The sequence below is a fragment of the Phaethon aethereus genome, assembly GCF_964289735.1.
Source record: "Phaethon aethereus genome assembly, contig: HAP1_SCAFFOLD_169, whole genome shotgun sequence".
NCBI classification, from domain to species: Eukaryota; Metazoa; Chordata; class Aves; order Phaethontiformes; family Phaethontidae; genus Phaethon; species Phaethon aethereus.
In genome coordinates, this window is record NW_028114203.1 from 186,037 (window position 1) to 257,371 (window position 71,335).

General features: G+C 50.8%; 1 protein-coding gene across 1 annotated transcript; it reads right to left on the minus strand.

Moving 5' to 3' along the window:
- Positions 1-19,436: 19,436 nt before the first annotated feature.
- LOC309416181 (maestro heat-like repeat-containing protein family member 2B) lies at positions 19,437-29,209 on the minus strand (the record flags this gene model as incomplete). The annotated part of the gene is made up of 16 exons (XM_082015755.1): positions 19,437-19,992; positions 20,391-20,443; positions 20,972-21,311; positions 21,598-21,638; positions 22,031-22,190; positions 22,376-22,483; positions 23,499-23,618; positions 23,967-24,040; positions 24,530-24,643; positions 24,755-24,824; positions 25,318-25,410; positions 25,950-26,413; positions 27,122-27,220; positions 27,614-27,779; positions 28,339-28,461; positions 29,204-29,209. The coding sequence occupies 16 exons, from the start codon at positions 29,207-29,209 to the stop codon at positions 19,690-19,692; spliced, it is 2,334 nt and encodes a 777-aa protein (XP_081871881.1). The 3' UTR covers positions 19,437-19,689.
- Between the last annotated feature and the right edge of the window lie 42,126 nt (positions 29,210-71,335).

The following is a 71,335-nucleotide window of genomic DNA, read 5'->3' on the forward strand; positions in this document are numbered from 1 at the left end:
GGGGCACAAGTCTTATGAAGAATGGCTGAGGGAACTGGGGTTGTTCAGTCTGGAGAAGAGGAGGCTGAGGGGAGACCTTATTGTCTACCTGAAAGGGGGTTGTGGTGAGGTGGATGTTGGTCTCTTCTCCCAAGTAACTAGTGATAGGACAAGAGGAAATGGCCTCAAGTTGCACCAGGGGAGGTTTAGATTGGATATTAGGAAAAATTTCTTTACAGAGGGAGTGGTCAGGCATTGGAACAGGCTGCCCAGGGAGGTGGTGGAGTCGCCATCTCTGGAAGTGTTCAAAAAACATGTGGACGTGGCGCTTCAGAACATGGTTTAGGGGACATGGTGGTTGGCTTGATGGTTGGACTTGATGATCATGAAGGTTCTTTCCAAACTTAGTGATTTTGTGATTCTGTGAAGAGAGAGGGAGCAGGGGTGCATCTGACTGCAAAAGACTCCATAACTTAGATAACCAAAGGCTTCCCTTTTTAGTAATTTGGAGTCTTTTCGCCCAGAACAAGAGATAAACAATTATCTCTTCAGTTCTATTCTAAGTTCTTTTTGAAGAAAAAATGTTAATCAAACTTTTCCACTATTGTTTTGTCATCATTTTCATCATCTTAACTTTGGGAAAGGAATTTAGCATATTTTTTTCCCTCACATTGAGAAAAAAACCCAACAAACTCCCCTTAAATAAATGAACATAAAAGAAAAACCAAAGCAGATTCCAAGAAAAAAATCAGTTTGGAGGTAAAAAGTTGTGAAGAGATGTTGACCTATGTGTTCTCAAATCACTATACGATTCCAGATTATAAGGACTGGAATCTTTCTTGAACACATAAACATAAGCTTATTAATTCAACCAATAACATCAGGGAAGAAGGGAGGTGGAAGGGAGCATTCTGACACTGAAAATTCCACATTTTAGTTATTACAACATGATTTTAGGATATCAGATGACGACACTGAAGTGTCAGATTTAGATGACATGGAGCAAGAGCTTTAACTTCCAGGCAGAGCTGGAAATACTAAACTCTCAGTTATTGGTAGCAATGTCTTCTGGCTATTTTGAGAGGGCTCACATTCCAATAAAGACTAACGCTGAATTCCAAAACTTTGATATTCTTTACTAAACAGACTTCCTGTTTCCAGTCAGCCTTTGTGTTATGAAATTTCATAAAGCAAACAAGAGCACACCATTGGCAAACATGTGTTTAAGCTGTGAAAAATATTCTTTCTGAGGATTTCAGCTAAAATCTGATCCCACTTTTGAGGAAAGTGAACAGCATCTGTGCTAGTCTGCATTCGTAAACTGGCTGTACTACCACGACATAGTACAGCCCAGGCAGTCAAACCCTCATGCTTTGAAGTCAAACTCATAGGCTGCTGCACATCAAAATCATACCCTGATGATAAGTGCGTTTAATAAACAAGTACATTAATATAACACAGACTGTTTTGTCCAAATATTCAAATGCTAATTTTGCAGGAAGGAAGACCAGTAATATTGCTAAGTATTAAAGGAAAAGAAGTTATGGGCCTAGAAAATGAGAATGTACCATTCACCCTAGACTCAGTTGCTTGCCCAGTTAATTCAACTGAAGGAACTAATGTTAACTGGCAATTATACTACAGTTATACTTTAAAATGCATACGTGAAATACACATTTACTCAAAATAGCCTTCCCTAGTTAACTCTAGAGAATCTAGCAAGGGAATTTACCTTTAAAAGTGATTTCTCAGTTACATATAGAAAATCTATAATTTTTGCATTTTTGTTTCTAGACATACATGCACACAGACACACATATATGCTTTTCATAATACACAGAGGAGCTTTGGTGAAGGTACAGTTTAGGTGTAGCTATAAGGTTGATTTCATAATCCATGCTAGCCTGTGAGGCTGAATAAGTGATTGGGAACATAATACACAGGTGCTATTTTCTGTCTAAATAACATTTGCTCTGTCAAAAAAAAAAAGATAACCAACACCCAAACCCTTAAAAGAGAGAAAATGAAAGAAATGTGGTAAAAGATACGCAAAAATAGAAGTGAAAAATATTTAAATTTATCATTGAATCAGTTCAGGCAATATGTGCCTGCTGGAGTTTGAAACATGAAATTTAAAAATGTATCTATGTAATTGTAACAAAACAAAGCAATATAACAAGTTTTCTATTTATTTTCATGATGCAAACCCACCAGCAGAAACAGAAAATTGGATAAAAACCAAGGAAATCTCTACATATGTTACTGTATTTCTTGCAACTTGGAATTTGTATTGCATTGATGGACCAGTTAATGGATTCTGTAATATTGTTTTAGATTCAGAATTGTCTGTATTTGGTTTTTAAGGATTAAATTATGAATAATTCATAAAACATGAAAATTAATCAACTAACTCTGATTTTAAAGACCCTGTTGAGGGAAAACAAATTCTTCACATGGCTGAGTTCTGTTAAGTCTCTGACTTTTTATGTATAACCTGGTCCTAGAATTTTATGTATAATACAAGATAAACAAGGTCTTCTTTAAGAAGAAATGTTCCCTTGACTGGACAGAGTATAAATACATGTTGAATTATATATGAATACTAAATAAGCTTATGAGGAAAAAAACACTTTTTTACCAATTTGAGTGACAATAAATTCTAAATGGTATCAACTGATAACTGCTAGAAAGAGAACATTAAAAAGGAAAGTGATGTTATTCATGTAATTCATATAAAGTTATCTTACAGTATTAGTTACATATTTTTTCAATGGTTATGGCCTAAAATCAAAGATTTACCTATCTGTTCTTAATGCTTCACATTTTTTTTCATTTAAAAAATATAATTGGGGGACTAACGTTTATTGCAGCAGGGACATCAGATCTGCATTCATTGGGAATATTTCTTAGATTTGATGTACAGACTAACGTTATAATCTGACCACCCTACCTTCGTACTGTCTCTTTTGGATATACATTCACAGAATCATTAAATATGTATCATAGGCCTGACATACACTTAAAAGCAAATTTATATATGAGTTAAGAAGAAAAAGGATAGATTTTTAGGTTTTGTTATCAGTTTTATCCCTACCCATACTTCCTTGTTTGCAGTCTTCTCAGATCTCTCTAATGAATACATAATACAGCCAGGTCACTAAAAATTCATCTCTCAGACCACCTACTGATTTGGCTGGATAAGGGATCAGGAGCAGTGTTCTCCTCTATGCTTCCAGTTGCAGAGGAATGATGAGGAAAGAAACAGAAAGAGCCAGCAGATCAATACCTGGCCCCAAGCCTGGTGTCACTGGTAGAATTCTGGGGTTTTTGTTCTTGGGTCAGTTTACATGACACCAGGACTGCTGGCAACATATGGAGTCCACCTGTCTCAAAGGGGGAAAAAGATCTTTGCACAGGAATTAGCAGAGTTCATTGATAGAGCTTTAAACTAGACTTGAAGGAGCAAAAGGAGAAAACCAGGCTCACTAGAGATAAGCCTGGGGGCAGCATGTCAAAGTTTGAGGGATGATGTGCTAGTGAGGTCTAGTGGACCAGTGGAGGTAGGGGGTGGAGATCCATGTGGCAGCAAAGACACAAGGGATATTAATGTGTTAGAAGTGATGTAACTGCCTGAGAATTAGGGCTTCTGCACCCAAAAATGTTAACAGATCAATAGCCCAAATTAAGTGCATCTACACCAATGCACACAACATGGGCAACAAACAGGAGGAGCTGGAAGCCACTATGCAGCAGGAAAACTATGCAATAGTTGCCATAATGGAAACATGGTGGGGTGACTTGTACAATTGGAGTGCTGCAATAGATGGCTATAAATTCTTCAGAAGGGATAGGTAAGAAAGGAGAGGTGGTGGGATAGCCCTGTATGTTAGGGAGTGTTTTGGTTGTCTAGAGTTTAATGATGGTGATGATAGGGTTGAGTGTTTATGGGTAAGAATCAGGGGGAAGGCCAACAAGGCACATATCATGATGGGAGTCTGTTATAGACCACCCAGCCAGGATGAAAGGCAGAAAAAATACTCTATAAGCAGCTGGGAGAAGTCTCCCAGTCGCTAGCCTTTGCTCTTGTGGGGGACTTCAACTTGCCAAATGTCTGCCTGAAATACAATACAGTGGAGAAGAAACAGCCTAGGATGTTCCTGGAGTGTGTGGAAGATAACTTCCTGACACAGCTGGTAAGCAAGCAAACTAAGGAAGGTGCCCCACTGGAACTGTTCTTTGTGCACAGAGAAGGACTTGTGGGTGATGTGACAGTTGGAGGCCATCTTGGGCATAGCAATGACAAAATAATAAAGTTTTTGATTCTTGGAGAAGTAAGGAGGAGGGTCAGCAAAACCACTACCACGGACTTCCAGAGGGCAGACTTCGGTCTATTCAGGTCACTGGTTGAGAAAGTCCCTTGGAAAACAGTCTGAAAGGGCAAAGGGGTCCAGGAAGGACGGATGTTCTTCAAGAAGGAAATCTTAAAGGCATAGGAGCAGACAGTTCCCATGTGCCCTAAGATGAGCTGGCAGGGAAGACTACGGGCCTGCCTGAACAGAGAGCTTTGGTTGGAACTCGGGAAAAAAAGTAGAGTTTATGACCTTCGGAAGAAGGGGCAGGCAACTCAGGAGGACCACAAGGATGTTGTGAGGTTATGCAGAGAGAAAATTAGAAGTGCCAAAACCCAACTACAACTTAATCTGGCTACTGCCATAAAACACAGTCAGTTTCTATAAATATATTAGCAACAAAAGGAGAGATAAGAAGAATCTCCATCCTTTGTTGGATGCCGGGGGAAACAGTGGCAAAGGATGAGGAAAAGGCTGAGGTACTTAATTCCTTCTTTGCCTCAGTCTTTAATAATAATACCAGTTCTTCTCTGGGCAGCCAGCCCTCACAGCTGGAAGACAGGGATGGGAAGCAGAATGAAGCCCCCATAATGCAAGGGGAAATGGTTTGCAAACTGCTACACAACTTAGTCATACACAAGTCTATGGGGCCAGATGGGATCCACCTAAAGGTGCTGAGGGAGCTGACAGAAGTCCTCAAGAAGCCATCATTTATCAGCAGCAGTCCTGGCTAACCGGGGCGGTCCCAGTTGACTGGAGGTTAGAAAATGTGATGCCCATCTACAAAAAGAGCCAGAAGAAGGATCCAGTGAACTGCAGGACTGCCAGTCTAATGTCAGTGCCATGGAAGGTTCTGGAGCAGATCATCCTGAGTGTTATCATGTGGCATATACAAGACAACCAGGTGATCAGGCCAAGTCAGCATGGGTTTTTGAAAGGCAGGTCCTGCTTGACCAACCAGATCTCCTTCTAGGACCAGGTGAGCCGCTTAGTGGATAAAGGAAAGGCTGTGGATGTAGTCTGCCTAGACCTTAGCAAAGCCTTTGACACTGTTTCCCACAGCATTCTCCTGGAGAAACTGGATACTCATGGCTTGGATGGGCATTCTCTTAGCTGGGTAAAGAACTGGCTGGATGGCCGAGCTCAGAGAGTTGTGGTGAATGGAGTTAACTCCAGTTGGTGGCCAGACACAAGTGGTGTTCCCCAGAGCTCGGTACTGGGGCTAGTTCTGTTTAGTATCTTTATCAACAATCTGGATGAGGGGGTTAAGTGTTCCCTCAGTAAGTTTGCAGATGACACCAAACTGGGTGGGAGTGTTGATCTGCTGGAGCATAGGAGGGCTCTGCAGAGGGATCTGGACAGGCTAGATCGATAGGCCAAGGCCAGTTGTATGAGGTTCAGCAAGGCTAAGGTGCCAGTTCCTGTACTTGGGTCACAACAACCCCATGCAATGCTACAGGCTTGGGGAGGAGTGGCTGGAGAGCTGCCTGGCAGAAAAGGACCTGGGGGTGCTGGTTGACAGCCGGCTGAATATGAGACAGCAGTGTGCCCAGATGGCCAAGAAAGCCAACAGCGTCCTGGCCTGTATCAGAACTAGTGTGGCCAGCAGGAGTAGGGAAGTGATCATGCCTCTGTACTCAGCACTGGTGAGGCCGCACCTCGAATAGTTCAGTTTTGGGCCCCTCACTACAAGAAAGACATTGAGGCACTGGGGTATATCTAAAGAAGGGCAACGAAGCTGGTGAGGGGGCTGGAGCACAAGTCTTATGAGGAGCAGCTGAGGGAACTGGGGTTGTTCAGTCTGGAGAAGAGGAGGCTGAGGGGAGACCTTATTGCTCTCTCCAACTACCTGAAAGGGGGTTGTAGCGAGGTGGGTGTTGGTCTCTTCTCCCAAGGAAGAAGTGATAGGACAAGAGGAAACAGCCTCAAGCCCCTGTGTCAGGGGAGGTTCAGACTGGATATTAGGAAGAATTTTTTCACTCAAACGGTTGTCAAGCAAGTTGGCTGCTCAGAGAAGTGGTGGAGTCACCAGCATTCGAGGTATTTAAAAGACCTGTAGCTGTGGTGCTTAGGGACATGGTTAAGTGGTGGACTTGCCAGTGTTAGGTTAAAGTTTGGACTTGATGATCTTAAAGGTCTTTTCCAATCTAAATTATTCCATGATTCTAGGATTCTATGATTCTATGAATGGAAGGAAATTGTGTGTATCATAAAGTAGGGCTATAAAATATGAGCCATGGTAATATGATGTAACAGAGACCGTATTCCATGCTCTGCTCTGTTCTATGTTTTTTAAATCAGTGCATCTAAAATCTCAATATTGTCACAGTTCAAAACACTCTTCAGCCACACTATCAGAACTAATTTTTAGTTTTTAAAGTCATCTTCAGTTGGGTTTATTCACATACATTTTTTGAGATAAAACTTTCATTCTGTCTTACCTAACACTGGTTTTTTTTGAGAAAGAAATCAAGTAAATATTCACATAAGTGTAAACTTTCTTACAATTCCTTAGTATATTCAAACAGATTTACATATCAGAGTAGCTATTGACTAAGCTAGCTGTATAGATATTATTTTGGTCTAAGAGGAAATGAGACTAAAACCCCACAAATAAATACAGAGCATATCACTAAATGAAACTCATAGAAACTAACTTTCACAGTAATTATGAAGCTTGTCCTTTTATTTTTATTTATGAATTTACCTAAAGATTAAAATAAATCTATTTAACTAGGAACTTATTTTCAACATTCTAAACAATTTCCCAGTGGAATAGGAAAACAATTTTAAAGGTTTTAAAAAAGCAAGCAGATATATCTTCATTTTAATTACTCCCATTTAAAACTGTAAACTACTTCGGTTTTTTGTCTGTGTTAATACCAATTATAATAAAGTGTTTATCCCAATATTCATGATAATCACAGATGAATCTATTTCAATATATTCTATTTTTAAAGACCCCTTTGGGTCTTTCCACCATTTTAGCTTTTTCTATATTTTTACTGTTAAATTTTCTATATTTTTTATATTTTCTATATTTTTGCTCTTAAACTATAATTAAGTTTAAGTCATACAGCTTCTGTCACATATTCTTCAATATTATGTTAGTTTTGCTATAAGTCTTACAACTATAAAACATTTTTCTATGTTTTCATATTTCATTGTAAAGATATATGGGCTTCTACTCAGGCCTCAGAGACTGTTATAAATTTGTTGCATCTTTTATGATACCTTAATTATTATCCAAACATGATTTATTATCCAAAAAATTTATTGTCCAATTTTTTTCTTAGCTTTGAGAGCAAAAAATCAGTCTAAGTTTATTCCCATGTGAAAACCAGATAAAGGAAATATTTCTAATAAGGCATCATTCAGTAGTGAGTGTAATAGGGTTTGGGATTTTGTTTTCCTTTTCTTGTAATTTTATTCATTAATTTATTTTTGTATTCAGATAAGCTACTCACTGAAATCACCAAACACTTATGACCATCAGAGATTTCAGTGGCACACAACTGCTAAGGTTTTCTGAAGTTCCCTTGTTCAGGGCTGTAGCAAAGCATTTAACTGCTCAAGACAGTCTCCTATTTTTTTGAGTTTCTTGTAGCTATGACCAGAGAGATTTCTTCTCACCTAGCCCCTAGCACAGATTTAAAGGCAGTGGCAATGGCAGTGAGACCAGTCAGGCTATGCTGGCAACCTTGGTTCTTGCACAGGGCTGTCCATGCTCAACCAGCACTCCCTTCAGGACAATGGCCTGCCTTGACAAATGTGGCATGAGAGCACAGGGGGATGGAGGGAACAGAAAGCTTATGGCACAAGAGGATGTTAAAGAGATAGTCTTGCCTAGACAAAGGAAGTAAAAAGGTTAAGAATAGATATGATTATTGTCGTCACACACAGAGCAGGCACGACAGACAGCGAAGAGCTATTGCAACTAAAAGCCAATACCAGGTATGAACGTGCCATGAATGAGTTCATATGCTGAAAAAAAAAGAAATTGTTGCTGTATCACTTCTAAATCTTACTCTCTTCCTGACAGATTTTACTACCAATAAAATCTTGAGGGCAACATCCCAAGGATATTACAAGGAAAAAAGTCCTGAATATTTCCTTTAGGTTGGAGATAACCTTCCAAGTGGAATTTTTATGTTTTGTTGCTTGAGGTAGGAAGGGACTGAACTGACACTAGATGTCTTCTCTGCTTCTGTAATCACCAATAATCTGACTTGAAGTATCCAAATGCTATGGGACAAATAGAAGCTATTCTGTCATTTCACAGAGGCCTTTAAAAGAAAGGGGGTGTGATTTGCCAGGCTGGCACTCAGTAGGTCTCGCACCAGGAAGACCTGAGTACCATGATGAAGTTTACAATGATCACAGAGCTGGAGAACTGAAAAGGGCTTCAAGTAGCCATGGAAAAGAGATTGTTTCCTTCTTTGTTTTTGTGGCAGTCTTTCATGTACTTGAGGTCTGAAATAATTTCATTTTTCCTTCATTTTTGAGGCTAAAAAACATTTTAAGCTTTCCTAGATAATTTTTCACTATGGTCCTCTTGACGCAGTCAGTTGGTCTACATCTCATTTGAAGTTTAATTGCCAAATGAAAACATAATTTTTCATATGGAGTCTTAGCAGTGCTTTGGAAGGGGGGTTTCACGTTTTTTTATGTCAGTGAAGTTATAAACCTGTACAAGAATGTATAGTTTACTTTTCCTTATCCTCTGACATGTATTGTTTAATTGATTTGCTTGGACAGTAAATATTTTGAAAAAGGGACTCTTAAATGTTTGTAAAATGCCTAGCACAAACTGCTCCTATATCCAATTTTAGGCTCTTAGCCAACTGTAATACACGTAAAGAACTTGTGAATTACTGTAATTTCTATTACTGCTAATGGGCAGCATGCTTCAAAGTTATTTAGAAATTAAAAACTTTACCATTTCCTCAAATTCACTAGAAATTGCTGAGGTATCAGCTCTCCTGTAAGACTTGCCATCATTTCAAAGATAGGAACAGAATACGGGCATAAATTATTCCAACACGTTGGAAGTTATTCCCTCCACTGGGGGAGGGAGGCCATCAGTAACTAAAAATTGCAAAAAGGCCATGTTTGCCATTTTTGGTAAGCAAGTGATATGTGCTTTTTATTTTTAAAGGAAATAATATTTTACTTAGAAAAAGCCTCTAGATATTAATAATGGAGGAAAAATAATCAATCACTTGAGCTAGAGGAAAATGCCTTTAAAGTCATCACTACTTCTTTAATTCATATGGTTGTTGGTTCTTCATATTAATGTAAGCAAAGGACCTATTGCAACCCTTATCTTCTAATTTCCTATTTTTATAGGTTTGTGTCACAACATTACTTTTATTGAAAAGTAGAAGTTTGCATTTAATTGCTTAGTAATTACTCAATTGCAGAACATTTGTAGAGATGAATGACAGACTGACAGAGGTTGATTATCCTTGATATAGCCAAGGCTATACTGTGCAGAATCAAAGTGGAATATGGAGTTACAGAAGAGCTATTCAGTTTCCTCCATTCCCAAACATGGTCACTGTATTTATATACATATGTGTACATATGTATATGTATAAAACATCTTTTTTTTCACTAGTCTATTTTGTGACCAGTAGTACTGCAGTTGTCCCAACAGTGATGACAGAGTGTAGATTTGTTGTTACCTGCGCCCTCTACCAGTAACAACTCTTTATTCTCACTAGAAAGAGGTCTACAATAACAGTTAAAATACCAGCTTGTACTTGTTACTGCTGCGTCTTCCTGTGGTTAGTGAAGTAGCATCAGCATTATGCAAGAAAGGGATATTTTAAAAAAGAAAAAAAAACAAAAAACATTAGTGGATGTGACTGGAAGTGATTATAAAGGAAAGTGCATCATAGATAATGACACTCTCACAGAGTAAAAGCAACAGAATATAATGGAGTTTCACATCTCTGCAGTATTCACTCTCATCTGAGCACCCCGATTAGCACCGAGCCTGCCCTTAACTCACGGGTTTCTCTTTTTCACTCGATCACATATATCAAGATCACAGAAGTTCAGGACCTTAAGACTCTAATAAGCCATTTCTTAATGATTTCAAACAGTAATATCCTGTCTATTCCATGCCTCTATTAGGCATGGAAATATCTTTCAATCCTACAACAGAGGATCTTGTTGTAAAGATCCACACTGGGTACGTGAACCCAGAGTAGGCCGAATACTTTGGACAGTTGTTGTCGGGATCGATTTGAGGATCCGACGATGAGGGCAGCACTAATCACTGCTCAAGAGGAAAACCAAGCAGACAAAGAGACAATTGAGTCCTTGCAAGAGCAGATAAGAAACTTGCAAAGCCAGCTCACCGCTGAGCGTAACACTACTCAGCGGCTTCCCGCAATTTTGTCACATTCACTCGACCGAGAGAGAATCCTACGGTCTGAATTGCAAGAAAACAGACAGGTGTTTTGCGATAGGAGAGAAAAACAGGCATCTGAATTGAAAGCTATATACCCAATTAAAGAACTAGAGGAAAGTAGGAACGTCTTTTATCCTAGAGATGAGGATGTGGTAATGAGACCCTTGATCAAAACTGGAACAGTTGATACAGGTCAGGGGGGTGTCCAGCAACATACCTGACTTTGCTCCTCCAGTCCTCATCTTGCCGTCCATCCACTTGAGAGGTGTGGGAAGAGAGACGGCCAGTGAAGAGTGAGGCCAAGACGTTGTTGAGTACCTCAGCCTCCTCCTCATCCATCGTTACCAGTCTGTCAAGGGGGTACCCGTTACACCCTATCAAGGCGGGGGTATGCTTTCTTTGACCTTCCTTTTCTGGCTGCCATACCTAAGAAGCCCTTCTAGAGTTTGCCCCACAGGTCTCGACTCAGCCAAACCTCCTGGCAGCAGGGCACTGCCCAGAAGCATCTCTGTGTGTGCAGAGCCTGAGAAGCAGCTCAGGCAAGTGCTCATGAGAGTTGGGCTCCCGGTACCTTCTCCAAAATGCAGTCACCACCAAGCCAGTGAATCAAGAGGAGAAAACACAAAGCACAGACTCCTTCCCTTTCATTTAATGCCCACCTTGACACTCCTCTTCAAAACTGCCCTCAGAAACGTCCTGGGGCTGATGTGGACCTGTGAGCAGCCCTGGCTCACGCAGCACCCTCTCAACAGCAGGAGGACTCTGCCCTGCCGGGGGGTTGCTCCTTCCACCCACAGCTTCTCCGTGATGAAGTGCTGCGGGGAGCTGACCCTGGCGGGTGGCAGAGTCCCTGCCCCAGCACACAGCGCCCTGGGGTGTAGGGACCCTGCTCTGAAGGACAGTCCTGGGCTCCCCTGGGCACACACCCAGCTTCACAGCCCTGCGGCCGTACCCGGGAGAAGGCAGCCGTCGCGTCCTGTCCTTCTGATGTCGCGGCAAGGAAGCCTTGCTCAGCAGCACATCTTCCTACAAACTGGAGAAACTGTGAGGGTGCTTCTGACAGATGCTTTGGATGTACCAGCTTTTGGACGTCCCTCCAGGATACTCATGCGCCCTGCCCTGCAGCCAGAGTTTCACCGTGTAATGACCTGTGAAGATTTCGCCCACACTGAGAGCTCAGCTGTCCTCCCACTAAGCTCTCCCTGCCTCGCTCCTCTCTCCCCTCGCTGCCTGCAGGCAGTGCCCTCAGCCCTGCTGCGCTTGGCAGGGGAGCTGCTCCTGGGCAGAGCTGTCTCTCACAAGCGCTGCCCGCTTGCTATGAGCTCCCTCCGTCCCAGGAGCCTGGCCCAGCCCAGCAGCAGAGGTCCAGCCCAAGGCACCAATTTCTCTGCCCCTTCTGGGCTCCCTGGACATGTCCCAAGGGCTCCAGGACTGACAGCTCCTGAAAGGCAGCAGAGTCACCCTTGGGGAACGGGCTTTTTATCTGCCTGCAGTAATCACCAGTTGCCCCTCCCAAAAGAGACCGATGCCAAAAGCATGGTTTGTGCTGCCAGAGCATGGATGTCCCGTGAGAGGTACAAATGTTGCCCTCTGGACACTGGTATTCCTGACCCATAACAAGAAGGACACACAGGCGGTGACAGGGAGCTCTTGCTTGGACCCTGTGCCAGGCAGGCATTCAGCTGAAGCAACGCAGACATCTCATCCCCAGCTGGAAGCCCTCGGGATGAAGCGGGATTCACTCTCCCCACGCACCCCACAGAGACACAGTGTTAAGGCATGTCAAGACTGGCCACCACTTCCAGCCACTCCAGCCCAGGACCCCTCCTGCCATGCCGCTGGAGCCCAGTAATGGCCAGTACCACCCACTACAGTCCTACCTGGCTGCTGGAGCCCAGCCCATTGCCTGGGGATCTGGAGTCTTTGCCCAGGCTGAGGGACGCAGCTGCCACTTTTCCGCTTGCAGGTGTAACTTGCGACAAAGCTGAGCATCCACCCCCGAGATGCACACACACAGACACGCGGACTCGCAGCGGACACTGACGCAGCCAGTCACACAGGCCGACACAGATGAGGTGCTGCCGTCAACAGCACCCACAGGCAGGACTCACATAACACACAAACCGGGACAGCCGTGTCCCCTCCTCCTCTTGGGCTGGCAGAGACACGAGGTCACTAGCGCAGGCGCACACACGACACTCACTACGTCCACAAGCACACGCCCGTTCCTGGATTTGGTAGCCCTGCCCAGATCCCAGCCCCCTGACCCACCCCACGGGTCCCCTACTCACTGACTGGTCCATCTTGGTGCTCCCTGCAAACATGCAGCACTCACATTTCGCCTGTCCCGCAGGCACCCCACACTCGCTCATCTCCCTGGGTGCAGCGCGCACCCTCTGCCCACCTGACACCACAGCCCGGGCCCCCCTAGTCAGCCACTGGTCCAGTTTGACATTTGCTGGTGAAGGCACACGCACACCTGTGCACACCACGTTTGGGGAGGACACAGACACCCCCAGAGCCTCTCACTCGCCTCACTCATGCTGGTCCCCCCAGTAGGTGCTTTTCAGGACTGTTCCCGCCCCAGTGCCTGGTGGCCGAGACACCCACTCGCCCCAGCAGCTGCACTCAGACCCCCCACTCACTCCACTAGCTGCACTGGGGCCCACGCCAGTAGCTGGCACCACGAGCCAGGGGTGCCCACAGCCCCTGGTTGACTCCAGCAGCTGGCACCCAGTCCAGCCACGCCAGCCCCCCAGTAGCTGCCACAGAGTCCTTTCAGTTCACATACACACAGGACAGAGAGTGAGATCGCGCAGAGAGATCGTTAAGAAAAGATTTAAGAAGAAGATATAAGAACACAGGATGGACATCATCTGCGTCCGGCTACCAATCACTTGTCTGTGGAGAGACTCCGGTGTCATCAGGTTGCCCGTCATCTGAAACTTCTTCAACAAGATTAGAGGGGACAAATCCTCTTGTGCCGTCAGTCAGCTCTCCCACATACCAACTGTCTTCATCCACATCTCCAAAGACGTAAACATATTGTCCAGCAACTAGAGGAAGCTCTAGTTCAGGCTGCTCATTGGGACCACCGAAAGGATCTTAGCTGTATCGAGCTATGAATGCTCAAAGCTCTGCCGGTTGTTTTCTCATAGCCTCCAGGAGGATGGACTCCCTGCTTGCTCCCAGGTTAGCCTGGCACGGCCTGCAACTGATGCGGTTGCATCTTTCTCTCTCCAACCATTCCAAGGTCCTTCAGTGGCTGCTGGCGTTGTTCGTTTAGCTTTGGATTCTGATCACTCAGTTCCGTCAGCTGGGCTCGAAACAGCTGCAGGGTTTCCTTGCGTTCCCTGTGTACGTCTGCCTGAGCCCTCTGCCAACACCTGCCGTCCCCTTCTTTCCTCTGGAGCGCTAACTGTGCCTCCTCATGTTCCTTCTCCAGCTGTTGGCTCCTTTCTGCCATTTCTCTCATGGCTGTCAGTTCGTGCTCGGCCTCTACCAGCTGGGTTTGAAGACAGACGCTCCTTTGGATGGCAGAATCTCGCTCCTCTGCCACTCGTGCTAGTTGCCCTTTCAGGTCAGCATTTTCAGCTTGAACCCGTGCTGTCAAACCCATCTGCCCACAGAGGCGAGCATTTTCTTCCGCCAGGCGAGCATTTTCCTTTGTCATCTCTGTGAGCTGCGCCTGCAACTCCTCACAAGTTGGGCTGTGGGTGCTCACGTAACAGGAGCCCTCATCACCTGCAGCCCCTTGGGCCTGAAGCTCCTCAGCCCCCTTCAGTGAGAAGTCATCCTGCTTGTCCTGTGCCAGCAAAGCTCTGGCAGGCTCTCCCGTTTCTCCATCTCTCTGCTGAGGCAACGGTGCCATGCACAGATCCTCAGTGGAGCTTTGGATGGGCAGCGGCACTCCAGCATTGACCAGGCGATGGATAGTCGCCTGCAGTTGCCTGGATCCTTCTTCCAGCCGGGAGGCGAGGGCAGCTAGCTGAGCTTTTTTCTGCTGCAGCCTCTCTGCCTCCTCGCACGCTTCTGGAGAGCCTTCCTTTCTCAGGAGGCAGCTCTCCGTCTCAAGGGCACTCTGTTGCCTCTCCAGGTCTTCTAGAAGATGCTGCAGGCGGGTGTTTGGCTCCAGGAGTCAGCTGCATGTGCTTCCAAGCAGCACCAAGCCTTCCCCCTCTGGCACCCGGAGCTTAGCATCTGCCACAGCCTTGCATGCTGTTTGCTGCCCAGCGCGGTGGCTTTCCGGCAGTCTTTCCCTTACCGCTGCCAGGGCTTGGGGCCCATTTCTGCCAGAGGAGCAGGAGTTCTGCATCTCCTGATGGCCCTGGTGCCCAAGAGGGCCTTTGGGCTGGTACGTGCCAGGGGAGGCGGGCAGCTCGCCCTCGACCTGCTGCAGGATGTATTTGATGAAGAGTCTCTTCTCCAGCTACAGCTGGTTCTGGAGGTGGCGGATGCGGGCGGGCTGGAAGCCATCCATCTCCCAGCGTAGCTTGCCAAGGAGGTCCTGGAGCTTGCTTCGGGCCTCCCTGCCACTCCTGCTGGGCCTCACCATCTCCTCGGCCAGCTGCCGCTGCAGGTCCCCCAGTGAGAGGCATTGTTTTGATTCTCTTTACAGCCTAAAGCACCACATGGGGCAGGAGATAGGCCAGGACACCACCTCAGGAGGGATCATAATCGGCTAGCCCAAGAACGGTGATGCTCACCTGACTCTGGTCCTTGCAAAAGAGGGAGTGCTGATCAGGGCTGTAGAACACCCTGTCAGTCTTGGCTGTAGTGACCATTTTTGCCTCTTCAGGGGGCTTTTGGGGGGAATGCCATGGGCAGCAGCGCTCAAGGGCACCAGAGCTCACTACAGCTGGTCTTTCAAGCCTGGAGCCGCCTCTGCCTTCCACTGAGGCACCCAGAGTGACCCTTGGAGGTGCTGTACATGCCAGTGGTGGCAACATCTGTCCATGGCAGATCCTCAGCAAGAAGGTCCCCTTCCATCCCATGGTGGGCTGGGAAGCCAAGTCACCGAAGGCAGGGCTTGCTTTAGTCTTGCATGCAGATCTTGAGCTTAGACAGACTAAATTGTTCCAGTATCATCCCTCTTGCCGCCTCTGCTGCCTTGGTTCAGCTAAGGATGTCATCCTCCAGCCTGATGAGCGAAAAAGGGCCGACCGCAACTCTCCTCCCTCCTCTGCCAGGCCCAGCCTTGGAAACCACCTGGTAGCATCAAGGAGCCAGAACAACGGGTGGGAAGTTTAGACAAGAGGCGTGGGGAGGGGACGAGGGCTGTGCTGGCCTCACTCGGGGGTCCCTGTCATCCTGCAGTCCTGAGAGAGCTGGAATGACACAGGCAAACACTGTGGGGAGCTGGTCCTGGCCAGGGGCTCTGCTGGCCGCCCCACTCCAGGGTCCCTTTCTCCAGGGCTCCTCCCACAAAAAGACATGTCCCAAGCAGCAGTATCTTGGTAAAACCGCTCCAAACCCTTCCTTCCCCATCTCTGTCTTACCTCAGCAAAGCAAGCTACCCACGGCTTGCCTGAGCAGGAATCCAGCCCGGCAAGAGGTTCTTCACCAGACTGGGGGAGACGAGCCCAGTGTCGAGTAGGACGCTGCACAGGGGACACAAGCGAGTGGGACACAGTGACCCAGGATGGCCACAGGCCGCGTCTCCAAAACCCACTTGCGCTGATGCAGACACTATTCTTGTAGCTCAGGAGAGCTTCCCAGGCACGCTGGAAGAATCGCAGCAGCCGTTTCCGCAGGCACAGCCCCGCAGGAGGCGGCCGGATGCATCCCTGGGGCTCTTACCTGCTCAGGAGATGCACCCCCTCAGGGTGAGCCAGGGGGTCTTCCAGACGAGCCCACACGGCCCCATTCAGGAGCCGCCGCATCCATTTCTGTGCCATGCATTTGCCTAGCACCAACTCCATAGCTGAAAGGAAGATCCTGGCAGAAGAAACAAAACACAAAATAAACAAACAAAACGAACCAAAATAACACCACCATCACAAACCCAAAGAGATCTCAAATCACAGCAGGCTGGGGGAAGACTTATCTTCAGCAGAGCTAGGTACCCCTGAAATGATGCTTCGTAGCCTTCAAGACTGCAGCTAACGACTCTGGCATTTTCTTCATGCCCCAAACCCACTGAAGCAGAAGAAAACCCATAGTCCTGGCCTGCCTCCATGCTGGATATCAACCAAGGCAACACCTAATACCTCCTCCCACCAGCATTTTGGGATGACTGACACCAGTGCCCGTGACAGTCACTGCTCCCAGCGGGGGTCTGTTGAGGGAGTGCGATGCGATTGTGCATGCAAGGCTACGCAGGAGGTAGGATGACAGCCATCTGCAGTACGAGCTACGTAAGACCTTCCCGCCTGGGAGTTGGACTTTCTCCATGAAGGAACAGAAGGAGAACCAACCACAACGACCAGTTTCCACATCTAGGAAGCGGGGCCGGCAAAGCGCTCCCTCAGCCCCACAACGGCACATGCCTTGGCGAGGGGAACTGAGGCAGCCTCTCCATCTGCCCCTTCGGCTCCTTACCTGCACGGCTTCTCCTCAAGCACCTTGCCCTCAAGGAACAGTTGTCTCCAGCTGCTCATGGGGGAGCGCAGCCTCTCCTCGCCCAGCGTTTCACTGGCCCACCTCAGGAGGCTGGGAAGGATGTGCGGAAGCAGTTGCCTGAGCTCCTCCATGCTCCTCAGGGCAAGCACCACCTCGGAGATGGCACGGGTGATCTGCAGAGAAAAATGACCTTTTCCCACCAGCCTGCCTGGGGCCGGGGGTTACAGTCCGCGATTGTCACTTCTGCGACAGCCTTGTGGCTCAGGAGCACAAAACGTCCCTGGCTCCCCACACTCCTTGAGGCCGGCCCAGCACAGCACCCTGGGAGTCTCCAGGGGCATCCGCAAAGGGCACCTGACTCCCTCGCACCAAAGTACGAGTTCGAAAGCAGATGCAAAGCTGCAGGAACGTGTCTGCCTTGAACATACTGTCAGAGTCTCCAGAGCAGTCTGACGGTTGTGTCGCTCATAAGCAGAGTCGTCAGTCCCCAGGCGGTGGTCTCCTGCTCTGTTTAGTTTCTCCACTAAGCACCTCAGGATCTGAATCCCAAAGGCGCTTCTCCCCAGGCTCCTCCACAGCTCCACGGCATCGCTGCAAGGGAAGAGACGTTTGCCCCTGAGCCCGTATCCTCGCAGTCCTGCAGTGCCCTCAAACCTCCTCATCTGCAATGGGGCTTAGAACACCCCCCTCACGGCAGAGACACAAGCACGCAGTCTTGCCACACTCAAGACTGTTCAGGCAGAAAAAAAAAAGACCTACTCCTCAACCAGACCCCCCCAGTACAAGCAAGCTACGTGGTCTCTGTTTGACTACAGTGGGGAAGTGGGTAGTGCACGTACCTGTCCATGGGCAGACCTTTCTGGAGGAGACTGCTGACGGTGGGCTCCTGGTGAAAGTGAGCGAGGCGAAACACTACATGGAGCAGGAAGGGCCTGTGGGTGCTCTGCTGCATGTAGGTGTAAAGGGTGTTCAGGATCTTTGGCACCTGAAGGGAAGAAGAGGAGAACCTGCTGCGGGACCCAGACGCAGTCACTCAGCACGGGAGCAATGCCTGCTCCCTTGGCAGGGTCCAGATCTAGCTCAAAACCTCACCCCTTCCACCTGCCTGACCCTGGCTCACGTCTGGAGCCGAGTCTGCTCTCGGCAAGCCTGCGCACGCACGCACGCCCTCACACGCACGCCTGCACGCACCCACACGCGCAGCCTCCGTCACTGAATGTGTCTGGGCCCAATCGTGTGAGCAGCTGCGTGCCCTGTGTGCACACAGAGGACACGGCCACGCTTCACACCCAGCACCAGAATGACTCCCGCCATGGGTCTGCAGCCATGCAAGAGCACAACCAAACACGCTCTTTGAGAGCCTGAAGATGCCTTCCAGAGGAACCCAGTTCTCCAGGGACACTTTTCCTTGCCTCTACCCTCCTTTCCCAAAGCGCTAACCCCTTCGCCACTCAGAGGGCCTTCCCCCGAAGGAAGGGGTATTTCTTTGAGCCTTTCACAGCTAGAAGCCGTGGCCACGGAGGGAGAGGCAGAGTGTCACACGGTGCCCACCCCCTCATTGCTAGCTCCTGCTGAAGGTTTGCCGGGGAAACGCGGCTGCAAGCAAGCAAGTGCTGCAGCTGCCCCAGCTGGGTGGCTCTGATCCACAAGGTGTCAAACCCTGTCCTTTCCAAAGACACCTCAGGGGCCCCAATGCCAGGACGTCCCCTCTGAAACACAGGTCTCAGGTAGCTCTTCCAAGAGAGCTAAGCTAAAGGCAGCTGCCACGGTTTGGCTGCTGCAGGTGTAGAAGTGGCAACTAGGGCCAAAAAGGAAAGCCAAGCAGCAAAACCCTGGATCCTTTACCTTCCAGCCCGTGGAAGCCCGATAAAACCAGTGCCGGGTGAAAGCGGCAGAGAACATAGTCACTGTGTCCAAGACCAGGTGGAAGTGGCTCTTGGCAGCGTGAGACACAACCAAAATCATTCCCTGCAACTGCAGAGAAAGAGGGAGTCGGCCCCAGCCCAGGCATTCAGCTGTGGCCAGCGACAACGGCCAGGCAGGACATTGCGGCGGGGGGGAAATGGCAGCAACGGGGAAATCAAGGAGGTGCGGAGGAGGGCCAGCAGCAGCCCTCCCTCTCCCCCAGGAGCAGGCAGGGGATACTCAGGACATGAGCATCACCTCACCTGAGCCTCAGACAGCTCCACAGGGTTTGTCTCCTGAAGGAACTGCAGCACCTGCCCTTGGACGTGCCTAAGGTCCCGACAAGCTGCCAGCGCCATCCCAAGAGGAAAAAGGAAAAGCTGAAAGAGAAAAAGAGAAAGCTGAAAGAGAAGAGGCCGAGCCCGAGATGCGGTCACGGCCTGACCTGTCAGGAGAGGGCTGGCCTGGACGGACTCAACTGCCCCTGGGCACAGGCCAGGCCGGCCACGATGCCAGGCTGCAGCCAGGCGCTGGGGCAGCCCTGTGGTAAGTGCCTTTTGGGGGCGCGGGAAGCAGTGAAAACCGCCAGTGTGGGCAGAGCACTGGCGCCAGCCCCAGCGCGGGCAAGAGACGCACCTTCTCCCAGGAGCTCGGGGCAGAGCTGCCCAGCTGCTGGCTCAGCTCCTGGCTCAGGCCCACGGTCCAGGCCTTGTCCTCGATGGGCTCCAGCGACGCTCGCAGGAACTGGGGAGAGCAGGAGAGGAAGCGAGTGTTCCCCTGCCCTTAGCCTGGGCCCTTTCCATACTCGCGTGTCCCAGCATGCGGCGGGGGGAGAGCTGCCGGGAACAGCAGTCTCCTCCCCAACCCTCTTTTCACCAGCCTCCCTCTTCTCCTAACACCTCAGGCGAGACGCCCTGGCACGCCGGACGTAGAGCAGGAGGCGGTGCTAAGGCACGTGCCACAGCGTTAGCGGGCATTAGCCATCAGCCGTGGCACGTGTGCGGACAGCAGCTCCTCTGAGTGGGCAGGCACCTACTGCGGGGGGAGGCGCAGGGTGCTCGGGAGGTGCCCCCACCTCCTGGTGCCTACACAGGCAGCCCCGAGTTGCCTCCCACGGCTTTGTCTGCTCCCTCTTCTCCTCCTCTATTTGAGATACTCCCCCAAGGATGCTGTACCTTCAGCACACGGTGCTCCCACTCTGCGGAGTCCAGGGAGCTCTCGGTTTTTCCTAGAAAGCAAGAGGAACAAAAGCTCTCGCTGCTATTTAAGCCCACAGCCAAGAAGAGCCCGGTGGTCTCCTCTGCGGTCAGACCTCCCAAAAGTCCCAGGCCATCAGGCTAGAAGGTGCCTACGAGCACCAACGTCAAGGCCCTTGTGAGGCCAAAGACACCACAGGGGTCCCAGGGGCATTTGTCAGAGCCACTGATTCATGGTGGGGAAGGGCGCGGTGACCACAGCTGATCCCCACTGCTGCCGTCAGTGCAGCTCCCAGAGCAATTCCGACCACTGAGGTCACAGCACCCACCAGCAACATACTTTCTCCTTAAAGACGCACTGCTTTCTGCCCATTTGCAGCCCTTCTCCCTGGCTATTGCCGAGCATGGCTGCTGCAAACCGGCCCTGGCCTGGACACTTGGTCCTCCAAAGCCAGGGGCTGCACCCCCTCCAGGAGCACCAGTCCCATCCCTCCCCCAAACACCGTTCTGACCAGGACATGGGGGTGCCTCCAAGACCTGCCGTCCAAGGGGACATCAACGGCCCCGTCCATCCCCTGGGCCAAAGCGACGCCGGGGGATGGCTGCCCCCAGCCTCAGTGCTGGCTCCCTGGAAGGGGAAAGGCAGCAGAGCAAGAGCTGGGCAACTGGGGACAACTCCCCTCCATCCTGCTGGGGAGCCACAGTTCCCTGCCCCGCCTCCCTCCCCTCCAGCCTCTCCCTCCCCACCTGCACTTTACCTTCCAGGTACTGCAGCAGGAGGGGGATCTGGGTCGCCCATGCCGCCCCCACGGCTGCGTGGATCCTGCCGTGGAGCGCCTGCAGCAGCTGCAAGGCTGCGACTGCGTGTTGGCTGCTGCCGTAAGGAGCCGCTGCCACCACCTAGGCAAGGGCAGGAGAGAAGGGTCACTCCTGCCACCAGAGCCACAGCTTCTCCCGGGAAGGGAGAGCAGCTTGGCGCTGCTCGGCCAGCAGTGGGCAGCCATGGTGTCACCCAGAGTGCTGCCAGCCCCGAGAAAGTAGTGGGATCCTCCATGGGCTTGGGCAGGCTGGGGTATCCTGCCTCCTCTGCGGGGGGTCCCAGCACTGGCCTCAACAGCATCTCTGCCCCGGGCTGCCCCACCACCCCTGGCCAGAAAAGCCCTTTCCCCGGGGCCCCACTACTCACCAGCAGTCGAGCCAACAGGGCCTGGGGAGCTGGCAGCTGGCCTACGGGGAGGCAGAAAGGCTGGGTGAGCCGACGAGCCCCCGCCATACCCTGCCCCTTGCACCTCTGATGCCCCCGCACAGGGCTGAGAGCAGCTGCGCTGCAGCAGCGCTGGCCCGGGGGGCGCTCCCGAGGGCTGCCCACCACGAGATGAAGGCAGCTCCGGCATGGCCAGGAACGAGCCCCAGCTCACCAGGAGAGCGCTGCCAGCAGGAGAGACAGGCCTCTGCACCGGGCAAGGGGCCATGCAAGGCAGAGCCCCTCGTGCCCCGCAGCAGAGCCTGTCTCTGCCCTTTGGTTCTCCTGGGATCCTGCTCAGCGTTGGTGAGACGCAGGGAGACTTGCACTGGCCCGACCCCCAGCCATGCCCAGCAGCACTCACTGGGGCTCCTACCTTGCTCCTGGCAGTCCACGGCATCCAGCTCCTCCTCTTCTTCCTTGCACCCTGCTCTCTCCCGTCTCTCAACGAGGGCTCGGAGGCAGTGGGAGAGCGGGATCAGCATGCCGCTGTACTGGGCTGGCACCATGTACCGCAGCAGCCTCGGCCACAGGAGCTGCGAAGAAGAACTGGGCAATTCACCACGTTGGCACTTCCACTCATCTTGAAGACGAAAAGAACGGTCTGCGTTTCCCTGAGCCACGTGCGCTTCAGCTGATGTGAAGGGAGAGGCTCAGGGCATGGGGGAGAACGTCCTGAAGGCAAGAAGTGGCCACAGTAGACGGGCAGAGGGCAACTTACTCTGGTCATCCCTCTCAGAGAGACATCCAGAGAGCCCAGGATGTCCATGCAAAGCGCTCGAAGAGCTCCATCCTCCTGGGTTTCCCAGGCGAAAAGGCCTCCTGCCACCTGCAAGACAGAGTTGGCAAAACCCCCGTTACTCTCAGCTCCCGACCAATGAGTCTCAGGCATGACCCACCAGTGCTCCTGCGCCAGCCTCCTGGAAGCACTGACCTCCTGAAGGAGGACAAGGACAGCCGGAGCCACCTCAAGGACCAGGTCTCAGACCCGGGGAAGCCTGGGAGCAAGAGGGCACCACTGCTAGTCTGCACGGTCCCCCGTGGCCCAAATGCTGCCGTCATGCTACCAAAGCAGAGGTGAGAAACGTGCCCTTCAGCAGGGCTGTGCTCAGTGCCAGCCCTGGCGGCAGCACGCCCAGCCAGATGGATGCGGAGGAGCACCTGGAAGCCCTTTCCTTCACCCTGCTCCCAAAGCAGAGCCTCCCTGAGCCTCAGAGCAAAGCGACACACATGGATCTCCCAGCTAGAGGGAAGCTCCGTCCAGAGGGAAGATCCGTGGCAAGTCAGCGGGAGGCTCGGCCATCCCCAGCTTTCATCTCCTGGGCGCCCTGCTGGAAATACCCACCGAAGGGACTGCCAAATGGCCTGTCCCCTTGCCAGAAGGGATGCAGGCCCCCAGAAAGTTATCAGATGGGCAGGGTGTGCCTTGGAGGGCCAGAGCACGAGACCACCACAGAAAGCTCCTCTAGCCAGGCCCACCTGTCTGCACTGGCTGTGTTTTGCTGATAGTCCATCAGCATTTAAGGATGGAGGACATCGTGTCCCTACAAGCCCCTCCCTTTGCACGGTGGCTTTGCTGAAGGTGCCTGTGGGCACAGCTCAGCCCGTGGGGTCCGCACGCAGCCCCGCGGTCCTGGGTGGCACGCCCAGGCGTAAACCCACATCATCCGCTGACATCGCCACCAATGTCAGCAGAGACACGCACAAGGAACGGCCATTTGGAAGCCGCTCTGACGGCAGTGCTGGTGCCGATGGCCCTGCAGCGTGGAGCTCTCCATGGCCAAGGACGCCTGCAGGAGCTCTCAGCACCGGTCAAAGCCCCGGGTGTCCTGCTCGGCCCTCACCAGTCTGCCCGAGGTCCGGCTGAACTCGATGAAGATGTGCCCCACCACATCCCACGCCCAGCAGCTGGGGGAGCCGGAGCTGAGCAGCTCCCTGATGAACTCCAGAACCGCCCTCTGCACCTGCCAGGGGAGAGTGTGGTTATGAGCCTCCTGTTCTGAACCCGAAGGGTTTGCTTGGGGCAGCCTTCGTGGCCCGCAGAGCGATGATGAGGGCACGGCAGAAGCTTTCGCTCCTGGCATCAGGGCTGGGCTTCAGCACCAGGCTGGATGGGTATTCGCCCCACAGAGCACAGCGACCTCCCTGCCCCACTCTGCCAGCTCTCCCCGGGGAGGAGCCATCACGAACCGCCCGGGCAATGCACTGGCGCTTCCCCAGGCACCCTAGCTGTGTCCCGAGGCAAAGGGTTTCTCTGCCTCGCCTGGCAGAGAAACCCAACCCTGCGATGGTCCCTTCCCCACCAAGCTCACCTGGGCACTGGGGTCGTTGCACACTGACCACACAGCCTCCACCACCTGGGGCAGCTTCTCCCTCGTCGCAGGTGCTGCAAGAGATAGGGAGAGGTGTGCATCCAGGCAGAGCCCCGATGGCAGAAGGGATCCCTTTTAAAGCTTCCAAGTTTTCCGCACACCAAGGGGACAGAAAAGCGGGGCCTGACTCTGACTTCACAGGAGGCAGTGGTGTAGCCGGAGCAACTCCGTTTCTAGAGGCAGGCCTATTTTATAGGGACCGAACGCTACAGGAACACAGCGAACGAGAGAAACAGCATGGGTACAAGCAGCTCCTGTGCAAAGCCGCTCAGCCGCCCACCCACCAGCCTGCCCGTGTTACTGAGCTTGGAGCATCGTCCCTGGTGTGCCACCGTTTCTAACTGCCGGGGGAGAGCTCGATCCCTGTCGCGGGGCGTCAGCTCACCTGGGGGACCTGCACTTTGCAGCTCCTTTTGGGTGCAGGCGCACCACTTTCAGCCGGTTCCTGCTCTCAGCCCAGCAGCCCTGACCCCTGCCTCGTGTCCCTGGTGCGTGGCACTGACCGTCTGAGTGGGCCAGTGCTCCCAGCAGGCCCAGGGCTGCCACGCAATCGGCCTCGCTCCCACCGCTCAGCCGGGACTGCAGAAATGTGACTGTGTCCTCGGGGCAGATTTGTGCTGCGGGTAAGAAATTGCATTCTGCATTAGCAGACAGCTGCTCCCAACTGCCGAGGACAGGGAGAGAGCTGCCATGGCAGGGCAGGCCATTGCCCAGTCTCTTCTCCTTACCCTGCAGCACGATGCAGCGGGACAGCGCTGCCTTATGGGCTGGGCCGGGCTCCTTGGTCACATCAGAGAGCTGTGGGAACAAGGTCCATTTTAGAGGAAGTCGCATCAGAATTGAGAGGGCCTGAAAGAAATGGTGCTCTCCGCTCTCCTCTCCCTGGGCACTCTGGGCACGGCACCCACAGCCAAAGCCCAGCCCACGCAACGGTGGCCCCGAGCACACGCAGAGGCTTGTAGCAGCCCAGGCCGCCCAGGAGCTGAGGCTGAGAAGGGTTGAAAGGCTGCCCTTAGGGTGCCGGCGCCCCAGAGTCCTCCCACGACTCGGCCATTCGGGAGATTGCTGTGGGAACCGGGCTGCCCCTCGGGCCTGGTCCAAGCAGCCAGGATCAGGCCTCCTGCAGCCTGAAGGTGGCACCTGCATCACAAATCCTGGCATGCTGCTGGCCTGCACAAAGGTCCCGGCAGAGGGGTGCCCTGCTCTGCCCTGCCCGCAGGCAAGCCTTTGCCCTCCAAGGCGATCAGGCGTGCGGGCCCCAGGCCAGCGGCAGGGCGCAGGCTGCCCTTACCTGGCGGTGCACAGCGCTGCTGATGGCTAGAGCCATGCCCTGTGGGATTGGGGTCTGAACTCCCTCCAGCATCTCCAGGACATAGCTGAGGCTCTACAAGAGACCGGGAGAGGAAAGGGAGGCTAAAGCCACCTACAGACACTTGGGAAAGGAGAAACCCAGCACATCTGGGCCAAGGGGAGTCCCTAGCACCAGCTCCCAGGGGAAACCCCCTGCACGGGGCTTCTTGTTTGCCCTCCCCTCAGAGCAGCGTCAGGAGGGTCTCATTGCTCTGAAGAGAGCTCACTGTTGACAACTCCGTTTCCCGGCACTTCCCACTCATCAGCCCTTGCTCCTCACTGGACTGGACTGGGCATGGCCCTGGGCATTAGGGCAAAGCTCTTCCCGCACACAGAGCCCCAGGGAGGTGGCAATGCCTCCCTTCCTGAGAAGCCCCAGGGACTCTTGCCTCCCTCCTGGCCCCACCGGCTTGCTCTTTTCTTGCCCAAAGAGCCCAGGAAGCCTCAGGCCTCTCCCTGTTCCTTCTCTAAGGGCTTCTCAGCTGCTCCTGGCACCCCGCAGCTCCCCAGCGCCTCGTGGCACTCGCATGAACCCAGCCCGGCAGCAGCACCGGGCCCTGTGCAGCACCTCACCTTGGTGACCCGGGAGGTATCTTGGACCTCTCGATATTGGGACAGGAGCCAGAGGAGCTGCTCCCAGCCACGCTCTCGGTGCTGCTCCTCATGCAGAAGGACCTCCATCATGGCAGCCAGCGCCCCCAGCACAGCCTGCTTGTCCTGCAGAGGGAAGGGAGAAGCTCTGCTTGGAGGGCTGAAGGTTGCCCTAGCGCTCAGCATCTCCGGGACACCGTCTGCCCTTCCCCCTGGGAGGGGTTTCCCTTTCCCTTCTGTCCTGCAGGGAAGGGGCTCGCTCCAGAAGAGAGAGAGCGTTTCCCCACACTGGTACCCCAGCCCTCCCTGCAGAAAGGCCCCAGGGCTCGGCTGCTTCCTGCCAGGGAGTCCCCCTCCCCTCGCCCCTCTTGCTCGCACCCCACTGGGCACAGACGAACCCACCGATGGGGACATCCCCGCTGCGGCCCCAGGTGTGGAAAGCAGCACTTCTCACCTCTTCCTCCTTGCAGTCCAGCCAATTTACCACTGTGTAGCGGAAGACCGGGTAAATGGCTTCACAGAGCTGTGCCACCCCCTTGCGAGGGAAGGAGCCTTGCTCCTGGCTGCAGAAGTACGTATTGCCCCCGTTCGACCATTGCTCCAGAGCTGCACCAGGAGAAAGGAAAAGGGAGCCTGTGAGAGACTGCAGCAGGGGCAGTACCTTGCATCCACGCCCAAGCCTGCTTTAAGGACAGTCCCAGGCTCGGCAGGGCTAAGCCCAGGACCAGATCTGGATCCGAGGGTCACCTGTTCTCTTGAGGTGTCTGGATTCAAAGACCCCACTGTTTCTCTCCTCCCGCCCACTGCCCCTTCTCCTCATCACCGGCCCATTCCCCTCCAGCATTTCTCACTGCAGCCCCTTCCCTTCCCATGTACGCGCCCTTTCAGAGCAGGGATTTTAAACCCAGAGGACTGCAGGGGAACGGAAGCTGTGGGAAGGGACCCGGGAGTTCCTCCGTGCAGCGCCGCCGCGTCCTGCCCACAGAAGCCTCCCGGCCTACCCCTGCTCCTTCTACACACTCACAGCAGTTTGGGATCACCAAGGCCCCTGCTGTGGGCTCATGTCCACCGTGCTCCCTCTGAGATCACACGGAGGCATCAAAGGCCATCCCGGCCCCTGGCCCTGGGACCCTGGCCAAGGAGCCGACACTCACCACTGCAGATGGCGCGCAGGATCCGGCCACTCCACACCCGGCTCAGCATAGCACGCAGGGCGAGCAGCGTCATTCCTACGAAGGGGATGCACCGCAGGGCTGCAGAGAAGGTAGGGACAGAGGGAGCGAGAGGGTGAGTGAGAGACACGGGAGACTGGGGTCGATCCCTGGCAAGGCTGGGGCTGCTGGGCCATGAGGGACATGGCAGAGGGCATGGGGAGGGCTGCCTTCCCCAAGGGGGACACCGGGAAACCCTTTGGGGAAATGGCAAGGACAGTGCGGGGCAGAGACCCTGCAAGTTTGTCTCCAGCAGGTTCCCACCCTTCAGGAACCAGGGTCGGGCTGGTAAGGCAGAGCTGCCAGCCAGCCCTGGAACGGAGCAAGGAGGAACGGCACCTCCATAGCCCCACAGTTCAACACAGAGCATTTAGGAAGGGGGGAGGGCCCCTCCTCCCTGTTATCACAGACCCCTACCCTATCCAGGAGCTGTACCATAGCTGCGGGCCATTTTGCCCAAGGTGAGGAGCACAATCTCATCGGGGGCCTTCCCCATGGCCTTCAGGTGGCTCTGGAGCTCGGACATGACAAAGTGGAAGTGGGAGCGGGCCAGAGCCACCAGGACATCGCTAGCGGCCGTCTTCACGTCACCTGCCACGCCCTGCAAAAGCATCACAGCTTAAACACTGGCGAGAAAAAGGCTGAGGCCCTCGGACAGGCAGAATGAGCCCGTCTCCTCTGCGAGACGCCTTGGGACAGTTGTGCTCAGGGCTGGGCAGCTGCTGCCTCTTCTACGCTGGGGGAGGTGGGTGGCTCCCTGGCGAGACGAGGAAGGCTCTTCCCCGGCGCAGCCCTGTGCCGCTGGCCCCTCTCCCTCTCCATGGAGATGCCAGGAAGCAACGGTCGCAGACTCGAGACCCGCCCCGGGACGTCTCCATGGGGCTGGTGGATTCCTGTGGCTCTTGCTCAAGGCAGGAGAAATAACCATGAGCTTGAAGCTAGCTCTTGCTCCGTTAGAAACAGCTCCGAGTCTGCTTCTCTGCATAGCTCTCTGCGTTCCCTCTCCAAATCCACCGAAATGACGTGTCCCCAGAGCCTCTCCCTCGGGACCTCCGCCGGCTCTGAATAGCCAAGCAACGTCTCTGCGCCACCCTGTATTTCCCCAAACACTGGGGGCAGAGGCAGGCTCCTTTGGTGGCCTTGAGAGAGAACAAGCTCACCTGGGCTGCCCGCATGTCACGGGACGCCTCAGCTATCAGGCGGTTCACGACACCACTCGTCAAACAGCCGTCGTCTCCCTGCAAGACGCCCTCCAGCTCCCGGTATGTCTCCACTCGGTCGCCCTGGGGACAGACCACAAAGGGGAGCGATGGGACCGGCTTTGCCCGCGTTCCCAGGGAGCCACGAGAGAGACTTGCTGCCCCCCAGATCATCTGTGTGACACAGGCATGAGGTACGAGCTGCAGGCATCGGTCAGCACAGCCATGGGGAACAGCAAGATCTTCCGCGGTGCCTCTGACTGTAACCAAGGTGGTAGGGAATGAAAATAAAATAAGGTTAGAAAATAGGTTTGTGAATTTGTAGCAAGTTGTAACTACAAGAACATTATGCACCAGCAATGCTGCTCGAGAACCCACCTAACCCTTCCCATCTTGATTTAATTATCAAGGAGTTAAGTGCAACATTGTGATCATGGTATTATGTTTTATTTTAATAGTGAGCAGTCAGAAAGATGGAACACCTTGGTCAGTTCTACGGTCCAGTGGCTAGGTAATTATTCAATCCATAGTCTTGTCTTAAAACAAAGGACTGTGGGGTGAATGATTGCATATTGGACCGACAGCCCGTGAAGGTCTATTTAGCGTTGCCAAGCTTAAGTGAACTTTGTAGGAAAGGGAATTCCGGCAGGGGGAGGTCACGACCACCGACTCAGAGACCACCCACTCAAGAAACCCTCCGACTCAAAAGATTAAGGAAGTAAAATCTCAAGAAATTACAGTGAGCATGCGTAGTCATTTACATGTGAGGCGAAGAATTTTTAACCAATCATTGTATGGAAACCTGATGAATATGTATTGACCTTACGATCATAGGCCTATAAATGTTTGATTTTTGAACTGATTGGGTGAACACGATTTGGGAGGAGCTATCCCCCGTGTTCCCGGCGCCGTGAATAAAGAATGCCTGCCTTTTAACACTACATTGGTGTTAGGAGGTTTATTCCCGATTTCGGTGACATGACGCTAGCAGAGAGCCAGACAGGGAGATCGCCTCCACCAGCGTAAAAGGCCATGCGGGAGCCGAGGAAGTCACTGCTGAGCACGGGGGATGGCAGAGGTCAGAGGGAAAGTGCCAGCCGAGGAAGGGTGTGACTGTTCCCTCAAGTCCTGCTGCAGGCAGTTTGGCTCAGGCCTGATGTGTGCGGGGAGCAGCGCCATTAGGGCAAAGCGAGAGCACCACATAGGCAGGGCAGGTGGCCAGAAAGAGCTAACGAGCCATGATGCAGCCATTGCCACCTGCAGACTACTGTCTCCTGCAGACATTATCTTTTGTCTGGCAGTTTCCTCAGAATCCTCAAACTTATGGAAATGGTATAGGCCAAAGCTGCAAGCTGGAGGGTACAAAACATGAGCTTACTCAAAAAGCCCTTGAGGTGGATCCAAGAGCAGCTGAACCGCTGAGGCTTTCATGCTTCCCAGTGTGATACAGGGGACAGCCTCACATCCTCCCCCGTGACGGAGGAGGAAGGATGAGCACTCTCGCTGTCAGCTAGGTAACTTAGCTCTTTTTTTTTTGCTCACAGGCACACGGGATTAAGAGTTACAGATTGTAAATTATGAACCCTTGTGACTTGACTGGTGAAGAAGTGAATTCACGCCATAGACTAGTCTGGGCAAAAAGGGATTGAGTCCCTCTTTGTTTATGGTATTTCTTAGTGAGCTGATGAAAGAAAAGTGTAAGTCACAGAGTATGTTGTCCCGTACATTTGAGAGATCCAAATGGACTGTGACAAAGGGGAAGGTGTGGGAACGAGACCATGCCCCAAGGAGGGGAAGCCACGAGCACCCTGCACCTTGAGGCACAACGGTGCTCCTCGCACAGGCTGGGACAGTTCCCGAACCAAAGCTAAGGAGGGGCCTTGGGCACTTGGGCCTTGAGGCACTGGAGAGATGCTGGGGTTTATGCCAGCAGCTTTGCCTTGCCCAGGAGAGCGCTGCGAGCTCCTGAGAAAGGAGCGGGGAGCAGTGGCATTAGTCCAGCGTGAGCAGGATCAGTGCTTGGGGACGAAGCGCCTGCCTGCAGGAGGGCAGATGTGCCATCAGGCGCGACACCCCTCTTCCACGGCACCCGGGGAAGCCAGGGGCGTAGAGGGAAGCCCTAAGGCCTGCCCTGCCTCACCTCATGGCCTTGCAGCCGCGTTAGCAGGCAAGTCCCAACGGCCGCAAAGGCAGTGATGGCCGCAGGGACAGTCCCCGTCGCCCTGCCTCCATGCTCAGGACGTGCAGGTCTGGACTGGGAGCCCACGCATGGGCAGAGAGCTGGAAGAAAAGAATGAAACGGTTTTGCTGGCGGCAGGGCTTCACACCTGAATTAAAAAAGAACCACACAAAAAACCAAACATGCTATTAAAGCACCTTACTGCACCTGAACACTCAAAACAAAATTACTGACCTGAAAAAAACAAACATGCAAAAAAAGCTACATAGAAATGTGCTTTCCACTATACATGTTGCTTTACCTCAACTGGTCCTTAGATACCTCTGCTTCTCTAAGTATCAAACCACATCTACACTAAGGAGTTGAGGAAGGTGAGAAGGAGCAATAAACTGCAAGAACAGCAAAGCACTAATCTCAAAGAAGCCCTGAGGCAGAATGAGCTCCCCATGGCAAGGCGGTGGCTCATATACCCCAGGCCCTGCCCACCACCCTTCCCACAGTCCCTTGGGAGAGAGGAGGGGGCAAATCGCGAGAAGGCATAAAGGCGGCTGGAGGAGCAGCAGCAAGTTTTCTCATCTGCCTTAAATTTACAGCATGTGAAGCACCAGAGAAAGTGACCTTTCCTGGACATGACATTACTTGTTCTTTTACAACTGCTACGTCTATGGCATCAGCCATGCGACCAGGTAGGTAGTTGAGCTTCATTCTTCTGGGGTATAGATCAAAAAAGATATATGTTGTACTCAGCTACGTAAGAAAGTAGTTGGCTAAATGCAATTACATTATTTTTATAAAAAGTCACATGCTTTAGTGGAAAATGAGGTGATACCCTTCATCTATATAGACCCATCTAAGAAACTAAAGAGGACATCTGAGCCGATGATAGATGTCTTTGGGGTACCAGATACCATATTGAAACGTACCATAAGACAGAAAACAGACCGCCGTGGAGCACTAAGATGGCGACAGAAAAGGTTCTGGCAGAACAAGAGGCATTGTCGCAGGGATCAGAGAGGTCTTGAAGGGGCCAGAGGGACCAAAAAAGTCTCGGGGATGCAATGAGCTCATTGAATTGAACAAAGTACAGAGGAAGGTCTCGGGAGGCATTGTCACTGGGAGAAAAGGCATCCCAAGGGAGCCAGAGAGACAGAAAAAGGATTTGGGATGCAATGATTAAATCCAGAGGGGACCGGAAGCGAGTAAACGTGTCATCGGAAAGGCAGGGAACAAAGAGAGGCATGGCTAGAGGGACTCGGGACATCTTCTGAGAGAACAAGAGGGCTGCATGGTCTACTCCAAAGCTAATAGCGTGATAAGGGCAACCTCAAAGGCATCTATAAGTGTTGTGACGCCACGAGAGGGGTCTCGAATGGGCCAGAGAGACCAAAGACGGCTCAGTGACATGAGGAGGAAGTCTGGAGAGGATAGGAATGGAGTGCGGGTGTCCTCGGGGGGCCGGGGAGCAAATGGAGGTGCCCCAGGTGGGAATTGTACACCGACGGCAGCAGCTTTGTGCGAAATGGAATATGCATATCAGGGTATGCAGTAACCACACTCAAAGATACAACAGAAGCGAAGGCTCTGCCTCCAAAAACATCTGCGCAGAAGGCTGTTGCTATAATGCATTGTAAAGCACATCAATCAGATAAAACCACTCTAGGGAAAGGGAATAAACTGGCTGACTTAACGGCAAAAGAGGTTGCAGAAAAAGGCACTGAAATCCTAGCTCTAGTCCCAGAAAAGAAAAATCTTTTAGCAAAACTCGTATTGGTAATACCTTATTTTCTTATGAGAAACTTAATACAACAAGAACATAATGGAGTACACTGGGGACCTGAAAATTTATTAAAACACGTAAAAAAGATAATCATCAGCCAAAATATGGTAGAAACTGTGAAGTCAATTACCAAAAGATGTGACTTGTGTTGCAAAAATAATCCCAAGACCCAAAACAAAATCCTATGTGGAATAAAGAAAGAAGGACATTTACCTGGAGAATACTGGCAAATCGGTTTTACTGAATTACCAGGAAAAGGGGGGTTTAAGGTATCTACTTGTTTTAGTAGATACCTTTAGGGGTTGGCCTGAGGCTTCTCCATGTCGCACAAACAAGGCCAGGGAAGTAGTAAAGATATTATTGAAAGAAATCATTCCACGATTTGGAGTCCCCTTGGGAACGTCATCAGACACAGGTTCTCACTTTATAGCAGCAGTTGTTAATCAGGTGAGCAGATTACTGGGAATCTCCTGGGATGTCCATACCCCATATAGACCACAATCGAGTGGAAAAGTGGAAAGAATGAATTCTGCTCTTAAAACACAGTTGGGAAAATTATGTCAGGAAACATCTGTGACTTGGGTACAGGCTTTACATTTAGTCCTATTGAAAATTCGAATACAGCCTAGAGGAAAATGTAAGTTAAGCCCTTATGAAATTCTGTATGGTCAACCATACCAAATACCCAGTTTACCAGGACATATGCATATAACTGGGGAGACAGATATGAGAAAGTACTTAATACCATTAGGAAAAACGCTGCAAGAAATAAACAAACAAGTTGTTCTGAATAAACCTTTAGGTCTCGATTCCCCAGCACACCCGTTTCAGGCTGGAGATTGGGTATATGTGAAATCCTGGAATTCAGAACCATTCACTGAAAAGTGGAAAGGACCTTTCTGGGTTCTCCTAATGACATACACTGCTATTAAGGTTTGGGAGAAAGGACCCTGGATTCACTATGCCAGGATCAAGAAGGCCTCCCCTCCATGGGTGATAGAACAACAGGGTCCTTTGAAGCTGAAGATAAAACGACAAAATGTGTAAATATGTTGTGCTTATTGTAAATTTGATAACCATGAGTCCAGTTTGTGAAATGATTCACTGGGATCAAAATGTACATCTAATGCTGTCTCAGAATGTTACTCAAATACCCCATAAAAGTGATTGCCGGATCTGTACCCAGGTCCCAGAAAATTTGAGGCCTTTAACAGGGATACCACTTCCTAACTGAATTAATTGGACCAATCCAAGAATTTGGGAAAATACCACCTTAGAAAGAAGACCGACCTACCTACCGGATTTCACAGCTTTCTAAGATAGTTCCTCCCATGGCTTGGAGTGAGTGAATTAGAAAGGACTTGAGTAAACATTCCAGCAGTAATAGTAATAACAGAAAAAAAAGACAGCAGATGCAACTCAAGCATTACAAAAAGAAGTCTCTAGCTTCTCACAGGTAGTACGCCAAAATCAAATGGCACTGGATTTATTGCTGGCCTCACAGGGAAGTGTTTGTACTATTATAAACTCCAGTTGTTGCATGTATGTGGACCGAAGTGGCAGAATACCTACTGATTTAGAAGAAATTTGGACACAATGGCAAAAGATGATACCTCTTGGGAAGTTGAAGAAATATGGAACAAACTCACTTCATGGTTACCAAATCTCACTCGGCTAAAGAATCTTTTCATAGCCATCATAATAATTTTAGCAATATGTTTTTTTGGCTTGTATAATGATCCAATTGTTTCTCCCAATTAAGTTGGAAAATAAAATATGGTGGCTTAGTTTGAGACTTTAAAGGAGAACCTTTAGAAATCTCTAGGAAAGGGGGGAAATGATACATTTATGTAACCTTCTGGAAGGTTATTGATTACATGATTAGTTTAACTTTTGTACAGATTTCTTTAGTCTAATAACTGTGTGATTATGTTTAACAGCCTACTCTCATAGTTCTTAGGCTATACTTGCCTCAATGCTAACCAAGAGGCCTCAAAACAAAGAAGAGTTAAGAGTAAGGACTGAGAAATTAATGAGTACAGAGGAGATATCTTAACATTGAGCACAGAAACATCCTAGCAGGCGTGCTCAAACAAGGATGATAAGAATCGCTTGGCTGAACAACAGAAGGGGCAAACATCCAAGGAGAAGAAAATATCCTCAGGAGACCTGTGACCAAACCACGACAAAAGGGAAAAAGGCTAACTCCCCAAACGACCACTGACCACCACTCGAGACCCCCGCGCATGTGTAGTGTAATTTTGCAATGCCAGCATTATGTAAATGTAGTAGATAGGCAGGGAGGCGGAGATTTTTCAGAAAATGTGTGAATATTCGTGTCTTTCAGGTATATAAAGGATGAACCTTTGTTTCAGGGTATGCGTGTTACGTGAAGCAATGCCCCGTGCATCCAGCACTGAAATAAGGAAAGCCTGCCTTCTAAAACTTCAAACTAACTGTTAGAGGGTTTTCTTGCTGACTTTTTCGGTAACATATGTTTTCAAAGTTCTCCTGGAACTAAAGAGATCAGTCATTTCTCTTTAAAATAAACGTTAATTTCTGAAAAAAAAAAAAAGTATCAGCAATTACGCAAAACTTGTGGGCAGATATTAAATGTGCCCCAGAGCATAATATTTCTGAATTATGTCTTTCTGAAGTTATTCTATGAGCTGAACTTCCCTACTTTCTTCTCCATCCTGACTTGAATAGCAAAGCTTTAGGGAACTAGGGAAGAGTAGATTAAGAAAAATAAAATACATGCTTGAGTCAGAATATTCTTTAACCTTCTAGCAGAGACCCTGCAAGAAAACTGGGCATGTGAGGATCAGCATGTGAAAGCATCCATTAAGGTTTACACTGCAATGGTTTTAGGTTTCACAAAGAACGAGAAATGTGCGCAGTCAAGACAGGTGCTTTAATACAATGGGAAAGAAATAGAGTATCCACACAAGGCCTAAGCAGCCCACCTTCCTGTGAACTCAGTTCATGTTGTTTTCCTATTACAAACCTAAGAAATGACTATTTGTTTAATTTTGAAGCAGGTAAGTGAGGAAAAATTAGTAGAAAGGTAGCTTGAGGAAAACCTACCTTTTCTAGACTATTCTAGTCAGGTAAGGAGTCTGTTCTTACCCAGAAATGTATTTGAGGCATGGAATGGAGGAAATAGGAATTAACGAGTGTCTTCAAGGAATTCTAGCTCAGTAAATGCACACGTATCTGTGGAAGTAAGAAATTTGTATTGCCACAAAGGAATAGGAAGGAAGAAAACTGCATTTTTTTTACAGCCTATATAACCAAGTATTTCTTTGACATTCAGTAGACGAACCCCAACATCTAATGTAAAGAGCATAAATGTGCCCCTAAGAGCTGGCAGGTGTCTCCAGTGATAACAAGCTTACGCCCTTCAACAACAGCAACCCAAAAGAGCAAGTCTCATATATAGGCAGTGAGTAGTATAACCCTTTCTGTCTCCCTGATCAATTGTCAGCTTTAGGAATACTCTTGGATCAACTAAGAGAGATGCTGGGTCCATCTGAATGTCTTCAGAGGCCCCAAACATCAAATCTACACTTGAACTCATAGAAGTTGGTAGGTGATCAGTTGGTAGGTGTAGGTGACTGATTTCAAAACCCAGCTCTGAGGAGACCATCTGAATGAGAATTAACCTTGTATTACATAGCGTACAAATCACAAGCCTTTTAAAAAGAAACAGATAGGCCTTTATGTGATAATGTTATCCACTGAGCACCTATCACGTTTATATAATTGTAAATAATCTTCCTTTTTAAGACTGAGGAAAAGGACTCCTGTTTACCAAAAGGACTAAACAAATATTGAATTTATTATTTTTCCAGTGTTCTCATCACTTTTGTTTGAACATATACATTACACACTGAAGCTACAGCAGTTATAAAGAATCATATAAAGAACCTTGCTGTAAGGCTGTGGCTGCAATTATCCCTGAATGAACAATCACAATATCTTCATGATGCCAACCCAGGAAATCCCAGAATACCATGCTTGGAACCACAGAAGACCAGTAATAACTATGTTATCTTTGTAGGTAAAAGAAAACATTTTCTGTAGCTCATGTGAAAGAGATTGATCCCACTCACTGTTTTGAGGGAATCCAGGGAAGAGGAGGAGGAACTAGGACATTTAGTCCTAGTTAGGAGGACTGGGGCTGTCCATAGCTGGACAGAGAGATGGAGAAAGAAGAAACTGAAAAACAGGAAGTGGGAGCCAGCCAGAGAGAAATGCAGAAAGGAAAAACTGCAATGGGATCCAAGACAGAGAGGGAGACGTTTCCAAAAGGAAGGAACAGGGAGCCACACAGAGGGAGACAGAGACGGGGACGACAGCAACAGGCCACAGGGGCAGCGAGGGGACAATTAAAAAGTAGGGACAGGGAGCCAGACAGAGAGCGAATGACAGAGAAGGAAAAAAAAAAAACCCCGCTGTGACAGGCTACACGGCAGAGAAGGAGTGATTAAAGACACGGGGTGGAGAACGGAAAAATAGCAACAGGCTGCAGGGCACAGAGGAAGGAACTTAAAAGAGTAAGTAAAGACAGAGACAGGGAGCCGGACAAGAGACAAAGAAAAAACAGCGATGGGCTTCAAGACAGATAGAGAGGAATTAAAAGATCCTGGCAGGGAGCCGGACAGGGCAAGATGGCGAAAGAAATGAAACTGCATCATGGCTCAGGGCTGAGAAGGATGAAATTGCAAAACAGCAACAGGGAGCAAGATAAAGACAGACAGAGGAAGAAACAGATTTGCGACGTGCGACAGGGTCGAGAAGGAAGACTTTGAACATCAGGGACACAGAGCCAGGCAGAGAAAGCCAGAGACTAGAGGACAGAGGGGGAGGAATGCAAACATGGTGGTTGGGAGCCGGACAGAGAGAGACTGACTAGATCTCTCAGAGAACGATCTACCATGTCACTGTCGCAACATGAAGTAATATCCAAAATCCCAGACATGAACAAAATATATGAAGATCTCCCTGGAGAAGAAAAGGAGCAATGGATTCGACTTGCAGCTCAGAGACAAGGAGGACAGGGGATGTTAAACAACAAGCCTCTTCTTCCGAAAAGGTATTTATATGCAATGGCACCATGAAAAGACTTATGGCAGGCCAGAAAGCTTAGCGCTCTGGATTCAGAGACTTTTGGGCTGCCCCCGGAATTTATGCGGTAGTGAAAAGAATTTGTGAAGGATGTAAACTTTGTAGACAGTATGCTTCTGAACGAATTAAAGCTCCTAAGGGGAAAAGACCTCCAGCCACCTTTCCTTTTCAAAACCTCCAAACTGATTATGCTGAAATGCCAAAAACAATGGGGTACTCTTACACGTTGGTGATAGCTGATCAATTGACAGGATGGGTAGAAGCCTTTCCTACTAGGAAAAATGATTCAAAGGCAGTCGTGAAGACTTTATTAAAGGAAATAATCCTGAGGTATGGAGTTCCTGAAGTTATTCATTCTGATCAGGGGAGTCATTTTACAGCTGCAATTTTAATTCAAATTTATAATCCTTTAGGGATCTTTAGTCAGTTTCACACTCCACAACAACCCAAATCATCTGGCCAAATAGAGCAAATGAACAGAACCTTAAAAGAAAAATTAGTTAAGGTTTGTAAACAGACTGCCCTGAAGTGGCCCGAAGCCGTAAATTTAGTTTTGTGGGATGTAAGAAATACCCCATGACAATCACTTGGAGTTTCCCCTGCTGAAATTTTATTTGGGAGAATACTTGCTGTACCAGGTACATATATACCAGCAAAAAGAAGTCTTTTGGATGGAGATGAACAGGCAACGCAGTACCTTTTATATTTACAAAATCCCTTTTTTCAAATGTGTAATCATGCTTATTGGTATCAAGGAATAATTCCTGAGATTCAAGTTCACGATATTCAACCAGGAGATAAAGTCTATATCAAAAATTTTAAAAGGAAAACCAGATTTGAACCCAAATGGGAAGGACCTTATGTTGTATTATTAACTTCCTGGTTCCTGAACTTAACAATTACTTTTTTTAACCAAGTTGCTATCGTTTTAGTGATTATAGTCCTAATAGTTTGTGTAATTGTTCTATTTCAGTGTTGTATAAGCTGTTGCTCTTCTATACTGCAGAAAGTAGGACTAGAGATGTGGAATTATAAGTAAGAAGGATCGCAGGAATGCGATGAAAAACAAAAGGAGGGAATTTATAAAAGGAAATAGGCTTTAATTGTAAATGACATATTGAGAGAATAATAGAAAGAATAGTTGATAAATAGAGGTAGTTTTATAGAATTTAATTAATAGAATGCAGGTGCTTATATACAATACAAATGAGTCCATGCCAAAACTGCTCATTTGTCCCCTGTACAGCCCCTACCATGGCTGGTTTAAAACCTAGTTGAGATGAACCAATAAATAAATCAATCTTAGGTATTAAGTTTGAGGCATAACAAAGATAAGAAAATAAGTGATTAACTTAGAGTAAGCAATTTGAAAAGGTTAATACATATGGGTTAGCTGTAGAATAATGTATGTTAACAGAACATCCTGAGTTTTTCTTAGAAGTTGAAAGGTGAATTAAGACGAAGATTGTTCAAGAAGAAAAGCGACCACGGTGACCAAAGACCGCACCAATGAACAGCAAGTTCAAAAGGGGGAACTGGAACACAACGATAAGGGACAGCTGAAGGTGAAGAAATTAATGGACTTTTAAGGTTGACAGCACTGAGAATTGAGAGTATGTGGAAAAACACCATGATCTTTTGTATTGTATAATACTGTGTAGAATCATATATATAGTGGGGACTGTCTGTCGCTTGGGGCCACTCACCGAGGTGATGGCCCAACTCTGAATTGTTAAGAAAGCAAACCTAGAGATACCCACAGCCTGGTGAAATTCTTTAACAGAGGTACAGGGAGAGGAAAAAAACCCTGAAAAATCACAGCAGCGTGGGAAAGAGAGGGGACCAGGGGAGGGGCAGCAAGGGCCTGGGATGCAGAATAGGGGCAACAGGGCCCCGAGGGCCTGGGACTCACCACAGCTTTCACTCTCAGCACTGCTGGGAGAATTTGCCAGTTCAGATGCTTCTTCCTCCTTCTCGTCTCCCTTCCTCTTCTGTAACTCCTGTCGCTTGGCTGTCCTCCACCTAAGAGAATAGAGGGGTGTCTTACAGCTCTTACAAGACAAAGCTTCCTACACATGTAGACTCGCTCGTGTGCTACACAGCCACTTTTGGTGATGCGTACAGACCCTGCACGTTGGTGGTCTGGCCTGCTGCAGACTACGAAGAGGGATGCTACCTCACCTGGAGAGGCTGGCTCTCTCTTCCCTGCAGCGGGAGGCAGCTGCCGGCCGGATGGCCTTAGGTTTCCTCTTCTTCTTTACCATTCTCCGGCCTCTCCAGCTTTGATTGTGGCAGCTCCTGCCCACAGACGGTAAGCGCTCCGCCTGTCCCTTTCTGCAGCCATGCCATGAGGAGAGCGAGGCCAGGCAGAGACAGCCCAAGCGAGCCTGAGGTGGGTGCAGCCAACGGCATCCTCAGGGGAGGAACAGACACCCCCATCCTCACTGTGGCATCTGGGAGAGGGAAAGAAGAAGCAGCGACCCTTATTACCACAGTTCGCCCCTGGCCGAAGCCTCTCCTTCTGCAGGGGCTGCTGGAGGTGCTGCTCTGTCCCTGTACCACCGCAAACAGCACCCGCTTTCAGGGAGAATCCAGTGCATGTGGGGCCCAGCTTGCAGCCTCTACAACAGGGCTTGGGGGCGGCCTGGGGCTATGGGACAGGCTTCAGGGGAGGGGCTGGAGCTGGGGGCTGTGGTGTGGGGCGAGTGGGGACAGGAGAGGCTCGGGGGGGGATTCTGGCGCGTTGGGGGGTGCCCGCCTCCCTCCCCCCTTCCCTCCTACCAGCTCCCCGGAGCTGCCCCCACCCAACTTGCCTCCAGCAGGCCGGCAGCTGGCCGTAGCGGGCAGCTTGAAGCTCCTCGCCCTGCTACCCTCGGGCGGCCAGCGCACAGGAGGCACACCCGCACGCGCCCAAGCAGCTCGCTCGCCTCACCAGTGGCCCCGGCCCTCACCCGCCACCCGGAACAGCCCCCTGCTGTGCCACCATGCTGCTCCCGCGCTGTGGCGCGGCGCTGCCGCATTTTACGCGCCGAGCACCCGTTGACACTGCGCACGTGGGGCGGCAACGGTGTTTCCTTACCGGGAAGCAGCAAGGAGCGCGCAGCCATCGCTGTTACCGGCGGACGGCAGCATGCGTCACGTAGGCGCCACATGCCTGCGCAGCTGCCGAGCTGCAGTACCGAATTTCAGTCGCAGGGAGGCAGCACCGAGGGCGGCTAGGCGCGTCAACGCGCATGGGCGGACGCCGAGCTGCAATACTTAATTTTGGTCACGGAGTGGCAGCACAGAGGGTGGCGAAGGGCTCCAACACGCATGCGCGGCTTCGCAACTGCAGTACCGCATTTTGGTCGCCGAGCAGCAACAGCGAGCACGTCGAGGAGCAGAAGCGCGCAAGCGCGTCTACAGAGCTGCAGTACCTAATTGCGGTCACAGGCTGGCAGGACCGAGCAAGGCTGGGAACAGAATCGCGCGTGTGCGGCTGCCTTGCTGCAGTACCTAACTTCGGTCACAGGGCGGCAGCACCGAGAGCGGCGAGGAGGCGCGCCACCACGCATGCCCGGGAGCACGGGTTGCAAAAACTACATCTCCCGGCAGGCACTAGGAAGCACAGCATGGCCACCCGCTAGCCACCTTGCCACAAGACTACGCTTCCTGGCATGCGCGGGGAACAAAGATCACCGACCGCAAGCCCTGTGCCTTAAGGACTACAGCTCCCGGCATGCCGCGAGAGGCAGCCTGCCCTGCTGGCTGACCCTGCGCAGACACTGCCTTCCCCCCCCGCCCCGGAAGTCCCGCCGAGAGGCGAGCGCTAACCCGCGCTCCGCCGCGCGGCTCCGGGCAGCCCCCGCCGCCGGCTCCCACAGCCCCCTGCTCCGTGCCTCCGATGCAGACCCCGCCACCCCACCTCGGGGCTTTCTCCAGCACCTGCTGGTCGATCGGGCAGCCCTGCTCATGAATTAAGGAATGAAATTAAATATGGCTTAAAGGTTTGTTTGACACAACCAGGCCGTTCTTAGCATAAGTGTGAGTTAGCACATACTGTGAGTTCTTGTCTTAACCAGGTGTTCTAACTTGACTAGTCGCAAACAGGGGCCTACCCCTCTGCAGGGGTATGATATATACCGAGAAGCTGCCTTTAGGCACGGTCGCCTTACTATCTAGGAAACCACAAAACTAGTTACAATAGACAGAATAGAGCACTAAAGTTTGGTAATCAGACCACTTGCTTAACAGAGATTAACCTCAGGATGTATGGAATATTTGATAAGATTGCTATATAAGCTGACTGAAATTCTACCTCAGCAGAAGGTAGAATTTTTTCACGCTCTCCCTGCTGTGAAAATAAAAGTGCTTTGGCTTACAGTCCGTCTGTGAGTCGGTTCCTTTGAATCCTTCACCTTCTTCCTTGCTGCAGCCTTGCTGCAGCCTGGTCACACCGGGCAACTGCTCTGCTCCGCCCCTGGCTCCCCCCGGCCCCTCCATGGCCACCTGAGGCAGGGCAGCGGCGGCGGCAGCCCCTTCCCCGGCAGCCACCCCTGTGCAGGGAGCATCCGTCCCCACTGGCCTCAGTGCCCGCACCTGGGGCTCCTCCAGCCCCGGCCCACAGCTGGAGCCCAGCTGGAGCAGGGGGGCAGTGCCCGACCCCCACCCCAGGGCATCCCCTCCTGCCCTGAGCTCCGGCACAGCCCCTCACCCGGGCCAAAGGGAGGGCGAACGCAGCCGCGAGGGCAAAGGAGGCGGCAGCGAGCGTTGATTCAGGCGGCGCGTAACAAGGCCCGGGAGCGGGGCTGCCCCGGGGCTCGGGGCCTGCCCCAGGGATACCCTGCCAGTCCTTCCCAGAGCCGCGCTCCTCAGTCCGGCAGGGAACAGGTGGGCGGGCGGCTCCCGAAGCCATGGGCTGCGGGGCAGGGGGAGGCCGCCAAAAATGAGGTGTGTGGCACAGGACACTGCAAGAGAGGAGACCAGGGGGAGGGAGTCAGAGAGAGAGGGAGAGAGACAACAAAGTGACGACTCAGCAGAGAGGGGAGGATTAATAAAAATAGCACAGGGAGCTGGAAAAAAAAGAGCTGGAGAGCAAAAAGAACAGCAACGAGCATGGAAAGAAGGGGGTGCGTGGTGGGAGTCCAAAATAGGGTCATCAGGGAGCCAGAGACAGCGAGAGGGAGAAAGGACAAAAGCCACAGGCGCTGCAGGGGGGAGAGGGAGGAATTAATGAGCAGGGACAGCCAGCCAGCCAGCGACGGAGGAAGGCAGAAGATCGCATGGGTGACAGCGCAGAGAGGGAGGAATTAAAAGTGAGGGACAGGGAGCTGGGAGAGCAGAGGCGAAGAAAGAAACGGAATCACAACGTGCTATGGGGCCAAGAAGGAAGAAACGGGGACAGGGAGCCAGACAAAGAGAGCCGGGGCAAGAAAAAGTACGGACAGAGAGAGAGGGATGCACAAAATGTAACATACATTACCCTGCTCAGTCAACTGCTGTGGCCTAGTATCTAATGGCAGGCTTAGTTTCTGTTTTCCAAGGAGAGTACCACAAAACTATAATTTTCAGAGTATACAAATGTTTAACAGACGATACAAAAAAAGGAACCAAAATTGCCTTACATATCTATGTGAATACATAACAGTAGCAGAAAATTGCTAGATTACAAAACACTTAGCCTTCAAAGTCCACAGAAAGACATTAAGTCTTGTAAATAATCAGTTACAAAGACTCTGATGCTAACACATCTCTGCAACATGTGACCCACAGTGGATTTCTTTCTTTCTAGGTTTAAGGAATTCATTCATCTTGGGGGGTTTATTTGTTGGGGGTTTGTGAAGAAGGAAGTTCTTTAGCTCTGTTTATGTCTTAATTCTGGCATTCCAATGCAAATCATAACAGCTTTGTCTTTCAGTGCATTAACCCTCAGCACCTATTTCCACAGTTACATAACAAGCTCCATCTAGTACTTTCCATTCCCTTCCTAGCTCAGGACTGTGCCACCCGTGATATGACGCATAAGGGATTCTAAAACAATTCCAAGAGTTAATCCCAGTAAACCCAGAATTGAAGTTCTTCTTTTAATATTTCACTTTCAAAATATTTAGAACTTTGACAGATATGACAACATGTTTTCCTTAAAACAGCTGATTTCAAAATGCTGCACTGTGCAAAAACACCATAAACAGTTTATGATGAACTGCCACACTCTTAAGTGAAACAATAAATCCAGCGCACAGTGTTTTTGCAGCCTCTGGTTTGACCTTTGCCTCTTGCCATCCACTACCAAAGCTGCTGCCGCATCCTGTAGATGCGCCACATGTAGAAGGTTTTAAACCACGATCTGAAAGGCAGTAAGAATAAAATAAGAGAAAATGTGCCATTACTCTTTGCACTTATGATTAATTCAGTTCCTGTTTTACAGTCTGGTTATGGAGAAAAACTGCCTTTTTGGTAGTTCAATATGCCAAATGTATCAAAATGCCCGACAGTTTAGAAAATGGAACAAAGCTAATTGACAACCACTACATGAAGGACAGATATAGGAGTAATAATAATAAAAAACAAGACACTACTTAGCTTCATTATTTTAGATGGATAACTATCTCAGCCACTTGATGGTCAGTCCTGGCAACAAATGCATCTGTTACAAGCAAACAAACAGATGCCTTCCCTTCACTCTCTACCACTTGATTTTAGATAAAATAGTCTTTGAAACTATCAGGTCTGCTCCAGGAATAGAAAGCAAAGGTTATTAACTACTGTGGCATGCTGTAATGATCACAGATTTGATGTGTTTTCCTGGAAACAAAGTTGAATGCAGAAACAACTCAAAGTCCCAAGCACAGAAAATGAGCTCGCATCCTGGCGTGCAAGCTGCTGTAGACAGAAATCTGACAGAAAAGAAGGTTAATTGGAAAGTCCTCATTCTGCAAATGCTTACACGCTTACCAATCCATTACTTGAATCCACTAGCTTCATATGCAGTAAAGCCTGCAAGAATAAACATCACAGTCTGCTTGGTGGATTCACCTGTGACTCCATTCATTGCATACTTAATATTTTCCCTTTCTGTCAAAAGGAATCAGTTTACCAGATGAAGCTAACATCATTCAGAATCACAGAATCACTAGGTTGGAAAGGACCTTTAAGATCATCAAGTCCAACCATTAATCCAGCGCCACCATGTCCCCTAAACCATGTCCTGAAGCGCCACATCCACACGTGTTTTGAACACTTCCAGAGATGGCGACTCCACCACCTCCCTGGGCAGCCTGTTCCAATGCCTGACCACTCTCTCAGTGAAGAAATTTTTCCTAATATCCAATCTAAACCTCATGATCTAAACCTTCTAAACCTCATGATCTAAACAATCTAAACCTTCATGATCACTTTTATGGGAAACTGGCATAAAAAAAGTTTTCCATAGGGTGAAAGAGGGAAACTGTTGTGTGGCCAAAAGAACAAATTCAGGATTCAAATGCAAGCCCACTCACGCCCTAAGAAGTTAAGACTTCCTTTCCTATAACAATTCCCCACACAGAGCTTTAGAGAATGAGAACCTTATTTTGGTACTTCTTCGATTTCACCCACAGTCAGGAACAAAAAAATCTCTCCTCAAGGTTAAGTCACAGAGACACGTCCTTCTACAGCTGACAAGACACTAGGTGTTTGAGGAGGTAGGGGGTGATTAAGAGTTTGGTTTTGGTTTGAATTTTTTTTACGCCCCAGTTTCATTTACAAATTAAGAAAAAAAAAGAAATACAGGAACACAGACACACATAAGACTTTCCTCAGGTTTGGTTCCTTCCACAGTAGTCATCATGCATTCAAAACGAAGGTGCATCGCTGTGCAAAGCAACGTACCACTTCTCTGCATTATTCACAGGGCGACACAGATGTTCAAATTCAATGCATGAGTTCTGCAAGGACACAAAAGGGAGAAACGCATGCCATCTAGTTTCCTGCCCACTGAGAAATTGGAAAGCAGATTAAAAAAGGCAAGACATGCAAAAAAGATCCACGGCATTAAGAACTCTATCATCCTGGTTAATATCAGTAAGTATTGCTTGGATTTTTTTTTACAAAGAAACAAAGGAATTAGACTATGATCAATGAGAATTAAGCCAGCAAGGTAAAAACCCAAATAAACCCAACACATAAACAACATTAACTCCTCAAAAATAGCTTCCAAGCATTCCTTTAGAAGAAAAATGGGGAACATGCAGTTACTGGAGACTTCGCTATTTATGTCTTTCTGTGACTGTCCCCACCTACATTTGGGGAGAAGACTATAAAACAAGCTCACAGTGCATGAGGTCCTTTAAACTAAAAATGGATTAAACTTATGAAAAGTATTTTACTTTTAGAGCTTCACTTGTTCTCTTTGCATCATCACAGGACCCCAGAAACAAGCCTAAAAAACTTGTGGAGAATTAATTACATGAATTATGAAAAGAGTCCAGAATCTCTCAATTTTAAACCTACCTCAGGCAAATGATTCTGCTAGCAACTTTTCCAGACACTCAGGTTTTCCTGTACTTTCCAGTATTTCTGTCGATGAGGGAAGCTACCATGCTTGTATAATCTTTGAAGCTGTCAACATTTCTGCAAAACATGAAATATTCTTACAGACTAAGTATGCAATAGGGAAAATTTTACAGACATCCCTTTGTGATACACACAGTGCCATACTTCTCTCAAAACTGGTAACCATGGAGGGAAGGTTTTGTACACTATTACATTTACCAGAATTCTACTGCATAAATATGAGGTCTTTTCTAAGTGCTGCAAATTCCTTTTCATTTTCTGGGGTTGCTTCATATGAATATACACCATGTTTCAATTAGGCTTTTCTACCTGACAATTCCAGACGCTTGCTAGCTCATTGCTTGACAAATGCACATACTCTGAATACTGCACATGTCAAGTTTGGTGTGCAGAAGCTTGACTGCTAAAATGTGTCTGTTGTGACAGGCCACAATTTAAGTGTAACAGAAGATGGTCAAATCTGTTCAGAAAGTACTACAGTTTTTTACATTGCAAGTCATAAAAGTTTTAGTATTTCCTTGAATGCTCAGCAATTTACAACAAATAATTACGGATGGACAAAAAAAAAGGAAAAAAAAACCACCACCACAAAAATTCTTTCCTAAGCTTCTTGATTATAAAACAAATCTAAAAAATACAGTGTGCACCCTAACAAACCCTGAACTCACAAATAAAGCAAAGAACAAATATGATATTTTTGCAGTATAAAAATCTCCATTTTTATGGCAGTCTCATAATTACAGTAGGCACTATTCAGGATATAAAAATGTTCGGAGTTTGCCTACTGATCGGTCTTCCATAGGTTTCAGGGAAACTTTCAAGGAGAAGCAACAGTCTGACTCATTACCAAAGAACCACTACTGTAACAAGCCATCCTTTCTAAATTTCTCACACAGAATGCATGATTTTTACCCCAGATACATGTATTCATAAACTCTACACACATACACATACACCCCCTTCTGTGTGTAGGACTGGATGTTTTCCAAACACAAGCAGGAAAACAGGAACACAGAAGATTGTTTCTGGGATTGCTACAACTGCTGAGCTAAGCGAGAAACACCCTTGATCACCATTTCCCCAGGAGGTTTGTCACTGCAGCACCACTTGCGCCGACTTCGTCTGACCAGGTTCTGCAGCGAGTGGTAGGATTGGGTGGGGAAGGGAGAAATGGTGGGGAAGGGGGAGCTGATGTAAAGGAAGATTGAGACTTTTGTCTTAGTATCAAAAGTGTGTAAGGTGGGCATCTGCTTTGGAGGACGGCGGGGCCCATGAGAGCTGGTCCGTTCTAAAGAGCCACCTTTTAAAAGCCCAGGAGCAGGCCATGCCTTTGTGTTGAAAGTCAAGCAAGTGGGGTAGGACACCCACTTGGCTGAAGAGGGAACTCCTGTTGGAACTCAGGCGGAAAAAGAAATTGTATCAATGATCCCTAGAAGCAAGGCCAGCCTTCGCAGGAAGACTACGGAGCTGTGCTTCACATATGTAGGGAGAAATGATGGAAGGCCAAAGCTCAGCTAGAGTTGAAACTGGCCAGTGTTCTGTCAGACAACAAAAAAAGCCTTTTGAAGTATGCTAAGAGAAAGAGGAGGTCTAAGGAAAGTATTGCACTCCATTCCTTCCTTCCTTCCTTCCTTCCTTCCTTCCTTCCTTCCTTCCTTCCTTCCTTCCTTCCTTCCTTCCTTCCTTCCTTCCTTCCTTCCGCCCCTCTCTTCCTTCCTTCCGCCCCTCTCTTCCTTCCCTTCCGCCAAACATTAAAAAAGAGCTTGTGTTTCGGTTATTAGCTTCTCCTTAGTCTGCTTTATAGACTTGGAGCCAAAGAGACAACAGGCCTGGCTCCAGCAGGTGCAAGGATGGCTTTCTACTCTCTGCCAACCGTCCAAGGCATGGCAGGAAGGGCGGGAAGTGGGCAGGGCGTGCCTGCAAGCCCCTGGGCTGCACCAGGCTGCTCTGCTCTGCTTCATGCCACTTCCCCCCTCGCCGCCCTTGAGATGCTGGGCTTCTGCAGACAGCTGCTCACTCGAGAAGGCAGCTAGGCAGCTGCTGCTTCTATTGCACTTGGCAAAGCCAAACTCCTCTCCAGTGTTCCGGGAGAGTGCCAAGGCCATCTTCCAGCGGGACATGATGTGAAGAAGAAGAAGAAGAAGAAGAAGAAGAAGAAGAAGAAGGTTGCCTTTAACAAGTTGGAGTTAAGGAAGCTCTGCCCCTGGGCTCTGTGGCCAGGTGCATCCTCTTCCTCCCAGTCCCAGCACAAGAGAGCGCCTTTCCGCTGGGACCGCTGCTTTGGCTGGAGGCAACGTGCCCGTCTCAACCGCACGACAGTGGCACGGGGGGACCTGCGGGAAGAGGGTGGGACGGACTGCGGGCGGCATCGGTACGCGCACCAAGCGTCCCGGCACACATGCGCACGTACTCGTGAGCAAGAGCAGCTCAGCAAAGCTGCTGGAAAGCGGCGTGGCAGAAAAGGCCCATGGGTCCTGCTGGACACCAAGCTGAGCAGCAGCCAGCACCGTGCCCTTGGCCAAAGGCGGTGGGCGGCAGTGCCCTGGGCTGCGCTGGGCAAAGCCTTGCCAGCAGCTGGAGGGAGGGGAGCCTTGCCCTCTGCGCAGCGCTGCTGAGGCCATGCCCGCAGTGCTGTGCCCAGGCCCGGGCTCCCCAGGCCGAGAGAGACAGGGGCAGACTGGGGAGAGCCCCCCAGGGCCCCTCCCCCAGCCCCGCCCCCCAGGGCGGCCGCTGGGCTCGGAATGGCAGCTGTGATGTCGCGGCGCTGGCCCGGCAACGGCCACAGTGCCTGCAGGCACGGCTCTGCCAGCACCCGGCAGCTCCAGGGAGAGACCAGCTCTCACCCAGCGGCACTGCCTGGCACCGGGACCCCCTCAGCAGCCTCGCTCCAGCCGGCTGGGAGCTCTCCGGAGCCCCAGCAGCGTGTCCGGCGCGAGGACTCCCCTGGCCCCAGCACGATGGGCCAGCTGAACTGCTGCTACGGCTCCAGGTGGGCTCCCCCCGCGGCTCGGGGACACGCCGGCGCAGCCGGGCCCCGCAGCAGCCGCCTTTCTCACGCCCCTTGCCGCCTGCTCTGCAGGGTCTACCCTGGCCCCGAGCAGCAGTGCGCGCCCGGCCCGGCATCAGCCGAGCCGCTGCTCCACCAGCGCGTGCGGGTGACTCAGGGCCGCGGGACGGGGAAGAGGCACCTCCTCCTCTTCAGCGACACCTTGATCATCGCCAAGGCCAAGTAAGAGGCGCAGACCCCGGCTGCCTTTCCTCCTAAGGCCTGGCCCCGGCACCGGGGCAGGGACGCCCAAGGAGCAGCCCCAGGCCCCGGCACCCTGCTGCTGGGTGCACCTGTGGCCGTGCGCGGGGCAGGCGGAGGCCAGAGGGCAGCCGCCAGGCTCGGCCACCTCCAGGTCACTCCCTGCCGCTCCTCTCTGCAGACGTGGCAGCGCCCCGCGCGGGCAGCTCTGCCTGGCCCTGCGCCGGCTGTGGGTGCTGAGCGGCGACAAGGGGGCGGCCAGGGATGCCGCCCAGGAGGAGGAAGACAAGGCCACCAAGTCCCTTGTCCTCGCCTGGCCCTACGGCTTCTGCGTCGTCACCTTCTGGTGGGTCTCGGTGCCACGTCCCCCGGCAGGGCCGGGCAGCGCTTCTGTCCTGCCCCACGCGGCTTCCTCCTGCCTCTGCGGCCGTCCCCACGGGGCAGGGCTGTGCCGGCGCCCGCCTCTGCCTGCGGGCTGGGGAGCAGCGGGCGCTCAGGCTCTTTCTCCTCTCTTTCCTGCAGCTCCCGCTCGCTGAAGGAGCTCTGGCTCAGCGCGCTCCGTGGGTAAGCCCTGCCTGGCAGCGCAGCTTGGGGGGCCTGTGCTCACAGCACGGGGGGATGCTCTAGCCGTAGCCGTACGATGCGGAAATACTGCTCCTGAGCTGGGGACAGCTGCCCCCACGGCCGCGGGCGTCTCTGGAGCGGGCAGAGCTGGCGGAGCTGCTTCGCCCAGCCCTGTCCTCCCCCCTGCCGCTGCTCTCCGCTCGACGGCCGGGCGGTGCCCAGCTGCTTCGGGGCAGCTTGGAAGGGCTCCCCGGGCTGGCAGGCGAGGGAAGAGGCAGCTTGGGTCTCACACAGCTCTTTCTCTGCCCCTGCCCCATGCACAGGCCAGCAGAAGGAGTGCAGGGACCCCGCGTCACCCAGCTGCCCTCCATCCAGCTCCTGCTGAAGGAGCTGCGCGGCCGCAATGCCGTGAGTGTCCCTCCTGGCCCCGCTCTGCCCCAGGGGCTGCTCCAACCCCGCACCAGCCCCATGGCTTCTCACCTGCTGCTCTTCTCCCCTTGCCCAGGCAAAAACACTCAACGCCAGCAGCCTGCAGAGGCTGGTCGAGGGCCTGGCAGAGGTGAAGAGCCCCCGGGCTGCCACCTCGGCCGTCGCCATATCTCACTCATGGCCCGCAGCCGATGCAGCTCGCCTGGGGCCCTTCGTGTTGCGGGGCTGCTCGCTGAGCGCAGCACATTTCTTGCAGGCTGGTGCCCAGCAGCGGCCACCTCCCGTCCCCTCCGGCAGCCAAGGTGGACGTGGCCACTCGGCCGGTGAGTTTGGAGGAGACGGGGGCAGGACGGCCCCTCTCTCCTGCGCTGGCAGGCGGCACCCGCGCTGCTCGGGGGCTGCTGCTGCCCTTCCCGCAGGGCACGGCCGCAGAGAGCTGAGCCCCCGGGGCGCCTCGTTCCCCAGCCACGCCTCTCCCTCGCTGTTGGCGGGGGCACAACGCACGGAGGCTCGGGCAGCATTCACCTGGCGCTTGCCCTCCATGGCTCTCTGCTCTGTTTTCCCTGGCAGCAGGCGGGACCCGCAGCAGGACGAGGGGGCTGCCCTGGCCCTTTGCGCGGCGAGGGACCTTGGCCGCTGCGGAGGCGCCCGGGCAGTCGGGCTGTGCCGGCAGGGCGGGTCTCTTCGGCCGGCCCGTGGCAGCTCTCCGCAGCCAGGACGGCACGCTGCCCCAGCCCCTCCAGGTAAGCCAGCCTGGCCGGGGGGTGCCCGTGGCGCTGGCTCCTGCGCAGAGGCCCTGTCCCCAGCAGAGGGACCCCGGCTGGGGCTCGGGGACCAAGCCGGCTCCGCCCCACCTCCCCCACCTCCAGCCACCCCTGCGTCCTGCCCTAGTGAAAGCAGAGCCGCCCACGCTCGCTCCTGGCCCTGAGGAAGGCTCACCGGACCCGGGGCCTGTCCCCAGCCAAGCAACTGTCCTCCTCTGTCCCCCGCAGCTCTTTGAGGAGGAGGAGGATGTGGCTGGGCTTGCCGGCACGTCGGCCAAGGAGTTGCCAGCACCAGAGGCGGAAGCAGAAGCAGCAGCGGTATGTCAGGGCCACAAAGAGGGTGACAGCACTGTCAGAAGTTGAGACTGCTGCCGCAGGGACAAGCAAGGTCACCCACTAGCCGGCAGCTCTGCAAAGGTGCAGAGTAAGGGTGGTGCAGGATGGCCATCGCGGTTTGTGCGGTGATGCCACCAGAACTGGCTCAGGTGGGCTGAGCAAACCCATCCAAGGGCTGTGCCTTTCCGAGCTAAGGTAGCAATTGGGCAGGAAGGTCCTTGCCACCCGTTAACTTGCACATTTCCATTGCAGGTGCCTCCAGTCCCTCCAGAAAGTGAACACCTGGAGAGCTCCTCTGGGGAGAGAAGGTAAAACGAGCTAGGTTTGCTTAAGAGCAGAATTGGTTCACGTTTATCATGGCTTTACCTGTGTAACAATACATTGAATGGAAAGTTTGCCAGGCTCGAGAAGAGCAACCTGTGAAGAGGGGAGCAACGGGCTACTGGACAGCGAGAGGAGCAAGCTGGGAGCAGAGTTCTGCGGGATGGGCAACTGAGGACATCCAGGCAGGCAAGAAGAACGAGGAGCCCAGGTGTGTAGCAGACTCTGCTGCCCGTCTTTCAAAGCTCTGAACACTGCTCCGACTATGGGCAATATTTCTGAGGTGCGCAGAGATGGCACTGGGCAGGAAGCCCGCAGCTGCCCGTGGGAGAGCGTGTCTGTCAGGAGGAACATACCACTCCAGCGTTGGCAGCTCTCCTTCTGCACTTGTGGCAGCTCAGTTTGTGCAAGGCTGAGCAACACCCCAGCAGAGTCACAAGGCTCATAGCAATTTTTTGAGCTCTTTGACCCGCTCCCTACAGAAAGAGGCAAAGTCTCACTTTTCTGTTCATGTCAGCTGGCAAGCCCAGCACTGGCTGCTGGTGTCTGAATCCCAAAGACGCAGCAAGGAGCTGTGTCACGTAGCTGTAGACCCTGAGGTACTGGCACTTCGTAAAAAGCTCACGTTGCACCCGAGACAATTGAGGGAAGAAAAAAACAACCAAACAATACCAAAGCAGCGTGTTTTGCCTTCAAGCCTGGCTTTCTAGCAAGGGACAGTGAGGCATGCTGCTGCTCAGGTTTTGGAAAGGACCACGGCACAGCTGCCCTGCCCAGACCTGCTGCCTAGCAAAGCAGTGCTGCACATCTCTGTCAACTTGCAGAGCTCTGAGGGTGTCACACGTGCAGAGAAGGGGACAAAGCCGTGCCGTAGTCACTGCCAGGGAGGGTTCCCTCTCCTGTGCCAGGAACTGCACCTTGGACAGCACACTGCCCAAAGAACGGGGCACAAAGTCGTGCCTGTTCCCGCCTTCATGGTTTCATCAGCACTTTGGACTCTCTTCTTGCAGGTGCCGATTTTTTTCTGCTGCCTGGATTGCCCGCATGAGCTCTGCTGCCTGGGCTTTGAGGGGCGCGATGCAGCCCCGGCACCACCTCGGCGGAGGCGAGGAGGGAGGCACCGCGCCCTTCTGCTCCGGCCGGCACATTTCACTCGGGCACCGTGACGCCGGAGCGGCCCCGCACCGCCCTCAGACCCAGCCCAGCCCTGGCGGGAGGCCTTGCTGGCTCACTCCTCGGCTCCGTCAGCAAAAGCCCACCAGCCGGCACAGCTGCCCCCGTGGGGAGCTGGCATGTCAACTGCAGATTCCATGGGGCGTGCTGGGCGTGGAGGTGTATATCATCTGAGAGGGACACAAGGGACATGCTGGACAGCATGTTCCAGACTATAAAACCCTCCAGGTTTTCTTTGCCACTACTCATTCTTGGCAGAGAGATGCTTGTGGAGTAATCGCTGAGGGGTACTTTGGAAATTTACCCTCTAAGAACAGCCTTGAAACCAGGTGGAACGTAGCACTCATGTACAACGGGTCTGTGACATGGAGACTCCCTGAACGGCCTTGGATGTTGGCAACATCAGGGGCGCCTGGTGTGCTGACTCTGGGAGAGATTACATGGAGGGTGGAGTGGAGACCTCGCGGCCACGCTCTGTGAACAGGGGAGTTTAGGGATGCACAGGATGTACATTGATAAGCTGCGCTTACAATGTCCTGGGCCAAAGACCTGTCAACTTTGATGAAGTGCTGTACTTAGAGTGAACTTTGCTAATTATAATATCATTATAATACTAAAACACACACCCCTCTCAAAAGCTACCACCCCCCCAAGGTGCGACCCCTCCTCAATGAGTGTGCGCACTAAATTTTTCCTAGTCTGTACCTTTAAACGCGAAGCGAGAGAATTCTGCACCAATCCTGATAAAGGTATGTATGACTAGAGTCACTCAAGCTCCACCTGCGAAGTAAAACACTATAAAATAATGTTTTAAGAGCTGGATGTTAGGGAAGATACCATCGTCATGTACCACTCTAACTTCTGGGATCAGTCGACGGGCTGAGCCTCTCTTCCCCCCCATCGGGACGCCGCTGGGTAAGATTCGAACCCTTGGTCATACCAAGTGCCTTCCCGGGAAACTTAGAAATCTCTATATAGAGTCACTTTACACCTTTTAACGCGTTTATAGCCAAGTAGTGTCCCTCGTAGTTTCAGCATTTGCACGTGCTTTATAGGTAGTGAATTTATCACTGGCAATCCAAAGAACCTGTATATCTGTTGCTTCAATAAATCGCACTATTGATTGACTCAGCCGTGTGTTCAACAAATCGCACTATTGATTGACTCAGCCATGTGTGGTCCCTGAACGCGACCGTACCTCTGAGTGCGGCCGTGTTAGTTCAGGAGGTGTCCGGCTAAGCAGGTAGTGTGATGTTAGTAGTGCATCCGGACCCATGATAGTCCAACAAAGGTGTTGGGCATGACCGGACTACTAACGGTTGTCCCTGAACGCGACTGTACCTCTGAGTGCGGCCATGTTAGTTCAGGAGGTGTCCGGCTGAGCAGGTAGTGTGATGTTAGTAGTGCATCCGGACCCATGATAGTCCAACAAAGGTGTTGGGCGCGACCGGACTACTAACGCTGACTTTGGGCATCACTCAGAACCTAAGCTGAGCTGCCCCCAGTCCCTCTGATATCTGAGGATCGACTGGAAAGCAAGGGGGTTTTGTTTCTGCCAAATTGCTCTGCCTCTTAACGCAACAGAAAAATTGGCGTCACGGACAGGATTGCCATGGATAAATTGCTGCAAAACCACAAATGTGCCCCTTCCCAGGCTGGCAAGGAGTGGGCTCAAAAGTTTTGGAAAGATGAAAAGAAAGTGGTAGAACGTATTGAGCAGTGTCAGGCTGCGCAAAAGACTGGAGTAAAAAAGGGTAAAGATGTGATTTGTGCGGTGTTGGGAGCCTGTTTGTCTTGTGTTCAGCAAGAAGCTAACGAAACTCCTGCTCCCAAACTAGTTTCCAATGCAGAATATACCGCCTTAAAATCGGAAAATGAGGTGTGAAAGTCATCATTAGCCTTTGAGAGGGAGACAGGGAAAAAACTGGGAATCAGAGTTGATAAACTTGTAAGTGAGAACGATCATCTAAAACAAATGCTAGAAATTAAAGAACAATTGCTGGAAAGGGTTAATCGTCTGTTAGATAAAATGCAGCCTTCTGCTCCAGTTAGGCAGGTTCGTAGATTAATGTGTAGTACAAACCCTGAAAATTGGGATGGCGATATTAGGTTTGATAGTGATGATGACGAGGAGGAAGAGACCTCCGATTCTGAATCTCAATTGATTTCTTTGAGACCTTTGGTTAAAACTGAGACTGTTGTTGATGACAATGACGAAGTCCGCACTACTGTGCGAACGATCCCGTGGTCACCAGCAGAGCTGATAAAAATACAAGAGAAATTCTCGAGGCAGTCAGGAGAATCAGAAGTCGAGTATGTGTGGCAAGTTTCTCTTGAAGGAGGAGACCGAATTATGTTAAGTGAGGAAGAAGCAGGAGGCTTTTGGGGACCAGGAGTATTTTTAACTGTTAGGCCAGGAGACCATAGTTACTCCTTAACTGCACGAGCTGCATACTGGGCAGGTGGCATAGATCCCCAGGAGAGAGGAGAACCACTGGAAATTAAAACCACCAGCTATTGCGATCTGGCCACAGCAGTACAGAAAGCAGCCTGCATTCAGGCAATATATGAGAGAGATGAATTAAGGAAATCCCCGATGCTAGCCCCTATTGATCCAGCCCGATTAACCTCTCTTATTCGTGGCCTCCCTGATTGTCTCAAGATGTTTGTAGCAAATACCCAGGATCACATACAAGCTGCTAGTATAAAGGCTAATCGCGGTCGTGGATGAAATCGGCACACCCCCATACCCACCTGGAGTGAATTTGTACAAGACATAGACAGGTACGGATGCTGAATGGGCTGGGTCGGTTCGTGCAGTACAAAGTCCTCAGATCATGCCCGGCGAGTTCGCCAAGTCCACATTCAAAACCCCAAATAGCCTAAATTCAATGAGAGATTTAAATCTAGTAAAGAACGGGGTGAATTGTGGTGTAAAGCCATAGATTTGGGTGTATCCCAACAAATCTTGCGGGGCGCCTCTATAGAGGATCTCCGTACACTAGTCCAATCCCTGGGTAAGAGGAATAACCCAACAGGGGAGAAATGGCTCACTGGGAAACCCCCAAACCATAAAGAAAGCATACCTTCTGCACCAGTATGTAATCTAACTGACAGGGCAGAAGTCCAGCAAAAAAACTTCTATCCCCGGGGAGGGCAGTGAGCCACTCTGCTCGGCGGGTCTTAGCAATTCAATGGCTCTCTAATGAACACTCTGACCCTATAATTGCCATTCCTGTTGGACCCCGGAAAATATTGGTAAACTTTCTCATTGACACTGGGGCCCAAATGTCAGTAATCACCCATGAAACAGCACAAACCCTGGGCATAAAACCTGGACGACGCAGGGTTAAATTCACCGGAATCGATGGTGTGGAAAAGGAGGGCCCCACTGCGAGAATTTCACTCTGGCTGCCAGAGGAACGTAAATTAACTCGGACAGAAGTACTAGTTGGTGCTGCATACACTAATATTTTAGGATTTGACATATTGCGTGGGCGGATGTGGAAACTCCCAGATGGGACTGTGTGGAGTTTTGCAAGAAATAAAAAGGATCCCGGCACTGTGAAACTGAGCCTGTTACAAACATCTATACCCTTACCCCCCTCTAAAATCACTAATGTTCAGCAATATCCTTTGCCAGCAGCAGCACTTATGGGAATTGACGGGGTGGTAATAGAATTAGAAGAAAGAGGCATTATTAAACGAACTCATTTGCCATACAATTCACCGGTGTGGCCAGTAAAGAAACCGACCGGGCAGTGGCGTTTTACGGTAGATTACCGCCAGTTAAATGCTAATACGGCACCTTTGACTGCTGCAGTTCCTAACATGGCAGAAATAGTGACATTGATACAAGGCGCTGCCCATCCTTGGATGGCTGCCTTGGATGTCAAAGATATGTTTTTCATGATCCCTCTCCTTGAACAGGACAAAGCACAGTTTGCTTTCACATGGAAAGGGATCCAATACACTTTTAACAGGCTTCCACAAGGATATAAACATTCCCCCACGATTGCCCACAATGCTTTGGCTAAAATCTTTGCAGAAATTCCTGTTTCATCTGATAGCACAGTATATCAGTACATCGATGACATTCTGATAGGGGGAAAAAGCCACTCTGATAGGGGGAAAAAGGTGTAAGAGGCACCATGGAAATCATTCGGAAAACACTGCTTGATTTAGGATTAGAAATTCCAGATGCAAAGTGTCAGGGACCTGCACAGGAAGTTAAATTCCTGGGAGTCTGGTGGGTTAATGGAGCTGCTTCTATTCCTCAGGATACCCTGGAAAAAATAGAGCATGGACAAAGGCCATCTAGCGTAAAGGAATTACAACAAGTTTTGGGAACCCTAAGTTATTGGCGCAAACACATTCCAGGTTTTGCTATTATTGCGCGTCCTTTATATAGTTTGCTCAAAAAAGGAAAATCATGGGAATGGACTGAACAACATACGAGTGCATTAGAGTTGCTAATTAAGGAGCTGAGGTTATTCCAACAACTTGGTCCCATACATCCAACTGACCCTATTTATGTGGAATGGGGGTTCAGTGAACATGGCTCTCATTGTAACCTATGGCAAAAGGGGCCAGAAGGACCGGAAAGGCCACTAGAATTTACATCTCACTCTTTCAGCGATACTGAAAGGAGATATTCAGATCTTGAGAAGGGTTTACTGTCGCTAGTGCGAGCAGTGAAACAAACAGAACAAATAAGGAGAGAACAAAGTGTGATTATTCGAGGACCCTTCCGCCTCCTGGACATAGTATGTAAAGCGACAATACCACCTGCTGGTATTGCTCAGAAACCCAAGGTTCGTAAATGGTATGCATACCTAGAGGGCATTAATGAAATTATGCCAATTACTGAAGGTAATATTAAAATATCTAAACTACAAAAAGACATAGATAGTACCCTGTTGTTCCAGGCTCCGCCAAACAAACCACCCCCAATTCAGGAAGCACCTCCTCTAAAGGAAGACAGTGATCTAACAGGAGTATGGTTTACTGATGCATCATCCCATAGGGAGAACAACAAGTGGAAGTACACGGCTGTAGCACTGGAAGTGGTAACAGGAGAAAAATTGATTGAAACCGGTGAAGGCAGTGCACAAGTAGGGGAACTTAGAGCAGTTCTATTAGCTGCGCAACACGGTGCTAGCCATATCTACACTGATTCATATGCTGTTTTTAAAGGAGCCACTGAATGGATTGGCCACTGGGCAGTCAATGATTGGCAAGTGAACAGGGTTCCAGTCTGGCAAACGGATAGTTGGAAACAACTGTTAGAAATAGGAAAACAGCGGACACTATATGTGGGCTGGGTAAAAGGACATGATCAATCAAACTCTATTACTGCTCAATTCAACCAACAGGTAGACAGCCTTACGCGGTTGCGACAAATTGATGTTGCAGATAATAACCAAGAGTGGGAACGTTTACTTGAATGGTTGCATGTTAAGCGTGGCCACACCGGACAAGCTGATTTATACCGGGAAGGTATAGCCTGAGGATGGCCCATATCAGTTAAACTATGTGAACAAGTAGTGACTGCCTGTTCACAATGTCGTTTACGGCTTAATACAGACCATCCGAGTAAGGCGCCCCCCCTACACATTCGCGACAGGAAGACATTATGGCACTCCTGGCAGATTGATTACATCGGCCCATTGCGACCGTCATGTGGGAAAAGATACGTTCTGGTGGGAGTAGAGGTTATATCTGGTCTCACCATGGCTGCTGACTTCATGTCAGCCACCGGAGAAAACACGGTGAAGGGCCTTAAGGGATGGTTCAGCACACTTCCCCTACCAGAAGAAATTCAAAGTGATAACGGCTCACACTTTACAGCTGCCGTGGTACAAAGCTGGGCCAAAGAGGAAGGAATTCGGTGGGTATTCCACACTCCCTACTATCCTCAGGCTAACGGCATTGTCGAGCAATGCATTTGTCAAGCGTTTCGCAAAAACTCATGAATCCGGATGGCATTTACGATTGTATGACGCCATCTTCCAACTGAATAATCGATGGAGTGGAGATGGCTGCCCCAAAATGAAAGCCTTCTGTGTATCTGCCGATACAATCACCCCAAAGGTTCATACTAAACCAGGAGACTATCCCACAGGATTTTACACCGGACAACCTGTGCTAGTGAAAATGCCCCAGATTGGAACAGTAGCCATGGTACTGACTACCCCCAAAAATCCCTATGCATGGGAAGCCAAAGATTGCTCAGGAAAAGTACACCGGATTAGTACCCGGTGGATCTCACCCTCTTTCTAACCTTGCCGGTTGAATACAACCGAGCATGTTTATTTCTTTTTGTGTTCACAGGAATCCAGGAAAAGAAGGCTCTGAATTGAGGCAGATGTCTGCGGTTGCAAAGTGAACCACTTTGGTGAAAAATGTGGTGCTTAGTTCTGACTTTAATACAACGTCCTTTGATGTATAGCTGGAAAGATCCAGGATGGCCGTGGTCCCAAGCCTATATCGGACACACTGGAGTTATAGGAACACGTGCCGTCAAAGAAAAATTAAACTTAGCTACTGTGGTTATGCATGGGGCCGAGGTGTTTTCAAGACATGAGTGGAGCTGGGATAATGGATGGCTTCCAATCCTGAAGGGAAAAGCAGGAGAAGGAATCCAGATAGGGTGTAGGATGATTAACGGATCAACCCATGAGAAAGCCACATTAATGGCAATATACGGAAACCCAGTGGCCTCAAAGTTTTGTGTCGCTGACAAATGGGATTGTTGGTATAACTTTACCCTGGTGGAACCCACTATTGTGACTTGTACGTGGCAACAACACTGTACATGTTTAGGGCCATCACAACCACATTGTACAGGGTTGTTGTTTCGGTTCAAAATAGACATAATTGAACCTAACCCAGATACACCACCAGGCCTAACTCCATCCACCCTATTTGACACCCTGAAATACGGAGCCATTGTCACTATGACATCTCGCAATGACCCTTGGGACCATGCATTGTCACGATATAGTGGAAGTGTTGGAACACTACAAAACAAAAGGAACTTAAATCTCTCTACTCTAGTTATACATGGAGATGAAGTGTTTTTGAAGGATGAATGGAGTTGGAATGACTCTCTTCAGATGGCTGAACTTCAAGCCATTTCAGGACAGGCAATACAAATCAGCTGCCGAGTAACTAACGGACCTAATTATCATAGGCCAACCGAAATCAAAGCATATCATACCGACTCTACCAGACCAAAGAACTACAACACTGAGTGTTACAAAATAACCGAACCAAATTCGGATTGTTGGTACAATTTTACTCTGACCAAACCCATAATTGTATACTGCCTTTGGGGTTCCGAAGGCACGGAATTAATATTTGAATTTATGATTGATACAGCAACATCAAGGGATAAGAAACCTTTACCCCCGCAAACATCTAAAAATGTACCAACTCGGCCTCCCATTGGTCTAACTCCCTTCAACTTCAACACAGGCCCTTACATAATCAAATATACAGGTCAGCAACAAGTGCTGTTTAATCCATCATACTCCCTCAAACAGGTGGAGATGTTGATGCAAATTAACATCTCTACAATTAAACCAACCTGTTCATCATTCCTAAATATATCCCATGCAGGATGGTTAGCCTGGTTACATGGGTGAACCCTCGTCTCTTCAAGACGGACAAGGAGAGACGCAACCGGTATTATAGGGACAGGATTGGGAGTCTTAAACAGTATAGATGCTGAAGTACTCATAAACAAATTGAGCACGACAACAAGTGATTTAAGCAAATTAGGACACCCATTGCGGTCTTCTCTAGTAGCACTGGGAACTAACCAATGGCTTGTGTCAGATTTGTTACCTCAGTGGGGAGAAACAAACGAAAAGGATCACCAATTGATTGTGGATGCACTTGGTGCAGCCCAAAATAATATTTCTCTAGCTCTCAGTTGCATCCAAGTTCAACTATGGATGCAATCTGTGGTGGCAGCAATTATAAGAGAAGGTGAAGAGGGCATCTTACCCTCTGAAATTCGAAAGGTAGTTTGGGATAATGCAACTATATTTGAGAGAAAATTCCAGTCATGGTGGTATTATGGTCAATTTTACCTACAACCCTACTGATGGCAAAGCCACTGCTTTTGTCTTAACAATATGCAATGCTTCGGTATATACCATATACCCAATCATTGCGTTAGGATTAAATCACAACAGAACTATCCTCTATCCTATAGAGCATAGAGTATGAGCCCAACAGAATGAAAACAGATGGCAAACTATTGAAGTTGCTGCATGTGTGGTACAGGAACAACAGGGATTCATTTGTGAAAGTAACATCATCAAAGGCCAAGACATTTGTCTTAACACTGAACGAAACATTTGTAATTTTGAAATACATCCCAATGAAACCCTTGAAACTGTGCTTGTATATATTGGAAAAGGGTGCGCTTGTATGAGAACCCCTTGTGATTTTGTGTTTGTAGATAATGTTACTGTGAATACTAACAATCGCTCAAATATTTGTGTTTGTAACTTTACTAAAATTGTAGGATGTGACTTTATCTATTCAGCTCCTGTTACATCTTACCAACTAGTACAATCAAATTATATTCTATTTCGAGATCTGCTACCTGTCCCTGTAGGAATGAATCTTACCCTGGTGAGAAAACTATTATAACATGAAGACCTGAAGCGGTTGTTGAAACAAGTTCAGGAAAATGGACAAAAGACTCTGATTACTGTCCATCATGATGCAGAGAGAATACATCAAGTGTTGGAAAGAGTAAGAAGGGATGGAGGACACCACTGGTGGGACACTTTGTTTGGATGGTCACCTACCACAACAGGAATCTTCAACGAGATGCTTCACCCTGTTGTTGTCTTATTAGTGCTCACCGCATCATGTTTTATTTTAACAATTGTTTTGCATTTTAGACTTTGGATTATGTTGAAACGTTTGTCCATATCCCCAGAAAATATCTATGCGCTCGATGATCCTCATAGCAAGAGTGTATGTGACACTTCCCATCTATTCTAAAAGAAAAGAATCGTGGAGCTTGAGTGACTATAGTCACGGGGTGGATAATGTGGAGTAATCGCTGAGGAGTACTTTGGAAATTTACCCTCTAAGAACAGCCTTGAAACCAGGCGGAACGTAGCACTCATGTACAACGGGTCTGTGACATGGAGACTCCCTGAACGGCCTTGGATGTTGGCAACATCAGGGGCGCCTGGTGTGCTGACTCTGGGAGAGATTACATGGAGGGTGGAGTGGAGACCTCGCGGCCACGCTCTGTGAACAGGGGAGTTTAGGGATGCACAGGATGTACATTGATAAGCTGCGCTTACAATGTCCTGGGCCAAAGACCTGTCAACTTTGATGAAGTGCTGTACTTAGAGTGAACTTTGCTAATTATAATATCATTATAATACTAAAACGCACACCCCTCTCAAAAGCTACCACCCCCCCAAGGTGCGACCCCTCCTCAATGAGTGTGCGCACTGAATTTTTCCTAGTCTGTACCTTTAAACGCGAAGCGAGAGAATTCTGCACCAATCCTGATAAAGGTATGTATGACTAGAGTCACTCAAGCTCCACCTGCAAAGTAAAACACTATAAAATAATGTTTTAAGAGCTGGATGTTAGGGAAGATACCATCGTCATGTACCACTCTAACTTCTGGGATCAGTCGACGGGCTGAGCCTCTCTTCCCCGCCATCGGGACGCCGCTGGGTAAGATTCGAACCCTTGGTCATACCAAGTGCCTTCCCGGGAAACTTAGAAATCTCTATATAGAGTCACTTTACACCTTTTAACGCGTTTATAGCCAAGTAGTGTCCCTCGTAGTTTCAGCATTTGCACGTGCTTTATAGGTAGTGAATTTATCACTGGCAATCCAAAGAACCTGTATATCTGTTGCTTCAATAAATCGCACTATTGATTGACTCAGCCGTGTGTTCAATAAATCGCACTATTGATTGACTCAGCCGTGTGTGGTCCCTGAACGCGACCGTACCTCTGAGTGCGGCCATGTTAGTTCAGGAAGTGTCCGGCTGAGTAGGTAGTGTGATGTTAGTAGTGCATCCGGACCCGTGATAGTCCAACAAAGGTGTCGGGCGTGGCCGGACTACTAACGCTGACTTTGGGCATCACTCAGAACCTAAGCTCAGCCGCCCCCAGTCCCTCTGATATCTGAGGATCGACTGGAAAGCAAGGGGGTTTAGTTTCTGCCAAATTGCTCTGCCTCTTAACGCAACAACCCCCAGGTCCCTTTCCGCCGGGCTGCTCTCCAGCCACTCCTCCCCAAGCCTGTAGCGTTGCATGGGGTTGTTGTGGCCAAAGTGCAGGACCCTGCACTTGGCCTTATTAAACCTCATACAGTTGGCCTCTGCCCATCGATCCAGCCTGTCCAGATCCCTCTGCAGAGCCCTCCTACCCTCCAGCAGATCAACACTCCCACTCAACTTGGTGTCATCTGCAAACTTACTGAGGGAGTACTCAATTCCCTCATCCAGATCATTAATAAAGATATTGAATAAGACCGGCCCCAGAACCGAGCCCTGGGGAGGTTCAGAGGGAGCCTCCATCTCCAAGAGGGACAAGTTCCCCAGGAAGAAATACATGCGGCTGTGGAGGCTTGAGTCCACCACCGTGATGAGTGCAATCAAGCTGTTCCCTGTGAGGACCGGACCACGAGGTAGATGACCAGGAACACTGTGAAGCACAAGCCCTGCAGGCTGGAGTGGTCAGAAAATCCCAGAAGAATGAATCCAGATGCAGCAGTGTGATTCTCCAATAGGGCACTGTCCCTATACAGAGCAATGCAAACAACAGGCTCTTAGACGCTGCTGATGGCCTGCCCACCATCACACACACTTCAAGCCTAGCAAAAGGCTACAAACACCAGCATACACGTGATTGCAGGAGTAGGTGAGCTTGACCAAGATATGCACGAATGCTTGGAAATCTCACATGGGTTCCTTGCTGCAGGGAGATTTATAAAGAGAAGAAAGGACAGACTCCTTGAGCTTGGGTGACTGGGGTTTGTCATGTGGATAAAGAAACTACCCGGTTTTAAACTGCAAGAGGGTAGATTCAGGCTGGATCTAAGGAAGACATTTTTTGCCATGAGGTGGTGAAACACTGGCACAGGTTGCCCAGAGAGGTGGTAAGATCCCTGGGAACATTCCAGGTCAGGATGGATGGGGCTCTGATCAACCTGCTTTAGTTGAAGAGGTCCCTGCTCACTGCAGGGGGTTTGGACTAGATGACCTTTAAAGATCCCATCCAACTCAAACCGTTCTATGATTCTATGATTCAAAGAGATGGAGATGGAAAAATCCACGCTGGCCTGCTGACAGAGAGAGACTGTAGGAGTAGGAAAGAGGGGCAAGAGGGAAAGTAAAGGGAGAGGTAGGATGACAGAGAATGAGAGAGACTTGGAGAAAAGAGAAAGGGGAGGCTGAGAGCAGAGCATGGTAACAGAGAAGGGAAAGGGAAGCGGGAAAAAAAAATTACGCAGAGGGGGCAGGGAGGGACTGGGACACAGAAGAGGGGTGATGTGACCCCAGGGACCCAGCACTCACCAGAGCTCCTGCTCTCTGCCCTGCCAGGCAAATTGTACAGAGTTCAGGCACCTCTCTCTGTCTGCCCCTTCCTCCCATCCTCTGCTGTAGCTCCACTCACTTGACTGTCCTCCACCAAAGAGAACACGTTGGTGCCTTACAGCTCGTACGACGTGAGGCTGCCTGCATGCACAGCCATGCACACACACCCACTACATGGCCGTACTGTGCTTTTCCTCACTTATGCAGACCCCGCGGTGCACGTTGGAGGTCTGGTCTGCTGAGGACTACTGAGAGGGACCCTTCCTCACCTGGAGAGGCCGGCTGGCTCTTGTCTGCATCTGGAGGCAGTAGCTGCTGGGATCCCCTTCATTTCATTCTCCAGCTGCTTCCCCTTCTGCTGGGCTCTTCAGCTTCAGCTGCGGTAGCTCCTCTCCAGAGGCAGGAAGTGGCACGTCGCCAGGAGAGCAAGGCCAGAGACAGCCCACGCAAACCCGAGCCAGATGCAGGCTGAGAGGCCCCGGCCCTCAGGGCAGCCCCACAGCCGCTGGAGCAGAGACTGTGCCTCCAAGGCCAAGATGGCCACCCAGCAGCCCTGGGCCCAGGACTACAGCTCCCGGCATGCCCTGGGGCACGCCCTCCTGCTGCCTGCCCCTGCACCCCGCCCCCCGGCCAGGCCCTGCCCCCTGCATCCCCATGGCTGCCTGCCCAGGGCTGTTCAGGCCCAGGCCCAGGCCCAGGCCTAGACCCAGACCCAGGCCCAGGGGGAGCTGGGCAGAGGAGGAGAGGGGCACAGAGCGGCAGAGAGGGCTGGGGCAGGGCAGTGGGGTGTCTGGAAAGGGACGGGAGACGGACTGAGGGACGAGGAGAATGGGGGGGAGCTGGGCAGGCAGTGGAGGAAGGAGAACCGGTGGTGAGGAGGAGGCGGCACAGGGATGGAGCGGGAAAGAGCTGGAGGGGAAGGGGACAGGGAGGTGTGGGAGGAAAAGAGTGGTAAGCAGCAGGACAGAGGGCCAGCGAGAGAAGAAGAAGGGCAGGAAGGAGGACAGAGGGACGGACTGACAGAGGCCGAGTGAGGCAGCGGGACAGGGGACAGAGAGAGCAAAGGCAGCAGGAGAGCGGAGTGCGAGAGAAATGGGCCAGGGAGCAGGAGAGAGGGACAGCGGGGGAAGGGTGAGAGGGAAAAGGAAGGGGAGAGAGAAAGGGGGAGGCCGGGACAGAGAGCAGGACAGAGAGCAAGGGGAGGACGGGAAAGAATGCAGAGAGACTGAGAAACAGAGGGATGTGGATGAGGACAAGGGGATGGAGAAGGGCAGAACAGCGGTGGCCTCCAGGATTTGTCCTCTTTTTACGCCTGCTGGTTAAAGACTCGTGCGTCGAGCGATGTGTCAGGACCACTTCATGGCCAGTGGCGCTGCTTTCTGGATGCCCTGGTGGCGATGGGCAGAGGGCCAGGTTGCCAAGTCCCGGGGCCGGGTACGTGTGTGGGAGTTCAGGGTCACCCCTGCCTGGTTTTTCCCAGTGAAGCCCCAGCTGGTGGCGTCGCCGTGCTGCAGCCCCGGGGCCGAGGCTGAAGGAGCCGGGCATTTCTGCGGGCGCTGCGCCCTGCCGGGCCCTGCTGCCGGCTGCCCTGGGCTTCGCCCCGTTGCCTCCAGCTCTGCTTTCAGCCAGCACCGGGGGCACCGCAGATTGGCTTGCCCGCTCCCCACAGCCGTCCTGACCCACGTCTACCACTCGTATGTGGTGTCCATGTCACATGGCTGATTTGGGGGTGGCAGGTCTCTCTCGTGGCACCCTGGGAATGAGGGCAAAGCAAACCCATCCCTCCCCTTCGATCTTTGCCCACAGGCTGAGCAAGTGGAGACGTACCCTGTGCTGGAGAGTGCCCTGCGGGGAGGAGACAGCTGATTGCAGGGCAATGCTGAGACCCGCCTGACAGCAAAGGTGCCTGGTGGGCACAGAGTGGCCCAGGTGAGCTGGTTCTCTTGGAGACCATGAAAGCAGCTTTCCTCCACCCCTGGTTTTGGTGAGGTATGGAGTGGCACAGAGATGTCTCTCAGGGATGCAAGAGGGCTTCCCAGTGCCCCTGTGAGAGATCCTGCTCCCAGAACGCACCTCCCCATAGCGCAAAGGCCATATCCAGCCACCTGGCGCTCGGTACGTCTGCCCTGAGGAGTGTCTCAAGGAGGACGGAGTCATCTGCCTGGTGGCTCTGACACAGCAAAGATGAGCTGAAGCCCCGTGGCTGTGGCTGGCCGGTTCAACGTCTACGAGAGCCTCAGCCTTTCTCCCTGGGAGTGTTTAAGCCGGGTGCTTTATCAGGGTGTGAGGGATGATGTGAAGATGGAAGCTGGTGACATCCCTGGGGCTGTGGTCCTGCTCCCACTTCCAAGTTGTGATGTCTGAAATCCGGGGCCACCTGAAGGCCCTGGCAGAGATTTCCAGGGAGTTTGTGTTCAGGGTTTTGACATCCTAGAGCTACAATGTGCGAGGATTAGGGGATGCTAGGGCTACCGTTTGCTAGGGTTATGGGGTGGCAGGGTTTCGGGGTGCCAGAGTTTAAGCGAGGTGGGATTAAAGCATGTTACTGTTATGGACAGAATGTGCATTTGTTGCCCTGGGTTCCTGGGGTTAGGTTATTTCTACCTTGGTTGTGTTCTGTGTAGCCTTTTTTTGTGGAGAGTCCTTTTTTAGCTCGTGTGTCTTTATAGTGGTTAGACAGGCACCTGTGGTTTGCGTACGATGTTTCTTCTGGTTGATTTTTGGGTGCTCTGGTGGGTTGTGTTGTTTTCTGTCTTGTAAACATCTTTTCTGGTGTAATATGTCTACAGCAGGTTGGGCAGTTTCACTGCTGGTGTGGTCCGACTCATTTCTGGTGAGTCGTAGGTAGGCAGGCGTGGAGGAGTTGCAGTTCTTGGAGAATGACTTCCAGAGGACTAACGGGCACTTCTGGGGAGGGGTGAGAGGACTTCTGGCCCACAGGTAATGACGACCAGAGGATTAAGTGTGCTTCTGAATTTGTGTGGACTTCCACACTCACGGTCATTTCTCCTGCCTTGAGGAAGAGGCATGGGAAGGCACCAGCCACACGGAAGGACAAGGGTTTCCCCAAGGGTACCTGGCTTTTTGGCTTTTGCTTTTGAGTCAGAAACCTGCAAAGAGGTGACTATCGTTAAGTTTAGTGACAGTTTGTAAAATCCTGGCCTGAGTATCGCGTGACTTGAAACATTGCTGAAAAAATGGTGGAGGTTAACTGGCTGGATGGCCGAGCCCAGAGAGTTGTGGTGAACGGCGTTAAATCCGGCTGGCGGCCAGTCACAAGCGGTGTTCCCCAGGGCTCGGTTCTGGGGCCGGTCTTATTCAATATCTTTATTGATGATCTGGATGAGGGAATTGAGTGCTCCCTCAGTAAGTTTGCAGATGACACCAAGTTGAGTGGGAGTGTTGATCTGCTGGAGGGTAGGAGGGCTCTGCAGAGGGATCTGGACAGGCTGGATCTATGGGCAGAGGCCAACTGTGTGAGGTTTAATAAGGCCAAGTGCAGGGTCCTGCACTTTGGCCACAACAACCCCATGCAACGCTACAGGCTTGGGGAGGAGTGGCTGGAGAGCAGCCCGGCAGAAAGGGACCTGGGGGTGCTGGCTGACAGCCGGCTGCACATGAGCCAGCAGTGTGCCCAGGTGGCCAAGAAGGCCAACAGCGTCCTGGCCTGTATCAGGAATAGTGTGGCCAGCAGGAGTAGGGAAGTGATTGTGCCCCTGTACTCGGCACTGGTGAGGCCGCATCTTGAATCCTGTGTTCAGTTTTGGGCCCCTCACTACAAGAAGGATGTTGAGGTGCTGGAGCGTGCCAGAGAAGGGCAACGAAGCTGGTGAGGGGTCTGGAGCACAAGTCTTATGAGGAGCGGCTGAGGGAACTGGGGTTGTTTAGTCTGGAGAAGAGGAGGCTGAGAGGAGACCTTATCGCTCTCTACAACTACCTGAAAGGGGGTTGTGGCGACAAGGGTGTTGGTCTCTTCTCCCAAGTAACTAGTGATAGGACAAGAGGAAATGGCCTCAAGTTGTGCCAGGGGAGGTTTAGATTGGATATTAGGAAAAATTTCTTCACTGAGAGGGTGGTCAGGCATTGGAACAGGCTGCCCAGGGAGGTGGTGGAGTCGCCATCTCTGGAAGTGTTCAAAAAACGTGTGGATGTGGCGCTTCAGGACATGGTTTAGGGGACATGGTGGCGCTGGATTATTGGTTGGACTTGATGATCTTAAAGGTCCTTTCCAACCTAGTGATTCTGTGATTCTGTGATTCTGTTTGTCTGTGAGTTCTGGAGGTTTGGGGCTTGAACATCTGCTCGTGGTGGTGACCTAATGCAGTCCTTAGGTCCTAATTCAAGGCACAGCGTGTGCTTAGGGCACGGTTCATCGTTCATGACAGTGGTTGTGAATCCCTATTTCAAAGAGATTTCTTGATCATTTTGGCTTTGGGGGGGGCAGTTGCTTTTCAGATCTGATTCGATCATCCTTGATTTTGCATCTTCACATGGCTGGCAAAGAGCTCGTAGGAGGAGCAGCAGAAAGGTCCGTGCTGCCATTTCCACGTTGGTGGCTTGTACTTGAGGTGTCATGGTTCTCTTCCATCTGCAGTTTCTTTGCAGGCATCTGTTTAAGCCACTTGTCTGTTTTGTGAGGGGCAGTGGGCTTATCAGAAGACCTTTTCATCCTCAGTAGTGCCTCAGAGGTTTACCCGTCATCTTTGGTGGGTTTGTTTGCTTTTTATTGTCTGTGCTTGATTTAAAAAGCTTATTGTAGCTCTTTGGATTTCTGTCATTAAAGGAAGTCTCTGGGCTTTCTGCCCAGGATTGAGGTGTCCAGAAAGGACTGTCCTTGTTCTGGGGAGGCAGGGTAAAAACCGTGTGGCCATCACAGGAAATGTGGAGCGGCCCAGGTACAAGGCACAGGGAGGTGGTGTTCACTACCACATGGGCTCAGCTTTGCTACCAATTACTTTTCTGCAGGTCATGCCAGGAGCCTGCTCCAGCGTGGGCCTCCCACGGGGTCACAGCCTCCTTCAGGCATCCCCCTGCCCCAGGGTGGGGTCTTCCTTCGGCCGCAGGTGGAGATCTGCTCCAGCATGGAGCTCCGTGGGCTGCAGGGGCACAGCCGGCCTCACTGTGGTCTTCACCAGGAGCTGCAGGGGAACCTCTGCTCCGGCGCCTGGAGCCCCTCCTGCCCCTCCTCCTTCTGCACTGACCTTGGTGTCTGCAGAGCTGTTTTCACACGTTCTCACTCCTCTCTCCGGCTTCAAATGCCGTGTGCCGGCTTTCCCCTTCTGAAATACGTTATCCCAGAGGCGCTGCCCCCGTCGCTGACTGCCGGGGCCTTGGCCAGCAGCGGGTCCGTCTTGGAGCCAGCGGGCACGGGCTCCATCGGACACAGGGGAAGCTTCTAGCAGCTTCTCAGAGAAGCCACCCCTGCACACCACAACCTTGCCACGCAAACCCCATGCAGAGGACGAGGTTGCTGTGCATAAACTCCCAAACCAACCCAGAACGGCTGCCATTGTGATGTAAGAGGCACGGTGTCACAGAGGACGAGAAGGCAGGCATAAGTGTCCCGAGCGATCTCCATAGCAGGCTCACTCCAGGAAGACCCCCATGGTGTAGGCATTCCCGCCCAAGAGCCTGCAGATGTGATGGGGATGTCCTTTTTCCTCCTGGTTGCCTAGAGCCTGCAAAGTTGTGGCGCTCTGTTGCAAAAATGAGAGAGCAAGTCTGTGCTGCAGTTCGTGGTTTCTTTTCTTTGGCTTTTTCTCTAGTTTATTTGCCAGACAGGCCCTGGCTGGTGACACATCTAGCAAGTAAGTGGAGGTTTTTACTCCCAGCTGGCTTCTCTTTCGATGTGTTCTTTGGCTGCTCCTTCATAACTGAGTTGGTGTTTAAACAAAAATGCCATTAAGACACCATTACCTTGGTAAAGCTCCTGTCAACAGCTTCAGCTAATAAGGGGGTGTCTGCATCCCACAGGGTGTGGACAGCATTTGGGGTTTAACCAGCAGTGGTTCAGTCCCCCACGCATGATAGTCTGTGGCAGTGGAGTCTGCAATCTCCTCAGTTTGCTGGTTCAACCAGTGCAACTTCTAAAGTGCAGACTGGGAGAGCTTCTCAGAAGTCCTAGAAGCTGTGAAGTTAATCTCCAGAATTTGCTAACGTTTCTTTTCTTTTGAGGGAAAGCGTCTCTTTTTCTTTTAACCTCCATAATGACTGTCTAACCTGACACTTAATGTTTGCTAAAAATGCAGTTACTTTTGTGCTGAAATGCAAAATTCAAAACAGTTCGTGTACGCTCCTGAACTCAGGAGCTGTAACTGTGCTATGTCAGACTGGCACTGCCATGGCTAAGGGGGGTTTGGGAAGTTTTATGGGGGGAACAGAACCTTTGGGCAACTTGCATTTTCTTGACCAAGTTTCTACTTGTTTCATTTACTGGGCAAACAGGGCAAAAAATAGACACAAGAAAGAGTAGACTAAGAGTCACCTCGTATATTGTGCTGTTATCCTGCTTGCTATGTAAAATAGCTGTTGCTGCTGGAGGGATGCTGTGTATCTCTTTGGGTTTCCTTGTTCCGTGGGTTTCCCCACAACAGGCAGTTTCATAACAACATCTGATTAACTGTCCTTTGCACATTGCAGGTAAAATCGCCCGTGGATACGTCCAAGCCCGTCCTTCGGTGAGTGTGAACGTAAGCTTTCGCTTTCATAGCATTTAGGAATGGTGGAGCAAGCTGTGAGGTTTGCCTTTTGTGACCAAGTGCCAGCCTTGTAGGCTGACAGAAAGTCAACTGTAGAGTCTTTGCAGCAGCAGCAAAGGGATCACTGGCTGTTTTCTAACTTTCTGTTTAAGCACTTTTAAACAGATGCTAGACAGGGAAGTTGAGCACGGTGGAAACAGGCAATATGATT